Source organism: Bidens hawaiensis, unplaced genomic scaffold (assembly GCF_021521415.1).
Source record: "Bidens hawaiensis isolate Kalapana, Puna unplaced genomic scaffold, B.hawaiensis_p1.1 tig00014198_1, whole genome shotgun sequence".
Taxonomy (NCBI): Eukaryota; Viridiplantae; Streptophyta; class Magnoliopsida; order Asterales; family Asteraceae; genus Bidens; species Bidens hawaiensis.
Window position 1 is genome coordinate 504,663 of NW_027492221.1, and position 60,948 is coordinate 565,610.

Genomic DNA, 60,948 nt, shown 5'->3' on the forward strand with positions numbered 1-60,948 from the left:
CCAAGACGTCCCGAGGACATGATGCAATTTGGGTAGTCGTGGATCGATTAACCAAATCGGCACATTTTATTCCGATTAGAAATAATTATAACACAGAGAGACTTGCGCAGATTTATATAAATGAAATTGTGTCTCGTCATGGTATACCCATCTCGATCATCTCCGATCGGGATAGCCATTTCACCTCCAAACTTTGGCAAGCTGTGCAAGAAGCGCTGGGAACGCGTATTGATCTAAGCACAGCTTACCACCCTCAAACCGATGGTCAGTCTGAAAGGACCATCCAAACCCTGGAGGATTTGCTTCGTGCATGCGTACTGGATTTTAAGGGAAATTGGGATCAACATCTCCCACTCGTTGAATTTTCCTATAATAACAGTTACCATAGCAGTATAAAGGCAGCACCTTACGAAGCATTGTATGGACGGAAGTGCCGATCACCACTCTGCTGGACTGAGGTGGGCGACACACAGGTTATTAGATCAGATCTGGTCCAGGAAATGACCAGCAAAATTCTTGAAATTAAGAACAATCTAAAGGCCGCACTGTGACATCTGCCCCGATCCGACCCGACCCAGGTACCCGTTTCTCCGATCCGATCTCTTCCTTTTATGATTTAATATTTATTTATACTTATACTTTACTTTTTAATAATAATAATATATTTTTCCTTCCTTTTTCTTCTCTCTTCCTTTCCGCCGTCCCGTCCCTCTTCTTCTCTCTTTCCGCCTTCTTTTCCCTCTTGTCGCCGTCCCGCCCTTAAGCCTTGAACCCCTAACTGTCCTTTGTTTCTTCCCGCCTAAGGTTGTCTGCGCAGCTCCACGCGCCAGACTCCTTACAAGGAAGCCTGCGTGAAGACCAGTTGTTCCTGCGATACGCGAGGCGAACTGTTCTCACAGCGCGCTAAGAATTGTAGTTCTTCTCGCAGCGCGCTAAGAACGGTAGTTCTTCCCGCGACGCGCTAAGAATTGTAGTTCTTCTCGCAGCGCGCTAAGAACGGAAGTTCTTCCCGCGACGCGCTAAGAATTGTAGTTCTTCTCGCAGCGCGCTAAGAATGGTAGTTCTTCCCGCGACGCGCTAAGGATTTTAGTTCTTCCCGCGGCGCGCTGTGGACCGTTCTCCGTCTGCCTTCGCCCTCGTGCGTGCGCTCGATGCTTTCTCGCGCTATGTCTTGAGTCTTTTCTTCTGTTTAATCCAGCCGTTTACTTTTGTGATGTCTTATCTCCTGTGTTGTTGACCTGACCTATCTTATGTCTGAAAAGTTACTTTCGGCGCAGCATGCGCACCAACCCCATTGGTTGACAGAAAAAGTGACTGACATTATCTTTTGAGATCTGCTTTTCCATGCTTGACCAGTACCTTTATCTGACCCCCCCATGCCTGTTTACTGTTACCTGTCAGCTTTTCCTTTGCCCCCTGCAGCTGCCATATCTTTTGATATCTTTTGCTTTTGGAATCTTTTGCTTTTTGGAGATCTTTTCCCCTTTTCTAGGGATTGTGTTCCCTAGGGTTTCCCTATAAATAATAATATTATTTTCCTAACACATCACACACAAACACTTATTCTTCCTTTGCTCTTGCCGTTGTTCTTCCTCTGTCGCCTCCTCTCTCTGCCTTCGTCCTCCCTCCTGATCTGCCCTGTTTTCCGGTAATATATAATATATATAATAATTTACTTATTAATTATGCTAACTTATAATCAAGACTTAAAACAAATCATTAAAACAATAATCTTTAATTATAGGTTAACTTGTGCTTGTTTAAAGTTGGTTCTTGCTTTATCTTTCACCGCACCGTTTATCAAGTGAGTAATCTCGTACCTAATCCCTTTTTATTTTTAATGTTTTGGGATGTTCATGTGTTCATACAAACTTAGAGTCTTAAACTTGTTTATGAACTTTAGTCGCGCAGTATCCCATGTGTTGAGGACGTTTACTTGGCTGTTTATTTGTATGTGTGTATCATTAACCGCTTTGTTCGGCCTATTCCGAAGTTTTCATGGATCCATTGGATGAACACGGGAGACCTATTGTTTACGGTTTTCTTTGTTTACACTTGCACAGATGTTTTCTTGTTTTTGTGCTCATTTGGGAGCACGGATTGAACTATGAACTATGATCTATTTAGGCTTGATCACAATCTGATTACACCCTTGTTAAACACCAGACATACACGTGTTGCGCGCAGATTTATTATTATCTATGTATTGTATTAAACTTGATTTCTCACCAACACGCAAGTGTTTGACGTTTTATTTTAACACATGTTCAGGTTTGCTGTAGCTACATTTGGAGCTTGTGGACACGTAGGACGTTTTTACTTTTGGACCTAGATTAAAATGTATCAAGACAAGTTATTGTTGTTCGAATATTTTGCCTTATAATATATTGATTTATGTTGATTTATGTTATCTCCTGTTTACGTTGCGCGTGCGTGAATGAATATATTTATTAAATATTGACACCCAATAGTGTCACGAGTAATGAAACAATATGTGGCGCCCCGATGTATAATCCGCCTTTGGTCGGGGTGTGACAGATTGGTATCAGAGCTCGTTGACTTTAGGATAGGTGGTTAGACGTAACGGCCTAGAATACCTAAGAGTCCCTTCTCGCGCATGAGAGAAATCTCATGTTTGCGCGCTTATTGTTAATTACTCGTTATTTATAAATATGCTTGCGCAGACGCAGCGTATGGTTTTATGTTTTATTTCGCGATATTTCGATTTTTGCTGAATTTCGATTTTTATTGATTTTACTTACATATTCGTTTGTTGGGATTGGAAATCCGAAAAGTCATGGTGATACATGAATAGTTGATTTTCAATTTCCATTTACGATTATGTTCTGAGGTTGGAGACTTGAAAAGTCATGGTGATACATGAATTGTCAACCTCCAATACTCATTTTCTTGTATATTTATATTGAGGATTGAAAAGTCATGGTGATACATGAATCGTCAATCTCCAATACTCGTTACTCGTCATTTTAAATTGAGAATTCGGAAAGTCGTGGTGATACATGAATTGTCGATTCTCGATTCGAATTTGTTATCTGTATTAAGTTTGCATTCAAATTCATGTTTGCTTTAACTGTTGATGGTATCTAACCCCGCGAAACCAAGCTTTATAAGATTAAACTTTGCGCTAAAACCAAGATATTAACTAAAAATTTAAAACTTTTATAGAATGCCTCCGCTATCTCGCTGATTTCAGAGAAGAGAAGCCTCGCGCAGGCGTAGACAGCAACGTTCCCAGGAAATGGCCGCCGCAATAGCCCAAGCTTTGAGCCAAAACAATACCTCCGGTTATAACATTAAGTCCTTTAACGCGGGTAACCCTCCAAAGTTCACAGGTCTTGAAGGAGCCACCGTGATGCTCCAGTGGCTTGAGAAAGTAGAAAACACTTTCCTCCATACCCAATGCCCCTCAGACAGACGAACCCTATATGCTTCCAGTGTCCTGGAATCTAGAGCGCTTACATGGTGGAATGGAGTAGCCCATGCGCGTGGCGCAGAGGCTGCTTCTAGCATGACATGGGAAGAATTCAAAGAAATTCTGACGCGAGAATTCTGCCCTCCCAACGAAATTAAGCGCCTGGAGGAGGAATTTTGGAATCTTAAGCAATACAGCGGTGAAGCGCGCGAGTACGCGACGCGTTTCCATGAACTAAGCCTGCTTGTCCCTCACCTTGTTACCCCTTCCCGCCGAGCCATAGAGAAATTCCTTGGGGGTCTCCCCATGGAAATTCAAGATTCTGTATGGGCCAGAAACCCAGCAACCCTCTCTGACGCCATCGAGTTGGCCGCTGTGCTCAGCGACAACCATGTCAGAGCAGGAACCCTGTTCCTGCGGGGAACTGAGAAGACCAAACCCACCAAGACTGCCCCTGAACCAACAGAAACCAAACCAGAACCCTCAAACCGTAACAACCTCAAGCGCAGGCGCCAAGCCTATGCGCTTACCAACCCGCCCATTGTCCAGCAACCCACCTACCAATCTCCAGTACACGCTCCTAACCCACTGTCAACCTACCCAACACCTCCTGTAGTCCACAACTATGCCTTAACCAATCCCGCACTCCCTGCCCCGCCAACTAAGAAACCTTACACAGGGACCCAACCCTTTTGCCCAACCTGTAGACTTCACCACCCAACCCAAACCCCGTGTCGACAAGGTAACCGATGTGGCCGCGTTGGTCACTCAGCCGAATACTGTAGAGTCCCTTCCGCCAATCCAATTGCGCCAACACCACCAGTCTACCCGCAGAACCCACAACCAACCTACCAAAACCCACGACCCAGATCGTGCTTTAACTGCGGTGATCCCAGTCATTTCCGGAACGCGTGCCCGAGACTACAAGTGCAAATCACACAAGCGAATCCGGTGAACCAGATTTCGAACCAAGTGGCGCGTGGCCGAGCTTTTAACATAACCGCGCATCAAGCGCAAGCGAATAATGACGTAGTTAATGGTACATTTTTGCTTAACGGATTTTATGCGTCTGTACTTTTTGATACTGGCGCCGATCGAAGTTTTATTTCTCGCGCGTTTGAGCAGAAGCTTGCGCGACCGCGCAACGATTTAAAAGAAAATTTTTCAGTTGAATTGGCTAATGGTGAAACTGTTTTAATTAACTCAGTGATTAAAGATTGCAAGCTTAACCTTAACGAAAACGATTTTCTGATCGACCTCATCCCCATGCCTCTTGGAAGTTTCGATGTTATCATTGGTATGGACTGGCTCTCGAAGAATCGCGCCGAAGTTATTTGCGCCAAGAAGCTGATTCGCATTCCTCGAGAAAATGGTGATCTTCATATCTACGGCGAGAAACCCTCCAGTGGTCTTAAGCTTATGTCTTGCGCCGAAGCCCGAAGGCTCATGCGGAAAAGGTGTATTGCATTCTTAGCCCATGTGGTTAAACCCGATGAAGGAAAGAAGCTTCGCGATATCCCTGTTGTGCGTGATTTCCCTGAAGTTTTTCCTGATGATCTTCCTGGTATCCCTCCCGCTCGTGAAGTCGAGTTCCGTATTGATCTTGTCCCTGGTGCTTCCCCCGTAGCTAAATCTCCTTACCGTCTTGCGCCCGCTGAGATGCAAGAATTGGCAAGTCAACTTCAAGAGTTGACCGCTAAAGGATTCATTCGCCCTACCTCTTCGCCCTGGGGTGCTCCGGTGTTGTTCGTTAAAAAGAAAGATGGTTCGTTTCGCATGTGTATTGATTACCGCGAGTTGAACAAACTCACCATTAAGAACCGGTATCCCTTACCGCGTATTGACGACCTCTTTGATCAACTCCATGGTGCCTCTTGTTTCTCCAAGATCGATCTCCGCTCTGGCTATCACCAGTTGCGCATCCGCGATGAAGATGTTCCGAAGACTGCCTTTCGAACTCGTTATGGCCATTTTGAATTCTTGGTCATGTCCTTCGGTTTAACCAACGCACCCGCCGTTTTCATGGATCTAATGAATCGGGTGTGTAGGCCTTTCTTGGATAAATTCGTGATTGTGTTTATCGATGATGTTCTGGTGTATTCTAAGACCAAGGCCGAGCAAGAGCAACATCTTCGGTTGGTGTTGCAAAAGCTTCGAACCGAGCAGCTCTTTGCCAAGCTCTCCAAGTGTGAATTCTGGTCTAATGAAGTACAGTTTCTTGGTCATGTTGTAAACAAGATGGGTATTCATGTCGACCCATCCAAAATAGAAGCAATCAAGAACTGGATTACGCCATCCACTCCTACCGAGATCCGTTCCTTTCTGGGCTTAGCTGGTTACTACCGGCGATTCATTTCGAACTTCTCGAAGATCGCTTTGCCTTTAACAGCTCTAACGCACAAAGGTAAACCGTATATTTGGGGCTCGAAGCAAGAAGAAGCCTTTCTAACGCTCAAGCGTTTGTTGTGTGAAGCTCCTGTTCTTGCGCTACCTGAGGGTAATGAAGATTTTGTCGTGTATTGCGATGCATCCAACCAAGGTCTCGGTTGTGTTCTTATGCAACGAGGCAAGGTTATCGCTTTCGCATCAAGGCAACTCAAGGTTCATGAAAAGAATTATACAACTCACGACCTCGAACTAGGCGCAGTGGTATTTGCCTTGAAGATCTGGAGACACTACCTTTATGGTACTAAGTGTATCCTCTACACTGACCATAAAAGCCTTCAGCATATCTTTGATCAAAAGGAACTTAACATGAGACAACGCCGATGGAACGAACTCATCAGCGATTACGATTGTGAGATCCGGTATCATCCTGGTAAGGCTAATGTGGTAGCCGATGCGCTCAGCCGTAAATCCAGCCAGCTTAACTGTATTTTGCCGCGCACGCAGCTTCACTTTGCGCCGATTCAGAGCAATCTTGAATCACGCATTCGCGACGCGCAGCGCGCATCCATCAGTAATGGTAACCTTCGCGCCGAGTTAGCGTGTGGCGCGGAAGCGCACTTTGTCCCTAATCTGAGTGGAATTCTCTGCTATCTCAATCGCATCTGGATTCCCTTTGATGAGAATCTTCGCGCTGATATCCTGGGTGAAGCGCATAAATCTTGGTATTCTATTCATCCCGGTGCTGATAAGATGTACAAGGATTTGCGCATCACTTATTGGTGGCCCGGTATGAAAAAGGATATTGCTGTGTTCGTAGCTAAATGCCTGACTTGTTCCAAGGTAAAAGCTGAACACCAGCGCCCATCTGGTTTGCTCGAACAACCAGAAATTCCTACGTGGAAATGGGAAGGTATAGCGATGGACTTTATTACCAAGTTACCTTTGACAGCAAGCAAACATGATAGCATTTGGGTAATAGTGGATCGTTTGACTAAGTCTGCTCACTTTCTGCCCATTCGTGAAAACTACCGTGTTGAGCAACTTGCGCAGCTTTATGTCAAGGAGATTGTCTGCCGCCATGGTACTCCTTTGAGCATCATATCCGATCGCGATGGCCGTTTTATATCTCGCTTTTGGAAATCTCTCCAATCTGCGTTGGGAACTCGCTTGGACATGAGTACGGCATATCATCCTCAGACTGACGGACAGTCTGAGCGAACTATTCAAACTCTTGAGGATATGCTCCGATCTTGTGTTCTTGATTTTGGAGGTAATTGGGATTCGCACCTGCCCTTGATCGAGTTCTCTTATAATAACAGCTATCATTCCAGTATTGGTATGGCCCCATTTGAAGCACTTTACGGTCGTAAGTGCCGCTCCCCGATTTGTTGGAGCGAAGTGGGTGAAGCTCAAATCACAGGACCCGAACTTGTTCAAGAGACAACCGATAAAATCGCCAAGATCCGTGATCATCTGCTGACTGCCAGAAGCCGACAGAAGAGTTACGCAGATCGTAGGCGAAAGCCTCTCGAATTTCAAGTTGGTGATCTTGTTCTCCTCAAAGTGTCGCCCTGGAAGGGTGTTGTCCGCTTTGGGAAGAAAGGTAAGCTTGCTCCTCGATATGTTGGACCATTTAAGATTCTCGCGCGTATAGGAAAAGTTGCCTACAAACTTGACTCGCCGCCCGCGCTCAGTAATGTGCATCCAACGTTCCATGTATCCAATCTCAAGAAGTGTTTAGCCGACGAGAACCTTCACGTCCCACTTGATGAAGTTCAAGTTGATGAATCTATGCATTTCATTGAGAAGCCTGTTGAGATTATGGATCGCGAGGTTAAGCAAACCAAGCGCAGTCGTATCCCTATCGTGAAAGTTCGCTGGGAGTCCAAGCGCGGAGCCGAGTTTACATGGGAAAGGGAAGATCAAATGAAGATCAAGTACCCGCACCTGTTCTCTGCGCAACCTACTTCGAGATAAATTTCGGGACGAAATTTCTTAAAGTAGGGGAGACTGTGACATCTGCCCCGATCCGACCCGACCCAGGTACCCGTTTCTCCGATCCGATCTCTTCCTTTTATGATTTAATATTTATTTATACTTATACTTTACTTTTTAATAATAATAATATATTTTTCCTTCCTTTTTCTTCTCTCTTCCTTTCCGCCGTCCCGTCCCTCTTCTTCTCTCTTTCCGCCTTCTTTTCCCTCTTGTCGCCGTCCCGCCCTTAAGCCTTGAACCCCTAACTGTCCTTTGTTTCTTCCCGCCTAAGGTTGTCTGCGCAGCTCCACGCGCCAGACTCCTTACAAGGAAGCCTGCGTGAAGACCAGTTGTTCCTGCGATACGCGAGGCGAACTGTTCTCACAGCGCGCTAAGAATTGTAGTTCTTCTCGCAGCGCGCTAAGAACGGTAGTTCTTCCCGCGACGCGCTAAGAATTGTAGTTCTTCTCGCAGCGCGCTAAGAACGGAAGTTCTTCCCGCGACGCGCTAAGAATTGTAGTTCTTCTCGCAGCGCGCTAAGAATGGTAGTTCTTCCCGCGACGCGCTAAGGATTTTAGTTCTTCCCGCGGCGCGCTGTGGACCGTTCTCCGTCTGCCTTCGCCCTCGTGCGTGCGCTCGATGCTTTCTCGCGCTATGTCTTGAGTCTTTTCTTCTGTTTAATCCAGCCGTTTACTTTTGTGATGTCTTATCTCCTGTGTTGTTGACCTGACCTATCTTATGTCTGAAAAGTTACTTTCGGCGCAGCATGCGCACCAACCCCATTGGTTGACAGAAAAAGTGACTGACATTATCTTTTGAGATCTGCTTTTCCATGCTTGACCAGTACCTTTATCTGACCCCCCCATGCCTGTTTACTGTTACCTGTCAGCTTTTCCTTTGCCCCCTGCAGCTGCCATATCTTTTGATATCTTTTGCTTTTGGAATCTTTTGCTTTTTGGAGATCTTTTCCCCTTTTCTAGGGATTGTGTTCCCTAGGGTTTCCCTATAAATAATAATATTATTTTCCTAACACATCACACACAAACACTTATTCTTCCTTTGCTCTTGCCGTTGTTCTTCCTCTGTCGCCTCCTCTCTCTGCCTTCGTCCTCCCTCCTGATCTGCCCTGTTTTCCGGTATATATAATATATATAATAATTTACTTATTAATTATGCTAACTTATAATCAAGACTTAAAACAAATCATTAAAACAATAATCTTTAATTATAGGTTAACTTGTGCTTGTTTAAAGTTGGTTCTTGCTTTATCTTTCACCGCACCGTTTATCAAGTGAGTAATCTCGTACCTAATCCCTTTTTATTTTTAATGTTTTGGGATGTTCATGTGTTCATACAAACTTAGAGTCTTAAACTTGTTTATGAACTTTAGTCGCGCAGTATCCCATGTGTTGAGGACGTTTACTTGGCTGTTTATTTGTATGTGTGTATCATTAACCGCTTTGTTCGGCCTATTCCGAAGTTTTCATGGATCCATTGGATGAACACGGGAGACCTATCGTTTACGGTTTACTTTGTTTACACTTGCACAGATGTTTTCTTGTTTTTGTGCTCATTTGGGAGCACGGATTGAACTATGAACTATGATCTATTTAGGCTTGATCACAATCTGATTACACCCTTGTTAAACACCAGACATACACGTGTTGCGCGCAGATTTATTATTATCAATGTATTGTATTAAACTTGATTTCTCACCAACACGCAAGTGTTTGACGTTTTATTTTAACACATGTTCAGGTTTGCTGTAGCTACATTTGGAGCTTGTGGACACGTAGGACGTTTTTACTTTTGGACCTAGATTAAAATGTATCAAGACAAGTTATTGTTGTTCGAATATTTTGCCTTATAATATATTGATTTATGTTGATTTATGTTATCTCCTGTTTACGTTGCGCGTGCGTGAATGAATATATTTATTAAATATTGACACCCAATAGTGTCACGAGTAATGAAACAATATGTGGCGCCCCGATGTATAATCCGCCTTTGGTCGGGGTGTGACACGCACGGGATCGGCAGAAGAGTTATGCCGATACCCGTAGAAAACCGTTATCATTTGAGAAAGGTGATAAAGTGTATTTGAAAGTATCACCTTGGAAAGGAGTAGTCAGATTTGGAAAGGCGGGGAAGTTAGCCCCTAGATACATTGGACCGTTCGACATTATTGCAAAAATCGGTCCTGTAGCATACCGATTAGAACTGCCTGATGAACTGAGTGCAGTTCACAACGTGTTTCACGTGTCGAACTTGAAAAGGTGTCTGGCGGATGAGACATCGGTGTTACCTTTAGAGGGTGTCCAAATAAATGATAAGCTCAACATTGTAGGGGAGCCCATAGAAATAGTAGACGGGAAAATCAAGCAACTTAGACACAATAAGATCTCGTTGGTCAAAGTTAGATGGAACTCGCAACGAGGCCCAGAATATACATGGGAACGAAAGGACGAATTTCGGAAGAAATACCCCCACCTATTTCCGCAAAAGGAAGTAGTCGATGCGTAAAATTTCGAGGACGAAATTTTTATAACGGGGGGAGAATGTAACGATTCCGGCAAATTCAGGTATACCCTAGCCGGAATATACTATTTACGTGTTATTCAATACTGAATATATGAATTATAATGTGTTTATACGAGTATATAAGATTCACAGTACGAATTATACTCGAATATACAACTAGTCGTATTGAAATTACGATTAATCGATGAACGATTATTGAAACCCGAACGAATCGGGGATTACGTCATAGATGAAATATATGATGTTTAGTAAGGGTTACGAAGTATTAAGGCTTTGGGATAAGTGAATTATAGCACAGAAAAAGGATTTCGATTTATTAGTACATCGGTACGTTAAACGAAACCTTTAACATCAAACCAAGCAAGAGACGATCGATCAAGCCGAAAAAGATGCACAATAACCGACAATATGATGTGTTGAGTCAATAAACGTCACGGTTTAAGTTTTTAAAGATTTTAAATCAGTTTTATATAAATTTTATTTTTAAGACGAAAAACGACCGTTTTAGCCTCGTTTTAAGCCGAATTAAGTGTTTAACCAAAAAACGAACTGAACCAAATTATCCACAACGTTATCCGGATTACACAATCCAAATGTGTGGCCATGGTTGGAGTTGTGGGCCCCCCCCCCCACACCATACATGGACTGATCGGTCCTTGTGGTGCACACATACATCACATTTTCTTTTTTCTAAACTCCCAACACCAAAATCCTCTCAACACTCTTCAACCTTCATCCAAACCCTTGATTTTTAACAAGAATCATAAGGCAAAAACATGGTTTTAATGGTTGATTCATAGTTTTGATTCCATGATCTTAAGTTGTTTGCAAGAGAATGAAGTTTCAAGTGAAAAATGGGTGAAACCCGAGATGAAACCGATTCTTGCGTGATCAAGTGATGTATACAAGTTATACAAGGGATCTTGGTCCAAGAAAGGATTTAAAAGAGTCAAAAACGAATTTTTACGGTTAAAATCTTTGTTTTGGTGTCTTAACCGAAACCATGAAAGAAATGGCTTGATTGTGGGTATAACTTGCTTGGTGTGGTGTTGTTGTGCTTGTAGGTGTTGTATCTAGTTGCTAGCAAAGGCTAGAAAGCAATATCTTTGCGATCTAAAGCTAGAAACAAAAGGTAGTTCGGTTTTTCGTATGATTTGTAAGATTTGGACAGATTGTGGTAGACTTAGAGTTGAGTCATGAAATTTCACAGAGATGATCTACACATGAAAATATGAGATCTGTGAAATGTTGGTAATTTTTGGATAAAGGATGAATATTTGGTGAATTTAATGCTCGGTTTTGGCTAAAAATGGTGAAAAATAGCTAAATATCATGAAAAATTCTGGAAAAATTTAGATAAGCTTTTTATAACATATAAAAGTCACACACAAAATTTCTGGTCCATTGGAGAAGTCTAAGTAGGCTTTTCGGTAAAACGAGTTCTAGGATTTTCTAGCTCGGTTTTGGTGAAAATGGCATGAAAAATGAGTTTATGGTTCTGTAAAAATTACTGGGAACTATGTGGATGGCAGGAGTCATCCCAGAAAAATTTGGGATTTTTCTAAGGTCGTTTGGTATTTTCGACATATTTGGTGTTTAAATGATGTTTAAAAATAGATAAATAAATGTTAAATATAAAAATTAATTCTGGAAATATTTTTATAAAATTCCTTACTGTCAAAAACTGAGTTGTACAAAATTTCAAGATCCGAGACAAAACGGATAATTAATTGTGCTAAATAGAACATAAAAACAAACTTTTAAAGCTTAAAACGCGTAAACCGGCAAAGTTCGCCTAAGCGAACTGACTGGTGTATAAAAACCTTAAAAATGGACTATTTTCATGAAACTAAATTAGTTAAGTAAAAATAAATCAACCGAAAATAATTCGGATGATTTGGGTAATTTTACCCGATTTAGTCGTTTCCGGTATATTAAAGACGGAAACGGGCCCCGCGGCCAAACGGGGTGTCTAAACCGAGCTCTAATTTCACCACTTTAATTAAAATATCAATAACAACTATTGTCGGGTCGTATGTGGCCAAACTCATTTTTGAAAACATAAAGACGAATAACCGTGCTAGGCACGCAAAACGAGAAAACAAACTAATGGTAGTTTTGACTAAAGAACTCTAAGTAATATCACAATCTAAGTCCTGAGAAGTGTTTCGGGGTTAACATTGTCCCCGGATCGTGTACGGTACTGGGTCAACAGTGTCCCCAGACGTACCGGTTAACACGAATTTAAGTTATATTAATAGAAATTGTGTAGTAACGACTTAGGGATCGTATTACAGATCCAGACCGGTAGCTGTTCACAGTATTACATCTGCTCACCAAAAAGGTGAGTTTTCACGAGCCCCTTTTTATTGAACTGTTTTAAATATTTTCCCGGGGCGGAAAGCATGTTTTTATCAAAGTGTTTAAGTACATGCCGATCGCATGGAAATGAATGTATTTATATAATGTTTATTGTACGGGAATCGTACGGTAATGTATTAAGATGGTAATTGTCTGAGTTGCTAATATTGTAAGGCCCGAAACAGTGTTCTGGGTTAACAGTGTCCCCAGAGGTTATTAAATGTATTTCTGGGTTAACAGTGTCCCCAGAGGCTATTAAATGTATTTCTGGGTTAACAGTGTCCCCAGAGGTTATTAAATGTGTTTCTGGGTTAACAGTGTCCCCAGAGGTTATTAAATGTGTTTCCGGGTTAACAGAGTTTTCACTTATAGGCTCAGCATAATTACATCATTAATTCATGATTATTAAAATGATTTGTCATGGTTTATTTAAATTAGTGAAACTCACCAACTATTCGTAGTTGACCCGTTTTCTTTACATGCTTTCTAGGTACACCCAAATTGGAATGAATGATACGTGCTTGATGATATGTGCTATTTTGTGGAAGATTAAGGATCTATATTTTGCATTAAATATGTTAATGTACTATCGGTAAAACTTATGTGATAACACCTAGATAGTAACGAAACTAGGAACAATGTAATTCGTTTTTATTAATGTAGTGGTGTTTTCTTTATAAGCAATGCTGTTGATATCAGATGTGTCTGTTGCATCCCGTGTACGTTTTCGCTGCGTTTACGGGGTGTTACACTAATAATACTTTGATCTGAGTATCCTGAGGATCCAAAGATACTTCCTTTACATCCTACTCTCTTGCTTGCAGGACCTTTCCTGACTGTTTCTGTAATTGCTATGCTTGAGTAGGCTTTGTAGTCCACTTCATTGATGAAGCATAACATTCCTTGGCATCTTGCTGATCGCTTTCAATCTTGATGACTCCCCAAGGACTTGGGAGTTTCACACATTGATGATAAGTTGAGGGTACTGCCTTCATGCTGTGGATCCAGGGCCTGCCTAATATCACATTAAAACAAGACAATGAGTCAATAACACAAAATTTTTGTAGAGAGTTAGTTCCCTCAATATATATTGGAAGTTTGATTTCTCCCAAAGTGTTCTTGGTCTTGCCACTGAATCCTACGAGAACTGAGGATTTCGGGTTAATCTCCGTTTCTAGGATATCCATCTTCTTCAAGGAATCCATTTGGATAATGTTCACAGAGCTTCCTCCATCGACGAGTATCCTACGGACAAAACAGTTAGCTATACATAAAGTGATTACCAAACCATCATGGTTGGGATCCACAAGATCACATCGATCCTCCTCATGGGACAAAACAGTTGCTGAATATGAGGTTCCATAGATGTCGGATCCTCCTGAGATAAAGGATACAACCTTAGCTCCGGGTGGAGGAGAAGGTGCCCTTTCAGGTATCTTGACAGGATCCTGACTCTTGTTCTTGTTCCTTCCAAACAGTTCCTTCATGTATCCTTTGCTGAGAAGGTACCCTATTTCTTTTCGAAGTGCTATGCAATCTTCAGTGCGATGGCCAAAGTCTTCATGGAATGCACACCATTTGGACTTGTCTTTGATGGATCTGGGCTTTTCATTTTTCTTAGGCCATCTGGCCTTGTCACCTAAATCCTGCATGGCACAAATCACACCACCGATGTCAATATTAAAACAATATTCAAAGATTCTAGGATACTCTTCATCATCTTCGTCTTCTTCCACAGCATTTATCCTGGGATTATCCTGCTTGGAATAAGGTTTGGGCCTAGAGAATTTCTGTAGAGAGTCTGATTTTCTGTTGGTGGACTCACACTTCGGGATAACCAAGTTTCCATGAGCCTTCTTGTCATCCTCTAGCCGAATATATCTTAACGCCCTGTCTCTGACTTCATCAAGATTCATGCATGGAGTCATGACAAGATCATCATAGAAAGGAGAATCCTTCCTTAATCCCATCTTTGAAGGCTTCAACAGCAACTACCATGTCAAGGTTGGGGATTTCCAAAGCTTCCCTGCTAAATCTGGTTATTTAATCCCTTAAGGATTCATTATTATGTTGAACAATTCTATATAAGTCACCTGTCATTTTCTCAAAAGATCTATTACAAGAAAATTGATTATTGAACAAATTAATCAAATGAGAAAATGAGGTAATAGTGTTGGAAGGATTACTCAATAACCATTGAGGGCTGGCCCCGTCAATGTTGAACCGAATCCCTTGCATAGGCAAGCTTCTTTGATGTCAATGGGGATGGGGTTGATCTCCATCTTTTCTCTATACTGAGCTATGTGTTCCTCAGGATCCGTAGTGCCGTCGTACAGCTTCATGCTGGGAGTTTGGAACTTTTTGGGGATTTTTACGTCGCATATAGGCCAAGTAAACCTGGATAACTTGTGGCTATCTGCAGGGACTTCAGCTATGGGACGTATTATCCCTGGGATATTGGAAATCATGTCTTTCATTTTCTGCAATTCCCTTGCTATCTCAGGAGATATCCCCTAATCCAACACAGATCCACGATTAGTGTATGAATTTGCATTAAATGAACTGTTACCAAGATCGTGGCTAGGCCTCTGGTATCCTGAGCCTTGACGATAAATATTTCCATTGAGGGTATCCTCAGGATACGGTGATGCCTGCATTAGGATATCATTCCCCACATGCACTTCAGAGGACACCATGGGAGATCCTGATGAAAATACGCCAGGCTGGCATGGTTGAAGGAGACTGCATGTTGATGGATTATGGCCTCGTTGGTCTAGGTAATTCTGAGGATACCGGAAGATAAGTTCCCCCGTATCTTGGTTGCTGCTGAGACGGAGTCCTTGTTGATTATGTCCCCAAGGATCTGGGATTCTGAAGGATACATAATCCTGGGAGAATTGAAATCAATAACCCTGGGCATGATTGGAGTGTTCTCCTGTGTAACATCCGGTCCCTCGCACCACCAATATTGTCCGCTCTGCCCACGAAGAGCTCACGGATTTGTTTTTGGTTGCCCAAAACACGTTGGTGATTGAAGAGGCAGGACATTACTTATGAACCAGTTATCTCTCTTGTCCACGGCCGATATGGGATAGCCTAAGAGTGGGACGATGTTGTGTTTGCCAAGGGTGTTACAGACAACCCCCCTTTGGACTCATCGTCCTCGATGAGGCGTGTCCCAACATCCCGAACGGCACAAGAGTGGCTCTGATACCAACTGTAACATCCGGTCCCTCGCACCACCAATATTGTCCGCTCTGCCCACGAAGAGCTCACGGATTTGTTTTTGGTTGCCCAAAACACGTTGGTGATTGAAGAGGCAGGACATTACTTATGAACCAGTTATCTCTCTTGTCCACGGCCGATATGGGATAGCCTAAGAGTGGGACGATGTTGTGTTTGCCAAGGGTGTTACATCCTGCCCCGGCTTCTTTTTGATCCCTTCAATTTCCTTGAATAGCCTTGAGTTGGTCTTCTTTTGCTGCTCCATGTGAGTTTTGACATGTTTCATCAAAGCAAAAATATCATTGTTAGAAATAATCATATCTACCCGTGTAGAGGTTCCTGGGTACAGTGTAAGTTCTCCTTTGGGCTAAGTGCTCTTCTTTGGAACTGGTGGAGGTCCTGGGTTGATGCTTGAAGCAGCGGTGACCACCAGAGCGAAGACTGAACTGGTTTTTGGTTGTGAGGCCATTGTAAAGAGAACGAAAGTGATTGAAAATGAAATAAATGGATTTCAAGGATTGAAGCACGGTAGCCTCATGGTGGGCGCCAAATTGTTTTGGTCAAAAATTAACAAAGGTGATTCCATAACAAAATTAGTAAATGGGACTTGGTGCTTGCTTGAAATGAATGCAAAACTTGCTAGAACACAGAGATTTGTTGCGAGGAAAAAACCAGTTATCCTTAGGATAACAAGAAAAACACCCCGGGTGGTGAAAACTATCACCACAGATTTATAAATAATAAAGTGGTTACAAGTGGTGGAGCTTAATCAGATCGTGATTACAATAAGAGCGAGTACTAGTAAGTCTCGATTGCTAAAAAGTGTGTGTGGTTTGATCCGAATAGAGCTCTATTTATACAAATAAAAAGCTAACAATATGGCCTATAATTTAGGAAACAAGTGACCGAATCCAATTAGCCGTTAATCATTCAATCTAACACATTTTCCTTATTGGCCACGTTCTAATAACGACAAGTGCGAGTCTTCGGGAGATCACAGCAACGGTCTTTGACCTGGTAAACAAGGAAAGTCTGCGAACAAATTGTCAGTTATATAACATATTTAGGATACCTGTTACCTTGGAGGATACCGCATCCTGGAGTTGTTCTGAATACAATATTTGCTAAGGATACCGAAAATCCGAGCCCTAACAAATACCTTCTGCATACATAGCTTCAAACACTACAGGCTCCCAGCGAGTAGTCCGCGGGAACAGGAAATAATCCTGAGTTTTATCAAGAATGGGGAGCTGCTTCCTATCCCGCGGACATTGCTTCATAGCTCCCGGGACAGAATCAGCAAGCACCGCCAGGAGAATTCCCTCAGCTGCAAAAGAAATAAATAAGTAAAGATTCACAAGATAAAAGGAAGAAAAAATAGGGAAATACTTATACCCGACGAGCTTCCGGAAGAAAGGAATAAAATCTTTGAAAGGCCATAAACGGCTAATCCCGGCACGCACTAACGCGTCCTCAGGAATGGGAGTGTCGGCGTAGGCGTGCGGGTCAACAGATTATACCAATTTAGCCCTTCAGGATGTTCTACGAAAGGCAAGCTGGGTAACTTCTGATCCGGAGAACGGCGGGTCATGGATAGCGGGATCACGTCCTCCTAAATCCAGAAAAATTTGGAGCGCCACTCGGGATCACTAGGCGTTGGCTCGATCCCAATTGCTTTTTTTCCAGTAGGCATGCAGTTGAACCAGCCACCGCGGTTGTGCATCTTATAGAACACAGTGAATTTCTCCACTGTGGGGACGATCGCATGTGTCTTACAGCAAAATTCAAAGTGGCGTATACGCATCAATCCCAACGAATGTAGTTGGGATAGATGGATCGTATTCCTGGTAAGAAGGTTTCAGATAAACTTGGTTATCGAAAACCAGAGATTGACATACGAAAAATACTCGGAGTACACCGCCATCTTCCCTGCCGAAGGCTTGTCAGCCGTCAAACCAAGAGCTGGAAACTCCGGCTCCCGTTCGGAGGCGAGGCCGTAGGCGTTTACAAAGTCTTGAAAGTCCATTTCCCTCCAGTTGATCGGAATACGATCAACGGACATATATGCTTGTTTGTTAGTCAAGTATTCAGCCAAGAATCGACTGCAACGAGCAATGATGATGATTAGGATTCAAAGAAAACTCAGGTTTTGGCTAGGAAACTGAAAAGCAAGATACAATGTGAAGAAACAAAAGGATCAACTCCTATTTATACCAATCGTAATAAATGCGATGTACAATAAAAAAAAGGAGGTCCAATAGTTCGTTGACACGTCAAGCGGGGAAAGCGAAAAGTTTAAAAACGCTTCCCAACGACAGCCGCCAACATCGTATAGTTGTCAAATCTCTGACCCAACTGGCACATTTCTGTCACATCAGTTGCTAAAAAATAGGCAAAATCCTAATTGTGCACCAACATAGCAAACTAAATAATTACAGTTGGCGACACAATAAACGCTAGTCAAAGCAAGCGTGTCCACAAGGAAGTGTTTTCACCCTAAGGCAAAGAAACCGCCTAATACAAGATCGCTGCAAACAAAGGATTCAGGTCATCCTCATAACAAATAAGGCAGGTAGAAAGGCTATCACAAAATATCATGGTTTAGGCATCAAGAGACACATAGTTAGACACAATATAGGGGATAGTAAAAGAAAAGGAACAGTTTCATTATAATCAAAAGATCAATTACAAGTTTATACAAAGTCTTACAATAGACCTATTGCTAATCGTCATCTTCCTCCTCCGACTCGCCTCAGAGAGTTTGAAGATGTGTTCGCAAAGTCACCACTTCATACTCCTCATGCCGGATTTCTCTATGAAGTCCTTAAGGGGGAAGGTTAAATCATCAAATTCATGGAGGCTGGCATGATATCTCCATCCACTTCTTGTCCATTGAGCTCAAATTCTGATGATGAACGACCTTCGCGGGCCATGGCCAAACACTCTTCGAATTACGGTCGGCCCAAGACGAGTGAAGAAGGAGCTTAGCCAGGCAATCCCCAAGCTCAAGGCCATCCTTGATGAGATCGATAACCTTCAAAGAAAGCAACAAAGGGTTAATAAGACACCATTAACAAAAAAAATGGGAAAAAGATGGTAAACAATTATCTGGAGAAAGCCATACTTCAGAAGCCACTTCTTTTCAGCGGAGACCCTCACCTCAGTTTCCGTCAACTTCTTATTTTCCTCGAAGAGGCGGGAGTTATTGGCGTTGAGGTCAGAAATCTGCATGTCCCTCTATGAGACTTAAGCCCGCAGCCGTTGGAGTTCCTCCTCCTGGCAGGCAAGGAGGCCACTTGAGGCGAAACCTGCCCTTCCAAACAGTATTATCTTCTAATGATTTGTTGGTACATGTATGTCAGTAGTTCATAGTCTAGCATTTGTAATCGAGTCTGTAATGTAATTATGTTTTGTTTATGTTTGTTTTGTAATGCGCGAAGTTGTCGACAAGTTCGCTATGGCGAACTTGTTGAATCAGCGAAGTTATTGACAACTTCGCCTGTGGCGAAGTTGTCGTGTTTAAATACTGTTCAGCAGAACAGATTACGGGTTGTTCGTTTAGGGTTTTCGTTTCAGTTTTCAGTAACCGAGTTACGTGTCATAGTCTGTAACGGTGACCTCGGGTCACGTGTTTGTTATCAATATAACGTGGTTGGTTTATTGCTTGTGTGTTCGATCTCTATATACTCTACACTCGTATCTACCTACGCAGGGATTCCGCACCTGCGTTGTTAGAGACATCCCGTGTACGATCCGTCTAGGAACCTACAATTGGTATCAGAGCCAATCGGCTCGATTGTGAGGTTCGGGATTTCACGCGGGTGTAGAAAACGTCTCGTTTGACCTATTCGCGGGACGTGTTTTTGTTGGGATTGAGTTTTGCTAGTGCTTGACAGTCATTTTCAAGCCTTTGCATTGATCGGGAGCTGCTGGATTGACGAAAACAGATCTGAACAAACTTCCCTGTTCATCGGGCGAAGTTACCGTTCATCGGGCGAAGTTACCATTCTTCAGGCGAAGTTGCCGTCGCTGGAATTAGGGTTTTTGGCGAAGATATAAGGATTAGCGAAGTTAACTACAACTTCGCTCACTTCATAAGTTCGCCTTAGCGAAGTTATCCGCAACTTCGCTTCAAACCCAAGTTCGCTCAACTCATAAGTTCGCCAGAGATAAGCGAAGTTATTCTTAACTTCGCCCAAATCAAGCGAATTTAAGATCTCAGCGAAGTTCTCTTTCAGCGAAGTTAACCTTCAAGCGAAGTTATTCTTAACTTCGCCAACTGAGCTGTTTTAATATTTTTTTTGTTTTTCCAGGTTTTTCAGGTTTTTGCAAGGATGTCTTCGATCAATATCTCCGACTTGGTCAAGATGGAAGTAGAAGCGGGGTCTGCCACTAAGGCCCCGAGGCTGATGAAGGGAACTGACTTCGTGGCATGGAAGGACAGATTCATCCAATACATCAAATATCAGGATGCCAAAATGTGGGTGTGCATCCAGGATGGATATATCCCTCCAACTGCGCAATACGAAGGTCGCGATGTGGTTAAGAAGTACAGCAAAATGGAGGACGAAGAGAAGAAAATGTACGAGGCCGAAAGCAAGGCCCATGCTGCGATAACAATGGCACTTCCTCAAGAGGTTCTCCATACGTTCCGAAAGTACACTTCTGCGAGAGAGCTTTGGGATGCTCTTGAAAATAGATTCGAGGGGAATGTGGGTATACGTGCATCAAAGATCAAACTCTTAAAAACCCAGTTCTCCGTCTTCAAATTTTTGAAGAACGAATCACTGGATGATATTATCACCAGATACTATCATCTAATGACAGAGCTCAGCAATTATTCAATTGCTTACCGAGAAGAAGAGATCGTTGAAAAGCTTCTCGATGCTCTCCCACCGAAGTGGGAAATGTACACCGTCCTTATGAGGGAAGACAGAGACTTTCCAAATTGTGATCTTGAAACGGCAGTAAACAAACTCAGAACTTATGAGCTTAATATGGTTCGAAAGGAAACACCAACAGATCAGATACAAGACCCTGGTATGTATGGTGCTAAGGTTAACTCAGGCTCAAGTTCAAGGCCTGAATCTGCTGCTTTTTACTCGAAAGGGGAGTCAGGTCCTGACTCACCTCATGAAGGAAATGTTTCTGTTAACATGAATGGTGATGTATGTTTCGTTGCTGGAGGATCTAGTACTTCAAAGCCTCAAGCGTCCTCAAGTGGTTTTTCTGCTCATGCCTCAAGCAATAATTATTCCAAGATGCCTATGAGTGTAAAATCTGCTGAAGAGCAGTTTGCAGTCTATGCATCATTTATTGCTTCCTATGAAAACTACATCCAGGGGAAGATTGTGGACCCTGCTGTTCTGGATGAGGATTACGACCAGATCGATGCTGATGATCTGGAGGAGATGGATTTGCAATGGCAAATGGCCATGATAGTGAGGCGAGTCAAGCGTTTCATGAATAAGACGGGGAGAAAGTTTGTTGGTGGTCGGCCCGGGTTCGACAAGTCCAAAGTAAGGTGCTACAATTGTCAACAGTACGGGCACTTTGCCAAGGAATGCAGAAATGAGAGGGTTGAACGAGGACAAGGTCGACCTACACAACACTCAGGAGTTAACAGAGAGATAAATGCCATGTTAACCAGAGAGGCAGGAGAGTACAACTGGAATCAACGCTCAAGTGGTTCTGGTGAGCAAGCAAACATGGCTGAGTCTGAAGCTGAAAAATGTGAGAAGGTTGAAGAAATTGAGAAAGCAAATGAAGAAGAAACCGCTTTCATGGCAAATGACAAAGATAATCGCTCCGAGGTAAGTCCTAAAACTATTTGTACTAGTTGTGAGAATTTGTCTGAGCAACTTAAAACAATAACTGATCAGTATGTCCATTTAGATGCTGACTTTAAAACTATTAAAGAAGATCACCATTTTACGAAAGCAAGAGAAACGAGTTATAAAATTAAAATAAAAGCATGTGAAAAAGACGTTCAAAGCTTAAAAATTAAACTTGCTGAGAAAATTGAAATAATTGATCTTAGTTATGAAGTTTTGGAGGAAAAAACTAAAGTGATTGCTGATCGGGATAAACAGATTGCTGACCACCAGGTAAAGGTGGTGGAACTGAACCGCAAACTTGAGCAGTTCAGGAATTCCTCGGCCATCCTTGATCACCTCGTGAGTGATCCAGGTACCTCTGCAAAGAGGGGAGGAATCGGATATAATGAAGTTCCACCACCCTTTAACCACAACTATACTTATAATCCGAGTGTTCAGAAATCTGTCGATTTCGAAGTTCCTCAGACAACTCCAATCAAGATTACAAGTGTAAAACCAAGTGTTAGCTGTGAAGAAACAAGTTCGAAAGTTTCTAATGTGAATATTTCTGTTTTGAGTCCAGTCTCATCGGATTCGGATAAGTTGTCCGAATCTGATCAGACAAAAGAGAAGGTAGGGTTACCTACCGATGGAGATAAAAATAAAGTTTCTAAAAAGAGTTCTCCACTCAATCCGTACGTCCCACCTTATGTGAGACGAACGGCTGGTAACACTACCTCTACATCCAAACCAACATTTGACAAGAAATTGGAGAGTCGGTGTTGCTTTAGATGTAACAAATTAGGGCATTTAGTTGCTGATTGCCCTCTGGAGCCGAGATTCAGAGGTGTGAAGCCAAATAAAAATGAGAATAAGCGTCATTTTGTTCCTGCTAAAAATGAAAACTTTAAAAAATGCCAAAATGTAACGAATTCAAGTTTTCATAAAAACCAACCTCATTTTTACAACCAAACCTCAAGGTATAACACTTTCAATTCTCAAAGGTTTGGAAGGCATTACACCCAATCTGCAGGGAGATTCCCTAACAGGACTTACAGAAATTATCCTGATGCTAACTTAAGAAAGCCAGGGTACGGGACGTATCGATCCAAGACCAATTGGTCTTGGGTCCCAAGATTCTAACTCTTTGTTTTATTGTGCAGGAACAGTTGAACAGGGCTGCAAACAATCTTTGGATTGTAGATAGCGGCTGTTCCAGGCACATGACAGGCAACAAACACTTGTTGCAAGACTTAAAACCTGTTCAGGGAGCTAGAGTTAGTTTTGCTGGTGAAAGCGGAGGAAGGATTACCGGTAGAGGAACTGTGTCGAATGGGAGAATGACACTTGAAAACGTAAATTTTGTGGAGGAATTAAAGCACAATCTGCTGAGTGTGTCGCAGATCTGTGATAAAGAATACACTGTCCATTTCACTAAGAATGAAGCGATTGTATTGAAGCCTGGTTTTCATATACCAGAAGAATGGATAGTAATGAAAGCTCCACGTGAATCGAATACATACGTGATGGATATGAGGTCTACTGAAATGGCCACCGGAGAATCCTGTTTAATGACAAAGGCAAGCGAATCAGAATCAGAATTATGGCACAGGAGAATGGGACATATTCATCTTCGTAAGATGAACTTCATTGTTAAAAATGGGCTTGTGATGGGCGTTCCCTTAAAGAGTTTTAACTTTGAAGATAAATGCATAGCGTGCAAGAAGGGAAAACAACACAAGAAAAGCCATCTCACCAAGACGATCAACTCAATTGCTGGTACTCTAGAACTACTTCATATGGATCTCTTTGGTCCGGTGAATGTTCAAAGTCTAGGTGGTACTTCTTACTGCTTGGTGATAACTGATGACTACTCACGATACTCGTGGGTATATTTTCTGAAAACGAAAGACGAGACGACTCAGATGGTGAAGAATCTAATTACAAAAGTCGAGAACGTCATGAGTAAATCAGTTAAATTCATCAGAAGCGACAATGGGACAGAGTTCAAGAACTTTGAGATGGAAATCTTTTGTCTTCAGAAGGGTATCGAGCATCAATACAGCGCTCCGTATACTCCACAACAGAACGGAGTAGCTGAAAGGAAGAACCGAACGTTGATTGAAGGAGCCAGAACTATGCTGGCAGACTCAAAGCTTCCTGTGATGTTCTGGGCTGAAGCAGTTGCTACAGCCTGCTATGTTCTGAATCGGGTGTTAACCGTTAAGAGACTTGGAAAAACTTGTTACGAGCTTATGCACGGAAGGAAGCCCAACTTGTGCGGTCTTGAACCTTTTGGGTCTCCTTGTTCGATTTTGAAGACTAACTCGAAATTTGGTGAAGTAGCCGATGAGGGAATCCTAGTCGGTTATGTTGTTGGAACTCCCAACAGACGGGTCTTCAATACGTCGACTTGCAAGGTGGAGGTGGTTTGTAACACCGACATTACTAGTTACCAACCGCCAAAACCAAGCAATGGACCTGCTGAGCTGTTTGACTATGTTAAACTTTTTAAGTCGTTTAACGTACCTAATTTGGAAATTTCTGAAGAAGACGAAAGAGCTGTGACGAAGATGATACTTGATGAGGAAGAGAATATATTGCAACATCAGATTTTTGAGAAATCTCAACCTTCCACATCAAACACGATCGATACCCCTGCGGCCTCAACTGAAGATGAATTTATTAATCCTTTTCACTCTCAGCCAGAAACAACCATAGATGAGATCTCTTCGAACTTGGAAGACAATTTACATGTCAGTGCTGTTCCGACCACGAGAATTCACAAAGATCACCCATTGGAGAACGTTATAGGTGATGTGTCCTCGAGTGTACAAACCAGAAGTAGCTTGAATGAGCACACCTGTGTTTATTCAAGCATAAAAGAAACGGGTATAATAAATGAATGTTTGTACTCCTACTTTATAAGCCAAATTGAACCAAAGAATTATCAAATGGCTTTAAAGGACAGCTCGTGGGTCGAAGCCATGCAAGAAGAGTTGGCTCAGTTCGAGAAAATGGAAGTTTGGACCTTGGTTGAAAAACCAAAGAATGTGCATGCAATAGGCACGAAATGGGTGTTCAAGTGCAAGAGGGATGAAAAGGGGATTATCGTGAGAAATAAGGCGAGGCTGGTTGTTAAAGGTTTTAATCAGCAAGAAGGTATTGATTACAATGAGGTGTTCGCTCCTGTTGCCCGGTTAGAAGCGATTCGATTGTTTTTGGCGTTTGCTGCATCTAAAAAGATGAAGGTGTTTCAGTTAGATGTGAAGAGCGCGTTTCTTAACGGGAAAGTTGATGAGGTTGTGTTTGTTGAGCAACCTCCGGGTTTTCCTGACTCAGACTTTCCGGATCACGTATACAGGTTGAGCAAGGCGTTATATGGGTTACATCAGGCACCTCGTGCCTGGTATTCAACGTTATCGGACTACTTGCTGGAAAATGGTTTTGAAAGGGGATTGATTGACAGTACGCTGTTTGTGAAGAGAGAAGGATGTGACTTCTTACTAGTTCAAGTCTACGTGGATGATATCATTTTTGCTGCATCAAGAGTATCCATGTGTCAGGATTTTGAGGCTGTCATGAAGAAACGATTCGAGATGAGTGCTATGGGTGAACTAACCTTCTTTCTAGGATTGCAGGTTGATCAGAAGAAGGATGGGATGTTCATTCATCAAACAAAGTATGTTCATGATGTGCTGAAGAGATTCAAGATGGAGGACAGTTCTCCATATGACACCCCAATCTGTGTCAATCACAAGTTGGGCGCTGAATCAGATGGTGACGCAGATGTGGACCCTACTCTGTATCGGGCGATAATAGGTTCATTAATGTATTTAACTGCTTCTAGGCCCGATATAATGTTTTCTGTTTGTCTATGTGCTCGTTTTCAGGCAAACCCAAAGGAATCTCACATGAAAGGTGTGAAGAGGATTTTGCGGTATCTTAAGGGCAAGCCGAAACTAGGGTTGTGGTACCCAAAGGGAGGAGACGTTGAGCTGGTGGCGTATACAGATTCTGATTATGGTGGCTGTAATCAGAGTCGGAAGTCAACAACAGGAGGCTGTCAGTTTCTTGGAGGAAGATTAGTTTCCTGGCAGTGCAAGAAACAGACATCAGTTGCAATTTCAACATGCGAAGCTGAATACATGGCAGCATCCAACTGCTGCTCTCAGGTTTTGTGGATTCAGCAACAATTGCGCGACTATGGTCTGAATTTCTTACTTACTCCTATTTTAATTGATAACACTGCCGCCATCTCAGTAATTAACAATCCCGTGAAGCACAGTAAAACTAAGCATATTGACATTCGTCATCACTTCATACGGGATTGTGCTGAGAAGAAACTAATAAAGATCGAAAAAGTTGATACACTTGAAAATTTTGCTGACTTGTTTACAAAAGCGTTTGATAAATCCAGATTTCAAAACCTAATTGAGCTAAACGGAATGATCAATCCCGAGTAACCATGTCTTTGATTAAAAAAAAAAAAAAAAAAAAAAAAAACATGGGTCATTTTTGCTTAAAATTAGTCGGTTACCTCAGTTTGATGGACATATCCTAGGATATGTTTTGGTCCTCGTTTCAACTTAGAGAACGAGGATAGCCATTAACCGGAAGACTGAAAGTGACCGGTGCAGCTATGACGTGTGTTCTTTCAGTTGCTGAAAATTAGTCGGTCATACTGAGTAAGAAGGACACATACTTGTATGTGGTCGGTCCAGTTGATCCATTGGATCTTCAGGATAGCCGTTTACCTGACGACTCTGACGTGATTGGGGCGATTGAATTTAAAGTTTTTTTTTAGGGAAATGAAATTAATTTTCAAGTCTGGTACTTCGTATGAAGTTCTATGCTGTGTGTAACAGAAAATTGATCCAACCTTGGAAAATGATATATATACTGATCGTGTGTGCTTAACTAGTGAAGTTATTAGGCTTAAAAGGCTTTAGAACAGTCATTGTATGTCGTGGTAATTTTTATGGTGCGTAAAAGTGTATGTGATACTAACTTAAACTACTCGAATTTACGTGGAAACTCCTTAAGAGTTTTGAATGTCTTCACACATATCTTTCCGAATGATAGGCAGAAAAGCGACTACCCAGTCATACACGAGCCCCTGAGTGATCTGATTCCCGTGAAGAAAGCATTTCAAGACACTGCAGTGATCCAGATTCGGGACTTGCAGTAGTTTAATACTCCGAAGTCAATAAGAACGTTTGGTTTAAAAAAAAAAAAAAAAAAAAAAACATGTATATTTTTAGTACTTATGAGACATAGTAACAATCAAGACTTCTCATGTCTGGAGTAAGAAGAGAACGGGAAGCAGTCAACGAGTATATACAAGTTAATCAGACACTATGGGTCGAAGTCAATTCGGGGTGACTTGGGTATAGCCAAATACGCTTTGAGAATAGATAGAAGACATCATTATCTCTGAGATGTTGCCAACTTAAATTTTTGAGCTTAACTGAACCTTAATCCGTATCACAGAAACGATGAAAACCATTTACGTTATTTACATGCTTACAACCTGTGTCTCTATGTCATAATACAGCCAAACACGGATCTAAGTGACAGTCACATCGTTAGTATGATTCCTGTTAGGATCTTTTCTAAAACGTAGTGGTCCCTGACTAGACTGAAATTTGATCCCTTATTTCGTTAAAATTTTTCTAAGATTTTTTTAGTTTTTGTAGTTATATTATTTTATTGTTGGTTACTGGGTCTTGATCATATTTGTTTAACTCTTTTTGGTAATTTCTAAGGTTAAATTCAGGATTATTCAAACTTAAAGGGCTGATTTTGAAAATTACGGGCGAAGTTGTTGAATTCAGCGAAGTTGTGCTTAACTTCGCCTTGGCGAAGTTAAGCGTAACTTCGCCTGAACCAACTCTGCCCTATATAAGGGATAGTAAACTGTTACTGTATCACTTTTTTTTTCGAATTACCGGCGAACTTGTTCTCAAAACCAATACATCCGGATCTTGTTATTCACTTTCGATTTCGATCTTGTGTTCCTTGTTTCTACTATACTAGTGGTATGTGTAGTCAATAACATCCTATCTTTCTCGTTATCGTTTTACCCGGTTCGAGACCTCGGGTCGTCGAACCTTAGAAACCAAGTTTTCCGACCTCACGTTACGTGTTCATGGACGACCTTTTCGTCCTAACACCATTGAAATATGTTGGACTTCATTGTTAGATCGTTAAATCGATCCGAAAAATCGGATAAACTTTGTTTGAATCTGAACAGTCGCCGTTTCAGATTCAGGCGAAGTTAAGGTTTACGCGAAGTTATTCTCAACTTCGCCAGTGGCTTAAGTTCGCCTTCAGCGAAGTTATCCACAACTTCGCTTGAAGCTTAATTTCGCCTATGGCGAAGTTATCCATAACTTCGCCTTGAACACAACTTCGCCTATTTCAAATTTTTAATAAGTTTATAGACGAACTTACAGATGAAGCGAAGTTGTTCCCAACTTCGCCTCACCTTTAAATTTGCCTGTACATCACAACTTCGCATATGGTACACAGCGAACTTGTGAGATGTTTTTTTTTGGTCTCTAACTTGATTTGTTTTGTGCAGATATGGCTGCTGTTGGAGGTGCTGGAGGTGATGATGGTGATGAGCAACGACAATTCTTCCCAGCTCATAACCAATACATCACTTTGGATCCAGACGCACGAGGCGTTGAAGACTATAGGGAGATTATCACATTTCTCCAACGATCACGAGTTTTTCACGCGATCACTAATACACTACCCATATCTCTGCCCAACATTCAAGATTTCTGGCAGACGGTGTATTATGATTGCAGACCTGAGCCTCCAGTGATGCGAGCAACTGTCAATGGTCAAGACATACAGTTTTCCTCGGAAGACATACGGTTGGCTCTGCAGTTCGGTGATGAAACAAGAGACGACCCAACGGAATTCGTAGCTCCTTTCCGTGACGGAGCTTACTTAAGGATGGGTTATTCGGGTCCGCTGGGGGACTCGCAGAGGAGGAAAGGCTTTCTGCTGGATCAATGGCGCTTTTTGATGCATGTGTTGATAGTATGCATGTCCGGCAGAAAGGCAGGAACAGATGGGATGGGTGCGACGATGCAATCGGCTATGATTGCGCTGACTTACAACCGCAGATATTCGTTTAGTCAGCTAATCTTTTACGAGATTGATCGTCAGAGACGGGCGACGGCGCGCGAGCGTTTTATTATGTATCCTCGGTTCCTACAAATGATTATCAATCATGTCGCTCCGTCTGTACCGCAAAGACGCCCTATCAGATACGTTGAGTGCGTAACAAAACGTATCTTTGCTCAGTGCAGAACGTCGAGCACTCGAAGCAACCCTGAGCGGCGTCCCAGGCATACTCCACTTTTCGGGTATCTCATTAACCCGGAGTATGTTCCTTCAGGAGGGGACGAGTTCAGGGATCCGCAACCACATCAGGCGGCAGCACCTCATGCTGTATCAGCTGCGCCTGTTGTATCTTCTGCTGCTGTGCCAGCTACTATATCTCAGGCTGTGTCCACTGCTGAAAACGTTGATCTAGATGCTGCTTTTAGTGGACATGGTTTGTTTGATATGGATGTCTCGGGTCCTCAGTTTATGGATGTTACCAGAGCAGCTACTTCGGTAGCTGACTCTGATCTAGACGAGACGTTTGCTGAGGCAAGAAGACTTATGGTGTCTCGTGAACGGACTACGGGAAAGAGGCCGAGAACTGTGGGGGAGGATGAGGATGAAGTAGATGAAGAGGAGGCAGTACAGATTGTGCTAAGACGCTCAAGATGAGAACAGAGAGGGATAGGTTCGGGAGCTGGAGAATCTTCAAGACTAGTACGTTTTGCTCCACCTGCCTTATCTGGTATGTCTCTTATTCCTACTACTGCACAGGTTTCAGCGATCGAGACGTCGGCACCAACAATTGTGTCCCTACCACCTCAACCGCTTAATCCACCGGTGGTAGTTGCACGGTTTGTGGAGTCGACAATCACCTCTACTGCAGGGTTACCAAGTGTACCACCTGCGGTCACTTCTGCTGATGTTCCACCAACTCCATTGCCTACTTCAGATACCGAGAGGATTCTTTCGCTAGAGCGGATTGTTGCTGAACAGTCAAAGACTATTGACCGCCTAGTGGAATCCAATCGACTACAAGCTGCCCTCCTGGTAGAACATGGACGAATAATTGATGCCTTCAAGGATTACTTGGCATCTCAGGGGGAGAAGACGTGTAGGGGCGATGAGTTGAGAACGAAAAGACGAGAAGATCATGACGATGATCCCAATGCACCTTCGGGTGCAGGTGGTGAGTTGCCAAGAACCTCTCAGGCTCTTGGAGCTTCCACAACTGAGGGGGAGTCTACAAATGCAGATGGTGATGATGTTGTAGTTGTGGAGGACGACGCTGATGTTGAAGACGTTATTGATGCGTTGAAGGAGTTGGATGAGGAGGAGGACGATGAGTTGATGGATGATGATGACGTGTTGCCTATGGATGAGATTGAGAGGATTGGAGAACAGATTAATGTGGAAGATGTGTTAGAAGAAGGTGAGATTGTAGATGAGTCAGTGGAACATGAGATTCCAGCTGTTGAGAGATCAGAATTGGGGGATGAGAGTGTGATAGAAGATACAGTATGGGAGGAGCAGCCGAACTGGAAAGAAGGCTGTGCTCAGTGGTTTGTTAAAACCAAGAAGCCTGCAGTGCCAACGATGTTCAGAAAGACTTATAATATAAAGGGCTATGCAGAGTCAAAGAAAGGAATCATATGCTGGTTGTACGACAAAGAGCTGAAACTATTTGTGATCAAACGGTACGACGGCATTCGGTACTTTAAGAGATTGTTGAGATCTCTGAATTCCTTACCAGAATGTGAGGTGAGAGATTTAGCGAGATTGGGGCTGATCAATAGAAGTAATGATGATATGGCAAGAATCATTGGGAAGATCGTCTGGAAAGAAGCCATTAAAGACAAAAAGTTTGAACTCCTAAAGCCTCAAAAAGGAAAGTTGATAGAAGACAAAGATCGTGGAATGAGGGCTGACGGCAAACCTTGGATGGTAATGAAGTATAAACCAGTCCGTCATTTGAAAGAAGTACCGATGAAAGTTATGCCCAAGAACGTCCTAAAAGATTTAAAATGGTGGTACGTGGATTGTGAGACAGCTGAGGCGGTAATGGAAGATGAGGATGAACAAGAAGTACTTCGGGTGTACGACCCGATGCATCTTGTTAATCTATCAAAGGATGATTTGAAAGTGCTCAACGAGAAGAAGATCTTCTACATTCCTGCTTGGAAGGATCAAGCTAGGAAATATCAAAGGGTAGTGTCGGTATGTGTGAGAGAAGGGGCGCACGCGTAGAGGTAAAGATTACAAGACTCAAGATTTGAAGATCAAGATATGAAGCTACTGCCAAGGGGGAGTCTGTTGGTACATGTATGTCAGTAGTTCATAGTCTAGCATTTGTAATCGAGTCTGTAATGTAATTATGTTTTGTTTATGTTTGTTTTGTAATGCGCGAAGTTGTCGACAAGTTCGCTATGGCGAACTTGTTGAATCAGCGAAGTTATTGACAACTTCGCCTGTGGCGAAGTTGTCGTGTTTAAATACTGTTCAGCAGAACAGATTACGGGTTGTTCGTTTAGGGTTTTCGTTTCAGTTTTCAGTAACCGAGTTACGTGTCATAGTCTGTAACGGTGACCTCGGGTCACGTGTTTGTTATCAATATAACGTGGTTGGTTTATTGCTTGTGTGTTCGATCTCTATATACTCTACACTCGTATCTACCTACGCAGGGATTCCGCACCTGCGTTGTTAGAGACATCCCGTGTACGATCCGTCTAGGAACCTACATGATTTATGAAGGGTAGCATCCCTCTCTTGAGCATCCATTTGCTTGGCATCCCTATCTGCCTCCACCTTCTTCAATGCTTGACTGGATCTTTCCAAGTCACATTCACCCACCACTCACTCCTAAAAGATCTTGCGCCCAGTAGACATGATGTTGGAAAGATGGTAATTAAAATAGTTAGTCAAGTCCTCCCTGGAGCGTGCGTGTTGGCGTTCACGTTCAACGGGTGGGAGGCAATGGTCAAAAAACTTTAGGCACGAATCCATATTAGTAAAGTGCGTGTTCGGGCCTAGAGTCCAGGGAGGAAGAAAAATGGAGGGTCCCTCTTGATGGAGAGTGAAGGTTGATGCCTGTGAAGTCCCTCCTTCCCCTCCCCCGACAGGAGCGGTAGGATCTTGGATGATGGGTTCGGTGCGTGGTGCGCCCTTCCCCCTGTCATGACTACCTCAGATGTCTTCCCCTTATCCTGAATAGCTTAGTCTTGTTGGGGCAGTGGAGACGGAGGCACTTATTCAAGCGGCGGGGACGGAGGAGATGCCTCAACAATCACCACCTTAGCCCCTATAAAACACAAAATATGTTAACACCAATAACATAGAGAGAATTTTCAACAAGGAAATCATTACTTGGGGCAGTCTTGGCGGATATATGAAGAGTTCGGTCACTAAGGTAAACCTTCTTGGCCTTCAGGCGTGAAGTCTTCTTAGGCGCCTCAGGTTGGTCCTTAGTGACCTCCGCGCATCCTCATCAGTAGGGTCTCGTGGTTAGAAACCCCCCCCCCCCTTGCTAGACTCACCGGCGACGTCTTCCTTCCGCTTCCATTTGCTGGTAAGATCTGCAATAGTACGCAGAACCCCCGCGTAATCAGACGACAAACATTATGTATCACAGGACGATGACCCTTCACTAGTGGAAGAATCTTCACTAGAAGAAGGAAGGATAATCGTCCCATGTGGATCCATAAATGTAAGGGGATGAGGGCTTAGAATGTAGACACCTTGAGAAAACATATCTTCATTAACAACTGGCTAGAGGCGTCCGCGTGTTGGAAAATGGAAGTTCTCCTTAGTCTGCTCGAGAATAAGCAAGGCCCCATGCTCACGCGAGCGGCGGTACATACCACCAGCGATGCTATGTACAAGAACGCCAAAAGCCGATCCATCCGCTGAAACAAAAAGCAAGTGTCAAAGAGAGAGAGAGAGAGAGTGAGAGAGAGAGACGATACTTACTTTTGTTATCCCTGGAGAAATAAGGATACTCGTTCGGGAATGGCCATGGGCAGCTCATTCCCACTAGCACAAGTGCGGACTCCGGAATTAAGTCCATCAGCATTGGAGTCCGCTTAAGAGTTTCATACCATGACTGATTTTTGGAATCAGCCACGGTAAGATCTGTAAATTTTTCAATCAACGAGCGATATACCATAGTGTTTGGTATAACATCCTCGTTGATCCAGAATAAATTTGTCTTCCACTCATGAGCACTACGAGGGGGCTCGGTCCCTATCGGCTTCTTGCTGACGATGGAGCAGCTAAACCATCTCCCGCGAGCTTGAAGCATGTAGAACACGCAGAATCTCTCAACTGAAGCGGCCACACCTAAAGCTTGACAACATAACTCAAAGTGTCTTAATCTCATGAGTCCAAAAAGGTGCATCTAGGATATGTGTATCCCAGTTAGCGTCAAAAATCGGCTCACAAACATCGTAATGGGCAATCGAAAATTACCTGTCGTGAAGAATTCTCCGTAAAGGGCAATTTTGCCCTTCGGAGGATTGTTAGCGGTGGATTCGGGAACTGGAAGCTCCGGTCCCCATTCCGGGGCTAATCCTTATAAGTTCACTATATCCTGGTAATCTGGCTCTTCCAGTTAATAGTGATATTCTTGATGGTACACTGGGGACCCTCTCTCTTCCCACCTGCCATTAGAGCGTCACGTAATTTCTCACAACGAGCTATGATGATAAGTATCACAAAGAAAGTGATCTCAAGAGAAGGAAATCGCTTGAATAAATGAACAGCTGAATGAAGAATGGTAACGCTTCCCTTTATATACTAATAGCAATTAATGCTATAGGAAGGGAAACAACTCGCCATCAATCATCGTCCAACTAAAGGTCGACACGTTAGGCGGGAGCTGACAAAAATCGAAATGATTTTGAATTAACCTCCTAAAAATATGTGCAGGCATCTCGAAAATGACGCCTGACACGATTCAGACTGAAACTGCCGCGTCATAACCACCACAAAGTCTAATAAAGATAAGTGTCAAATTCGCGTACAAGGACAAACCTCACGGCCGGAAAAGAGAAGAGAATCCATAATTCCACCCGCGGCACCATCCTGCGGAAGAAACAATGGACTGGGGGGGACTTATAGATGCAAGGTAGTAAAACTACCCACAAACTAAAGAAATTGCCCCACGGATCACAATAATCCGTGGATCGCCAGTGAGTATCCGCATGAAGAATCCGCGGGTCGCATAAGGAACCTCACACGAAGGAAGACAGGTAGACACCTGGTAACCGCCCTAAACGTGGCTACGCTGTTATACCATATAAGTGCGCGACACGTGTCCGATCAGAGTAATAAGGAATATCTTGAAAGTGACAACTTCACCAATCACCTTCCCTCATCCCCTGCTATAAATACTTCAATTATCTTCATGAGGTATTCATTCGCTCCCCACTAATCACAGCAATTAATTACTGGTACTTCGTACTTATTCCATTCACGGTATAATACTTATTCTCACGCCGGAGGGTGGTTACAGGAAGACCCCCCCCCCCATCTTGTCCTTCCCATAGCGAGTCTCATGGTGTTTGTTTTGCAGGAACCTGACTGAGATCTGATTTCATCTGACGTTTAGTGTGTCCAGCAATCCATACTTGTGGGAGCATAGATCTGAACCCCTCGGTTTGGATCCGTGCTTCTTCAAAGTTGTACAAGTTTTAAAATGTTTCTGAAAATAGGGAATTGGTGGTACATGTTGTTATTCTTACTACTTTATGGTGTTTAATTAATGACACATCGACATCTCTCGTCAAGACGGTGGAAGACAATTACTCCCTTGATCTCCATTGGACATGGAATCCGTCGAGAAGTCTTTATGTCGGTTGGGAGAAGTACTAAAGGCTTAATAGTTAATATAGAGTATCGTGGTTAATCGTTATTAAATAGAGTGCTATTATTATTATTATTATTATTATTATTATTATTATTATTATTATTATTATTTTGTTCCGATGCTCACTGTATATCTGGTGTCTTTTTAGGGGTTACCTATGTGGCCACGTGAAAGCCTCTTCGGGTTTTTTTTATAAATTTCTTGCTCATTAGGCTAGGCGAATTGTTGGGGCGATAAGTGGCAATTTTGGGAGGTCCCCCCCCCCCCCCCCGGCGGTGATAAGAGGGGGGAGGCGGGGTGGCAACATGTCCATGTCGCTGGTTTTGTGAAGGAAAATAATAATAAAATAATAACATGACCGTTGGTAGCCCTCAACATATGAAAATCGCCCCTACAACACCATTACACCCCTAAAATGAACATCGTCCCTTTGCGGTACTTTTATAAATCCATACTTATTAACCTCCGTACTCCTAAATCCGTCACGATACTTTTATACAAGTTAAAAGCTGAGACATAAATCTTATTTATTTCACAAGTGTTTACTCATCAAAACTTCTGAATGTTCAGAGTTTGATGACAAATTTTATCGGATAGAACTTAGTTGTCGAAAATCTTAATCTTGTATAATTAGAAAGAACTTATATATTTTATAAACAAAAGCGTATTCAACTAGTGTTCTTGAATATGCCAATTGCCTAACATGTGCAAATGGAATATATTTGACGTCTACTAGTAATCAAATTTGATACAATTTATAATTTTAATAGTTAATGCGATTGATTGAAATGGTATTGAAAACTCATTGTTGAAGGTGGTAGCTAGTCTAATAAGTTCGTGATACCTGGAAATTAATATATAAAATTTATAACTTTGTATAATAGTGTTGTTCGAATATGTGGGAACATATTGAGTATCATCTATTTTAACTGGTAGTAGTACTGTAGAAGCATGTATACCTTGTCTAATTGTATCACATGATATAATAGCATTATATAAGTTGAAAATGTTGGTAACATCGACACATCGTCCAATTAATGGTGTTGGAGCGAAGTATATGGTTGTCTCCTAATGTCGATGGAATAAGTGAACCATTTTATAGCATCTTTTTTAAGACTATACAAATACTTAAGAATCGCATTCCACAGTTTCACTTAGCAAAGAGATAAAAAAAAAATAAACGTTTACTTCTAACGATGTGGTTGGCAGTGGTTTCAGGAGTGGTGCCGCTACTAATATGGCTTTTGAGCTGGTGGAACGATGTATGGTATGGACTAGTAACCGCAACTTTGCGTTCATCTGAAGGCGGCACTGATTTGCCTCCTGGCTACATGGGTCTTCCGATCATTGGTGAAACGTTCACATTTCTTTGGTACTTCAAATTCCTTCGCCGACCCGACGATTACATTAATTCCAAGCGTAGCAAGTAATATATTATAGTTTTATTTTTTTGGTTTTGAAATTTTTTTTCTACCGCCTTTTATATTAACTTCCATCTTTTGCTTATATGATCATTGATTATGCAAATGAATAGGTTTGGTGATGGGATTGGAATCTACAAGACACACCTATTTGGTAGACCATCGGTGATCGTGTTTTCACCAACAGCGACCAGATTTGTATTTCGAGCTGAGGAAAGCTTCATATTGGAATGGCCAAATGTTGAGCTTGTAGGCAAAACTTCAGTAGCGTCGGTTCATGGGAAAACACATGCCAGGCTCAGAAGTTTTGTTATCAGAAGCGTTAACCAGCCAGATGCTCTTCGTAGGATCGCTAGCATCGTTCAACCTAGAATTATATCGGCCCTTGATTATTGGGCTAAACGTCATACAATTACCTCATACAAAGAGATCAAGAAGGTTACATTTGAAAACATCGGCATGTATTTTGCTAGTTTTCACCCGGGACCTACACTCGATATGCTAGGGGAATGCTTTACTGGATTGGTTAGGGGGATCAGATCCTACCCATTGAATATACCAGGATTTGCTTATTATCATGGCCTTAGGGTGCGTTCTGTTCTCATTCATGATTCCTCAACTTTTGATAATAATAAATTTGACGTGCATGTTTTAACTTTGTGACAAGTAAATATTTTGGTAGTGTCGGAGAAAAGCCATTGAGATTTTCAAGGAAGAGTTAAAGAAAAGGAGGAACAACTTTGAGAATGAAAGTAATGAATCTGTGAAGGATTTAATGGATGGTTTGATGAGGTTGAAAGACGAAGAAGGGGCCGGATTAAGTGACATTGAGATTCTTGACAATATTGTTAGCATTCTTATTGGTGGCTATGAATCAACTACTCTAACCATGATGTGGGCTGTCTATTATCTTGCTAAATACCCAGAGGTTCTACAAAAGCTTCGGGTACGTTACGCCTTATTCGTGTTCTAAATGTTCATCTTCTCTAACATTTCTAAAGTTTTTACTGTTTAGGATGAAAATATGTCTCTTAAAAGTAGCAAGGACGGTCAATTTATTACAAGTGATGAGATTTTAAAGATGAAATACACCATGAAAGTTGTGGATGAAACGATCAGAATGGCGAATATTGCTCCATTTCTCTTTCGCACCACAACAAAAGATGTTACATATAAAGGTTTGTGATTGATGAATATTACACTCACTTGTTTATCCTGTTCTTGTTTAACATTGTTTGTCGTGTAGGACATACCATACCGAAAGGATGGAATGTAATGCTCTGGATTAGGTATCTCCACACGGCTCCTGAGAACTTTAATGATCCGTTGTGTTTCAACCCTGATAGATGGGATGTAAGTCTCTTGGTGATCAAGATCATAATCTTTATTTTGTACTTCTATATTTACTTTTTCCATATTGTATCATAATGTATGATCCTAAGGTATCAATGGCACCTGGAACATACCATGTGTTTGGTGGTGGATCAAGAATCTGTGCAGGAAATATGCTCGCTCGTTTACAAGTTGCTATCTTTCTCTATCATTTGTCCACAGGATACAAGTAAGTAGTCATTTGAATATTGTACCATTTCATATATTGGATAATACTGTCTATTGTTGAGTTCTAATTAAAATGATATTGTGCAGGTGGAAATTGGTAAATCCGAATTCGAAAGTGAAGTATCTCTCAAATCCTAAACCAGAAGATGGTGCAGAAATTACCATTGAGAAACTTGAATTGTGACTTAAGATATACCACACTTTTAGTGACTAGCAAACCCGCCAGCAAAGTGTTGTTATTTAATGCCCAAGAAATATATGCTAGTGTGTTAAAGTGTGATTTCAAGTTTTTGAATCAAAATCATCTGTTTTGACTAACTTTGGATAATAAACAAAGTAATAGACGCATATGTCTTGGAATTACGAAATCTCAGCGTTTAGTAATTTTTTGAAATCTTGAGATTATTACAAGTTCGTAATAAACATATATTTTCGCTTAAAATTCCACGTGAAAATATGATAAACTACAATTTTTATTTTACATGCCACAAAGTCGCACAATTTGAACCAAAAGTTCAAAAGATCAAAAAGCTTTGGGGGGTGGGGGGGGGGTGGCGGGTTTATGGAAGTGAAGAATAAAACAACGCAATACCTAAAACTTACTTTATACTCCAAGAACTCTAGGCGAGTTCTTTACATGTTAGGGAGAATTATGATGGGCACATAACCTAATTAATGGATTCAACGAGGGTCGGGAATATTAAGAATAATAAAGAAAACGACAATTAATTAATATCAACTTGATTCTGAAGATTTTTCTTGGTTTTCATTTAATAAGCAAAGCGCAAGCTATCACCTTCATAAGGCTGATTAATTACCACATTTAGTATCTTATATGTTGTATTTAATTTCTTTTTCACTCAATTTTAATGTTAGAACTTATAACACTAGTAATTACCATGTGCAAGCAGATGACATTATTTGATATTTGCAGTTTGTGCTACATGTTCTTGTCAAATTTACAATTTAATTTAATATAATGTATAATGTACAAATGTTGATTTCAAGAGCTCCTTCCATCAATTTTCATTTGACTGAACCTTTTGAGTTACCAGCACACCTAATGAAAATGCAAAGATTGCAATCACAACAATCCCTTTATTATTTTTTAATTTCTCCATTGCAAGTTTTAAATATAAAACAGCCTCTTGCCCCCATTTCTCATCAAAATGCATTCCATGTTTCTCTTTTTTATTTTTTTCACCTGTCTTTGTTATCACTTTCATCTTTTTCATCTGTATATGACTTACTTTCACCATCTTTGTTATCACTTTCATCTGAATCTGACTTACTTTCATCTGATACCGGTGCTGGTGATGGAATGTTGCCTTGTTTCATCTCTTGGCGTTCGTGTTCAACTTTCTTTGGGACTGAAATATATAGTATTTCACCATCAAGCTTCCCTGTTATGTTTTCTGTGTCTGCGTTTTTTGGCAATCTAAAACGTTGTTCGAATCGCTTGTATTTATTCTCTCTAACCTGCCTTTCTCCGCTAACTATTAAGTGAGTTTTGTTATCGACTTGAAGCTTAAGCTCCTGCCTCTTGAAATCTGCAGTACAAGAATAGCCATAATATTCTAGAGTTGGTTTTATTTTATTTCGAGTTTGTTTAATTATTAGTCTTGTCTTTAATGGTGTTTGGTTCATATTAATAAAAAGAGTCGATCATAGTCTTGATCAAGCTCTGTGTTTTAGTTTCTTTTCTTCTTGGTTCTGATCTAACGCGTGCCATTATATTCTATCATTCTACAATCTTTTATAAATGGCTGGATTTGGACCATGTGTGATGTCTCAAATGAAAAAGAAAAAAAAAACGTTAAAAGGTGACTCGTTTAAATAGTTGAAAATCACCCAAAAGTCTATAGGTGTTGTATATAACTTTTTAAATCATTTTATTTAAGAACTTAATTAATAGTGTGCTAATATTATTTATTTTCTTATGATTAAAGTGTTAATTGTTTATAGAACTCTTAAATTAGAGATGAATAATAAAGTGTTTGCAGGTCATTAATCTAGTCCAACCAAGTATATTTCAACCAGATAAAGTGACAATTTTTTTACTTGTTACTCAATACGGCTTAACCGTCATTTTATATAAGTCTCTAAAATATAAATTTAACAATAAGATGATGAGTTTACCAGGAAGATCAACAAGGAGGTAATGACACGTTGAGTCTTCAGTCCATGCCGCAGGAGGCACAAACTCTTCAAATACCAAACTACTTGAACTTGGTTTGTTATCAAAAGGTGAACTTCCAGGGACATGTGCCATCGATAATAAAGGACAAGTAATTTCTATGGTATGTGTTGGAAGTATATAAGTGAAGATATTAATTATGGATGTTTAGTTTATTACATAATGGGGAAAAGGGACAGGTTTTATATAGGGCATGATCGTAATTGGTAGTTGTTACTTTGATTTCAAGAGATGGTAAGGATATATTGAGATAACCTTTCTTGCAAACGTACTAGTTTTTATTCCAAACTTTAGTGTTTTGATATTGGTTTAGCCTGCCTCATCTTATCCATTGTCTTTGTTTTGTTTTGTATGTCCCTTTGGACCCAAGTTTCGTGGGTTCAAGGCCATCTACGCAAATAACCATTTTGGCAGAAGGTTTTGTACTTTTGTTCAAGAATATAATAAGATTCCAATTTACGGAATGGTAAAGGTTAATACTAGCCGGTAAGGATCATAAAAAAAATAAAAATAAAAAAAACAAATAATAAAAGAATGAGAAAATTATGATTTTTATCCCTGGGTTATATGCGCGGGGACACAATGCAAGTCTGATTCTTAAATAGACGGTCAGGACAGAAGGGCACACTTGTGCATGCCCGAAAACTGCGAGGGCGCTGATCTCTTAATTTAAGAATCAAATTTGTATTGTGCCCCGCCCGTATAGCCTATGGACATAAATCATAATTTTTTTTAAAAGAATACAATATACTTTTATTTATAATTCCTATTTTCTGAATGTGGAAAATCATGAAAATTTCAAAATGGGTCATGATTGCTATTTGTTATTGAAATATTGGCAAGTTCGTGTTTGGCGTATTCGCATGTGTAGCAAACTCAAATTAAATAACTTGTAGCATGGCATAACATCAGATACAGGGCTTTAAGCGAACCGAATCGAACAAAACCTTGTTCGTATTTGTTCGTTAAGGTTTTAGCTGACAAAATGGACGGGTTACGAACACATAACCAAACAAAGTTTCATGTCTACGTTCATTCTTAGGGAAATGAAGTTGTTGTGTTTCTTTTGTGTTTGTTCACGTTCGTACATTAACTTTTTAGACAAACACAAATGAACATGCTACTAAAAACAACCATATTACCCGTCAATTTTGAATAAAAATTGACACATAATCACCCAAATTCCTAAGGTACTTGCCATAATATAAAAAAAATAAATAAATAAAATAAAAAACAACTTAACATAACAATCATATAATCTTAAATATATATAAATGAAACCTATAAAATCTCTCTGATTGTTTCCTACATTCTTTCAAGCTACCGGATTGTTTTATTTGAAAATGGTGGCTTCTCATGCATTTGACTCGAATTCACGGGTATGGGTCTCACCAAACCCATATAACCCTTCAACGCGTTATAACATGTCATTATATTAAAACTAATCTCATCAAAATTTGATATGAAAATCCTATAAAATAGTGATATACTAAAAATTATTATCCACTTTTTTAAAAAGATATTATTTATAATTCATAAATAATTTTATAGTAAAAAAAATATGCGGGACATGGGTCTCACCAAGCCTAGATATCTTTTAAACGGGCTATAACATTTCATTTATTTGTAAAACCATTTCATCATCAAACCCTAAATATATTATTATCTCTTTTACAATAAATAAAATTAAAATTAAAATAGATATAAATATTAGAAATGCCAAATGAAAACAATCCTCATAATATGAGAGATAAAACCTAATCTACTATTATAATAAACAAAAATGTTGTTGTGCCAAGTGGCATCTATTTGATCCATCTTTGTGACACTTGGCAAAACATTATTTAACCACCTTATTTAATATTTATTTAAACACCTTAAGTATTTTCCATTTTTTTTTAAATTTGTCTTCTTTTGTTTACAATTTCTCAAATTGAAATTAAAAATTATTATTGTCTTCTTAAACTATCTTTGTTAATAAGTATTATTAAATAAAAAATTAATATTATTTCATGATTTTAACACATTCGCTTATGAGTTTACTAACATGATTTTCTCCCTAATATTAAACTTTAACTAAAAGAATTGTTTCTTAATGAGGTCCTTTTACAATATTTGTTTTAAAATTTTAATATAACATTCTTTTGTTTTTTACGATTTAATGACTTATACAAGATAATAGTTTTTTTTACTATAATTATAACTTCTATTGTATTCCATAAAAAAAAATTAATAATAACATGCTCAAAAGCTTAGAAACTAATTTTTATGTAATCTTACTATCCTATGTGTTTTTTTATTAAACTTGGTTTATTTCACATAAAAAAACAAATGTTATAAGTTTTGGACAACCATCCAACAAATGGTAATTTTCATTATCGGTCATGCGATGCTACATACTAATGTGCATCAAATCTAGATAAATACCTTTCAGGAAAAATACACGTGAATGTGACCAAAATATCTGACGATTGCTACTATCCAAAACCTATAATGGTTTAATGTTTGTTTGGGATGTTGTGTTGCTTTGAAAAAGTGAAGCCAAAATATCTTATGGTCGCTACTATACCAAACCTATAATGGTTTCATGTTGTTTGGGATGTTTTGTTACTTTGAAAAAGTGAAGCTGTTATTTATATTTAAGATAATGTTTTTTATGTTTTAAAGTATCTTTTCAATTTTTGTGGATTAACATTGTTTTAAACTCTTAGAATCCGGTGTGTTGCTTAGCTTTTTTTTAAACCTTTTCAATTTATATTGCTTTATGATATAATGTTTTTATTTTAAATTTGTGTATTGTTTATTTAAGTATTTGTATGACTTGTATCAATTTTTTTTTAAACACTATCTTCTTAAAAAAATATAAATCTCTATATCAAACTAATATTAGGACTAAATAATTATGTTTTTAGTAATATTCGTGTGTTATTAGTAAGAAAAGTTTGATTAAATAAATTATACAAGGACATATTTTAGAGATTTATGTCACACTTTCTAAATTAAAACTGGAGATTGAGTCAATCTTCTAATATTCTATGAATAGGGTAACTAAAAATGTTGTATATGAAGAAATTTTTAGAGATTAATGAAAATTTACCATTTAATTTTCTTTTTTTTTATTTTATGAAAATTTTATTTTATTCAACGTTGTAATACATATTTTTTATTTTATGAAAATTTTATTTTATTTTTATGAATTTATTTTATTTTATTTAACGTTGTAATACATTTTCATATTCATTCATCTAATACCAAATTAGTATAAGTATTTCACATTGTTTTGTTCTTTTGTTAATGTAGTTTGCTCAACCCGTGTATACACAGGTACTTAACCTAGTAAACATAATATATCAAAATAATGTCTCAAACTAAATTATAAGTTTCACAAACAGTCAAGTGTTTAATGAGATATGAGCTTCCAATTACACAACCAGATTTTTTTTCTTTGGATTTGGAATATTTCTATGGTTGAATTTATTTTATCTAGCGTCAAAGTTTTTGGGTCGGCACGGGATAGGTCGGGTCAAAGATGAATGATTATTGATAATTTAGGTATTAAGAGGGTTGAAATGTGAAAATTGAGGGAAAAAAAACAAAAACCAAATTGTAAGTAAACAGGGATGGAAGCAAACCGAACGAACACGAACAATACCTTGTTTATGTTCGTTTGTTAATGAAATAATGTGTTCACGAATGGTTTACGAACACTTACCGAACGTGATTTATATTCGTGTTCGTTCATTAAGGAAATGAATGTGTTCAAGAACGATTCATGGACACAAACGAACACAAATAAAATTGACGAAACCTAGAGATTGGGATCGATGTACTTATCCATGTGAATAATGAAAAAGGAAATGAGAAGAATGCATAAACTTGGAATTTTGGTTTACTATTTTATGTTATGGGTAATAAATTAAATAATATAAAATGTTTAGATTAAATAAAGGGAAAATTCTTAAAATAGCCCTTTTTAGAGTGAAAAGGCCCAAAATATCCCTTTTTTCCTCAAAATATTTTAGAATTTAGACTGTCTAGACGTATTTGGAAAAGATTAAAATAAAGAGGGAGCATGCCAAATTTCGAAAGAAAGTTAGGGAGGAGACGAGATTTGAGGAAATAATGAAGGTAAAGTCCAAATTTTTTTGAAATCTTGGAGCAAAAGTTCAAATTTTTCTAAAACTTTTTTTCTCAAAATACCGTCTTGAAAGACTATTTTTTTATGTTTCCTACTTTTTCGTCTATTTTTCAAATTCTAGGAAAAAGAGAAAAGACGAGAATCTACCACCACCGTTCGCCTTCTACCGCCACCATCCACCACCACCCACCGTTCGCCACCAGCACCATCCACCCCCACCACCCACCCACCGTCCGCCACCACCACCCAAAATAGCCCTTTTAGGAAATTTCCCAATAAAGGGTTATTTTATGACTTTTCCCTTAAATAAATGTATAAAGAGCTATTTTGCTACTTTGGGAGGAGCTATTTTTGGAAATTTCCCTAAAGGGCTATTTTGGACTTTCATGAACAACATTAGCAAAGATTGTTTAACTAATACTGAAATTTCTTGTAAAACCAACCCCGTGTACTGCCCGTAATCGATTTCATCTTCGTCTTTCCGGTGATTCCTTGATTATCGGTACCTTTCTCTCTATACACTCATACTGGCATGTTTATTGATGTGATATAACAGAGGCGCATACTTAATCAGCTGTTGGGTTATTATGTATGTTCCGAATTTGATTTGTTTTGTAGTTGGGTTCTGTAAGATCAATATAGATAGTATACTGTTTAATAGTTTTAGCAATTTCTAAAGTTGTTTGGTGCCTTAGTGACTGCCCACCAGATGTTCGATGAAATGCCAATGTGAGATGGGGGCATTTATTGTCAGCTGTTTTATGCCTTACTGATTGCCCACAAGGTGTTTGATGAAATGCCAGTGTGAGATGTGGGTGTTTATTGTCAGCTGTTTTATGCCTTACTGATTGCCCACATGGTGTTTGATGAAATGCCAATGTGAGATGTGGATATGGGTGCTCAGACTGTAGGGCTGTTCAAAAAGCTCGAAGCTTGCTCAATGTGGCTCGGTTTGAAAGTGAGCCGTGCCGACTTGGCCCAGTTAGAGCTACTTAGTGTTTAGAAAGTGAGGTTGGCTCGGCTCGGTTTGGCTCGCTTGTTAGGTCTGCTCGGTTTGGCTTGGATTATTTTACTTTTAATATATTCTAACTTTATATACATATAATATGTTATTGAAAAATTTTTTTTAAAAAAGAGAGAATTGGGGGAGGGAGGGGGGGGGGGGGGATATATCCCTCCTGAATGCTGCTCAAATCCCAATTCCTAATATATACAAGTTTGTTGAAATTCATTTAATTTTTCTTTTATAAAACTGACCCAAACTGCCAAACCAAGCCGAGCTCGAGCTCAAATTTTCGGTTCAGTTCAACTTTCAATACTGAGCCGAGCCCGAGCTTACCTTGGATCGGCTCGGCTTGACTCATGAGCAGCCCTAGCTCATAGGCATGTTCAGATACCATGTAGACTGTGAAATTCCTAACTAGAAATTGCATGAAAGTTGACAAATAGCCCAAGATGTTAAATTTCAGTTAACTATGATTGTATGTACTTACATTTTCTAAATAATATTAGTGATCAAATATTTGTTTGGCATACTTGCAGGTGCAACCTTATTTAATTTATAGAATCTACATCTGGTTAACAATGGAGACAAAGAAGAAAAAGGGTTTGGTTGTTGAAGATTACCCAATCGAAGGGCTGTCAATAGCAGGACATGAAACTTGTGTAATTCTTCCAAGTCTCAACTTAGCTTTTGACATTGGAAAATGCCCTCAACGAGCCATTTCTCAACAATTTCTCTTCATTTATCACGGTCACATGGATCACATTGTAAGTCTCTCATTCTCCCTCATTGGTCTTTTTCTTTTATTATTAGTATTAAGTTCTACTTCATTTCGATAGCATTAAATCATAAACATTATTCTAGGGAGGATTACCTATGTATGTTGCGACTCGTGGTTTATACAGAATGTCCCCACCAACAATCATTGTACCAAAAGTTATCAAAGAAAATGTTGAAAAAATCTTTGAAGCACACCGTGCAATGGACCAGTCAGAACTCAAGCATACTTTGATTGGATTGGATTTTGGTACAAAAAAATTGAATTGCAATATTATTGTTGTTATCATTGTTATTTCTATTTGCTAATTTATACCAGTAAATCTGCAGGTGAAGAATTTTACTTGAGAAAAGATTTGAAAGTAAAAGCTTTTAAGACGTATCACGTCATACCAAGTCAGGCTAGTTATCTTTACTCATCATTGTTGTATGTTTTAGTTAATACTCAACATGAAAAAATACATTAATACTTAATTATTGTTGTTTGGAACTTTGGATTGTAACAGGGTTATGTAATTTACTCAGTGAAACAAAAGCTTAAGCCCGAGTATGTGGGTCTTCCAGGGGACGAAATCAAGAAGTTGAAGTTCTCAGGTGTGGAGGTTTGTCTTGCCAATTTTAGCTAACTAAATAATATCATATTCAACAAAATATAGTTAAGTTGGTGAATATATATTGTTGGCAGATAACATACACGACAACATCACCCGAAGTAGCTTTTACAGGTGATACTACATCTGACTTTATAGTTGATGACAATAATGCTGATATGTTGAAAGCAAAGGTTCTCATTATGGAGGTAACACGTGTTGGATGTTTGTCTTTTCTTTTAGTATTAGAATTACATGTTTCTTTTTTCGGGTCATGCAGAGCACGTATGTGGAGAATACAATGACAGTGGAGAATGCAAGAGACTATGGACACACGCATTTATCCGAGGTCAAATGGTCAAATCTTGTTTTTTATGTTAGTGCAGAGTCTGCAGACGACATATTTCTGATCTTTTGTTTTGGTAATTCAGATAGTTAATTATGCAAGCAGATTTGAGAATAAAGCCGTTGTATTAATCCACTTCTCAGCGCGGTATCAGTTGAATGTAAGTTTTAACATCTTTTGTAGTATCATACCATTTCATTGGATTTGAGCTAGTAGTTATAATATTGATTTTGCGTGAATCAGGTTATTGAAGAAGCTGTTTCTGCACTGGGTCCGCCATTGGCAGGCCGAGTTTTTGCACTTACAGAGGGCTTTTAGGATGGTTGATGCTGCATTCTTCTGTTAAAAAGGATGAAAATGAGGTGGAATTGGAAGACTTGCTCCTCCTTTCATGCATGAAGTGTTACTTTACATGAAGAACTTGGACTGTAAAAGTGTACAAGATGTTTTGAGTAAACATATTTATTTTCCTTGTATGTATTTGATTATTCACATGTTTAATCAACCCCATAATCACGATTGCTTTTTCATTTTTAATCACTTAATATTGAATATTTTCAAAACAGCTAAATCACACTTCCAATAATTATACTCCAAAATCTACATTATTGTCTACTATCTCACCTCAACCATAGAGTATGAAGTCAATAAATGAGTTTTTCTATGTTTTCCTTGTAAGCCCTATAAAATGGCACTGAATCCTTTGGTTGATGATGATATGAATTTATAATATTATATCACCCAAATATCTTGTGCCTTCTACTACCCCCCAAAGTTTCATATTTCAATCTAATACAACAAAGCATGATTAGTGATTCCAATTATTTCATGGATTTTTGAATTTATAAATATTATCTAAAAAGAGTACCGTTAATAATCCCGTGGGTACTTATACCATTAACAGAACACTCATAATTTATTGGGTACTATACGAAGTCATAGGGAATGCGAGGTGGGTTATATTTATGCAGATTGGTTTAAAGATCATAGTAACAATTACATCGAAACAGAAGGTAAGCGGGCAACAAGCTGCGTCGCTACCTCTTTTTGAATTGCAAAACACAATCTTTTAAAAACCACTTTCGCAATTGTTACGATGATCTTTAAACCAGTCTGCATATATATAAGGAATCAAATCGATTTATGGATGAAATCACATATGGGTTATTTTAGGAAAAATCAATGTAACTGTTACTATGATTACATTTTATATCTTTTAGAGCATATGTGATTTCAATGGTATTTTAGAGCATTCACATTCAATTCCCTACCATATATTCATATATTATCATATAACTAAACTAAAAATTACTATATTTTTTCTCTCATGTTCAATTAAATAATACTTTTTATATCTTTATCATTATCTTTTCTTTCTATTTCACTTACAACCACTTTTCAAAAATATTAAAATATTATACGATATGAATAGTGAAACCCGAAATTTAACTTTTTCATATAACATTTTATCTCTACTTTACACACAATCACCCATAATCATACTATATAATTTACAAAACTCTCTCACACAAATATAAAAGATAAGCTGAGAATACTCTAAATAGAACTTAAGTACATATGGACAGCTTACGAAAAACAATATATATTTTCTCTTATCGTTCTTTTTTTTTATAATAAAAACTTTCAAAACTAATCAAAAAATCTCCTAATATTAATTAAAAAGAAAAAAAAACAATTTTGACGAGGAAAAAACGTTAGTACTTCCCGACACACACTCCGTACCAGTCACCTGTTCAAATCTCTAAACAAAACTATTAGGGGGTGTTTGGTAGAGGGATTTGATTGGGGAGAAATGGAATTAGAAATATTTCTTTTGTTTGTTTTCCACTTTTCATTTCTATTTCTCTTTCTATTTCTCTAAAACTAGAGAATTCCATTTCTCTTTAAAACAAAGAGAAATCCATTTCTCAGCAGCCTCCTCATAGCATGTCACCACCTCGTCTCCGGCCACCACCTCGTCTCCGGCCGCCACCTCGTCTCCAAGTCTGCAACCGCCACCTCGTCTCCAAGTCTGCAACCACCACCCCGTCTCCGCCGTTCGCAGTGGTGAACACAGAGATGGTAACCGGTTGTAGGTTGCAGGTGGTACGGGTGAACGGAGATTAGGGTTTCAAGTGGTGGTTCGTGGTAGGTTAGTGTTTTCAGATGGTCGGATGATTGTGGTCGCAGGTGGGTGACAGTGGTGGTGGAAATCGGCGGTGGTCGCAGGTGGCTTCTGATTATCATCATCATCATCGCCACCACAACCACCACCACAAAATCTCCAAAGAGGCAGTGACAGATCTGAGCCTCCTTTTTCTATATCTTATGTTCCAAAAATTTAAATCTTTTTAATTTCTTGTGTACTGTGGTTGAAGAAGGGGATTTGGTGGCGGCAGCCGGTGGTGGTGGGTTGTGGTTGAAGAAAGGGCTGTGGTGGTGGTGCTGGTGGTGTGGGGCTGTGGTGGTGGGGCTGCGGTGGTGAGTGGTGTCAGGTTGGGTGGAGGTGGGGTTGGGTATGGTAGAGTTCTCTGTTTATTTTCTCGTGTACCAAACAAGAGAAATGATTCTCATTCTCCATACCAATTCTCTTTCTCTGCAATTCCATTTCCATTTCTATTTTCTCTCCTTTTTCATTCACTGTACCAAACACCCCCTTAAAAACAAAACACAACACAACACAACACAACACAACCAAGGGTTTCGAATCTCACCACGAACTTCACAATGTCCATGCTTCGACTCTGTAATAGAATCAAGAACAACGCCTCATCTTCTCCTTCTTCCTTAGCATTCTCAAGGTATGTTTGGTACTTTCATTATCCTACGTAATTATGGTTCCCATGTCTCCATCGGACCTTGCTGGTTTAATTAAAGACATGCATGCCCAATTCTTAATTCGCAAATTAAAGCATTTGATTACAAATGTCTTAAAATTAAAACAACCGGGTTGGGCTTAAAATGGTACAGCCCGGTTGTACCGGGAGGCCGCTAAAAGTCTAAACCCAAAATACCTTGGGCTTAAACCAGTATTACTGGTAATTTTGGCTGTTCAAATTATAAACCGTTCGTCCAATTTACGGCCAAAACTAGGCCACTAGGGGTGCAAACGAGCCGAGCTACTCAAGATTGGCTTGTGAAAAAGCTCAATCGAGCCAAGCTTAAACGAGCTCAAGCTTAAAAGTAAGCTTGTTTAATAATTATTAAACAAGCCCAAGCTACACTTATCGAGTTCGAGCCGGCTCGCGAGCCAAAACGAGCCTGTCATTTGTGTAATTTTTTAAATATATATACATATATATTTACATGTATATGTGTATATAATAATTAATAAATCAACAAAATTACTAAATAATATATATATTAAATTTATATATTAAATTTTAAGTGAAAAAAAAATAAAAATATATAAAAATTAATTAATAAATAGTAAACGAGCCGAGCTCGAGCTTGAAAAACTACTCACGAACCGAGCTCAAGCTTTAGAATGAAGATCGAAACAAGCCAAGCTCGAGCTCTGTGTAAGCTAAACAGTCAAGCTCGTTTGCACCCCTAGCTAAAGCATACCGGGCTAGTGAGCGGCAACCAGTATAAACTGGTTTTTAAAACATCAAATTTTGATTATCTGTTTATATATGTATCTTGAAAATATTTAATTATGGATGGATGTTGATATGCAGGCTCATTTGTTCTCTACAATTTGCCACTGTTAAAGCCAAAGAGATATCAGCCTCTAAGCCGGCCGAAGTACTCAACTTGGGTAAACATTATTCTTACATTCAAACACTGATCACGATTTATGAAGTCTATAACATGACTGTCTAATTAATTGGTTTGTCAACTTATCCAGTCCAGGGTAAATGGATGGAATCCGGGCATTGGAACACGATTCCTGATCCTCTAAACGGGGAATCATTCATTAACGTTTCAGAAGTAGATGAAAATGGAATCAAGGTACATATGATATGGCATCTTAAGTTACTACCTTGGTATCTTTCTGAGTGGAAGTTTATTAACTTTTATCATATGTTTTGACATTAAATCTTGATCAGCCTTTTGTTGAAAGTTTATCAAAGTGCCCGAAACATGGCCTGCACAATCCGTTTAAATCACCCGAGAGGTTTTTTTCTTCATCCTGTTAATTATTAATTGTGATTATGTACGGACACTTGTAGTGATACTGGTACTAATTAATGTAAACGATTATTATTTATATAGGTACCTTTTATATGGAGATGTATCTTCAAAAGCTGGCCATATGCTTTCCCAGCCTGAGGTATTAATTTGCTTGTGTATTTTTTTTTTCGCATTTTAATTGTTTTAATCTTTTTTATTATTTCAGGTTTCTGATTTTTTTGCAAAGCTAATACAACGGGTCTCGCCGAAGAGTTACCAGCAGGCTCTTGGTGAAGTTTATGTTACCGGAAATTTTTTAGAAAACTTTTCTGGTGATCAGGTATTCTTAAAATATGTTTATTTTTTTATTAGTTAATTGCTATTTTTTTTTTAATTTCTTTTAAATGGCTGACAGGTGCGGTTTTTGGCAAGGTCTTTTGGGGTACCTGGGAATCATCTTGGGCAACAAAGTCATGGTTTTCGATGGCCTTATGGTCCTGTAAGATGCCCTTCACATATTATTATTTCATTCATTTCATTGTCTATTAATTATATTAATTTATTGTCTTTGTGCTTATTATACCTGTAATTACAGGTGGCGTTAATTACACCGTTTAATTTTCCTCTAGAGATTCCTTTACTCCAGCTGATGGGAGCTCTTTACATGGGCAACAAACCTGTCCTTAAAGTTGACAGCAAAGTGAGTCTTTTAGCCAGATAAATAACTTATATTTATAGACATTGATTATTAAAAAAAATGTTATAGGTTTGTATTGTTATGGAACAAATGCTTCGGTTACTTCACGCTTGTGGGATGCCGGTTGAGGATGTTGACTTTATTAATTCTGATGGAATGACAATGAACAAGCTGCTTCTAGAGGTCGGTTTCTTCACCTTTAACACTTTATGGTAAAAATAATATTTGTTTTCATTCTTTTAAATATATTGAATTATTATCAGGCACATCCACGAATGACCCTTTTTACGGGTAGCTCAAGAATAGCAGATAAGTTGGCTTATGATCTAAACGGTCGAGTCAAATTAGAAGATGCAGGATTTGACTGGAAAATTCTCGGGCCTGATGTTCACGAGGTTTTACTATAAAATCTTGAGAATTTATAAATTTGCAAGATGAGTTAAATTGCTGAGCTGTCATTATTGACAGGTGGATTATGTGTCATGGGTCTGTGATCAAGATGCATATGCATGCAGTGGCCAGAAATGCTCAGCGCAGTCATTATTATTCGTTCATGAGGTTTGCTTCTTCACTTATTTTATTAAGACCATATTTTTATTATTTTATTATTTAACCTTTTCATATATGCAGAATTGGAACAACACCTCACTCATGAGTCACTTGAGTTACCTTGCTGGGAGAAGGAATCTTGACAATTTAACAATCGGCCCGGTTCTTACAGTAAGTTATTATTAAATAACGAGACTTAAAAAGGTTATTATTATTTCCAACAGATTATTTCAATATTTTTTACATTTCATCTTGTTTTATCAGCTTACAACAGAAACAATGCTAGACCACAAGAACAGTTTGCTTAAAATACCGGGATCAAAACTACTGTGGGGCAGTGAAGAGCTGGAAAATCATTCAATTCCTAAAATATATGGTGCTATTAAACCGACAGCGGTTTTTGTTCCACTTGATCAAATTCTAAAACCTGAACATTATGAGCTTGTTACAAAAGAAATATTCGGGCCTTTTCAGGTGATCAACATTTAACTTTACTACTATTATAATATTACATTATATTATATTATTTCTTTAATTCTTTCTGGTGGTTGGTTAGATTGTTACCGAGTACAAAGACAGTCAAATCCCGATGGTATTGAAGGCGCTTGAAAAGATGCATGCACATTTAACCGCTGCTGTTGTCTCTAATGATCCTTTGTTTATTCAGGTATATTGACTAAACCTTGTTATGATATAATACTATATATTATTTATTATGCGGATGCAATTTATTTTCAGGATATTTTAGGGAAAACTGTTAACGGAACTACTTACGCCCTGCTTGCGGTGCGCGCATATAAAGTATATATGTGTGAACCCTCGGGTGGGCAAAAGTAAAATTGCACTAATTTTGACGTTATTTTACCAATCTCGTGAAAATAACGTTAAAGGTGGCGGAAGGTTAATCAGGCATCATGTGGTGGCGTTGATAGCCGAAAGACAAGGGCACATGCACCAATCAGCCGGTGTCCCTGATGATTGAGTGCTATGTGCCTTATGTCCAAGGCTTGATGCAAAACTACTATCGAGCCGGGGGTCTCACCGGAAGCAGCCTCTCTATCCCTATGGGATAGAGGTAAGGCTGTCTACATCTTACCCTCCTCAGACCATAGCATTGCTATTGGTGGGATATACTGAGTACGATAATGATGATGATGATGTTAACGGAACTACTTATGCTGGACTTAGAGCAAGAACTACAGGAGCACCACAGGATCATTGGTTAGTATAAACATGTTTAATTTTTCTTTTAATTTGTTTTTTGTTCAAGTTTGACCTCGTATTTTCAGGTTTGGACCTGCTGGAGATCCAAGAGGGGCAGGAATAGGGACTCCTGAAGCAATAAAGTTGGTGTGGTCATGTCATAGGGAAGTTATTTACGACATGGGTCCCGTCCCACACAACTGGCAAATCCCGCCTTCAACTTAAGCTGCGCAATATATGGTCTCTAAAACGGCTTGTTCAAAATTTTGATGTCCAAGTTAAGCTAACATGAAAGTATGATGACAGTTGTTTTATTTTATCTATTATGAAGTTGAGCCAATTTAAGGACCAAGTAGTGGTTCTAGTGCGGATGTTTAAATTTTATGAGCTCTTAAATTTTGAAGGAGCATTTCCAATCTAGTTGTGAGTCAATTTAGATTCGTCATATTTCATTTATAAATTTTTATAAAACCAAACACTAATTTAATTCTTTATAAATTTCTTTATTTGGTGTTTAAAGCACTAGTTAAATTTTATAAATTTTTATAAAATTTGGGAATGAGCACATGCACAAATGTATTTCCAAATTACAAATTTCATAAGCTGAAAAAATCTTGACAAGTAGCATATTTGATTTGCATACCACTGATTAATCAACCAACAAGCAATAAAACCAAACAAATAAAACAAGAAATCCATAGTTATGAGTTTGCACACCACACTACCAATCTATCCAAAGGAAAAGCCTCCAGTAAAACATTGAAGACATGACCAAACAAAATAAAAACTTAAAATATCTTCAAACAAGCTTCATGTTCATACTTTATACCATTCTTCAAGCTTCCACCAAACTAATCTCTTCCACTTGAGGAGCAGCATCCTACAATATCACACAACAAAATGTTCTTAGAATATTAAAAGGTAATTTCTTATTTCAAAACACAATCAAATTATTCTCTTACCATGTTCTCTTTGTTTTCTTCTATCACTTCCTCAGTAGGAGAGACATCCAATTGAGCTGAAAATGAAAAACACATAAGTTTCAAAACATATGAAAATCATAATCAATTAATCATATAACTCTACTTGCATCAATGGTTCAGTTACCTTTTTCATCAGCAACAGGGGTCTTAACCTTTGGTTTCTCTTTGTTGGATTCTTGTTTGATTATCTTCTTGGTAACCTTTTCCACCTTGTTCACTGGAGCTTTAGTTTTAGACACAAGATTACTCTTTTTTGTAACTTCTTTGACTGATTCTTTTGCTGCTGAGCTGGCACTGTTTAATGATTTGGGCTTTAGCTTTGAAGCTCCAGTAGCAGAAGACAAGCTTTGTGCATCTTCATCTTCTGGCACATGAGAACAAGTAACAGAAACTTGCAGCTGTTCAACGCTTTCTTTTATGTCATACTTCTCAAACACATCTTTTACAGATTCTCCAAGATCAACAAGATTATGGCGGCAAGCATAAGACTTTAGCTCATCTTTCAATAACTGAACATTCTACAATGCAAGATTTTAATACAATTAAAAAACCATTAATCAATATGAACAAAAACAGTGTGTTGTTAGTTTCATTACCTCACACCCAGCTTCAAGGGCAAGCTTAAAGAACCCATGTGACAACTGATGTTTTCCAGCAGCTTCAGACAGTTTAATGTGAGAGAGCCAGTATGATGCTGATGCCAAAACAGTAAACTTTCTCTGACTTAATGATCTTGAAACATCTGAACCTGGTGTGACACTTTTACCCTTGATGTTGCTAGTCCCTCTTGCTCTGGCTTCCGATATTGGAGTGATGTAGCCAACTGACTTAGCGGCAGGACTGACAATTGGTTTGCTGGGAATGGACAGTCTTCTAGGAGGTTTAGCAGAGTTCTCTTTGGTGGACAATTCAAGAACATCAACACTTTGACTCACACTTGATTTAGGCTTTCCTCTGAACACATGAACCATTATTAGTTACACTCATTTTACTACACTTTTATTAATCAAAATACATATTAATTTCAGTGTCGTCATAATAGGTTCTAGGCTGATTACAACTAACCGTCCCCTAAAAATAGGTAATCAGTCAAAATCTTATTAACCGGATCCAATCATTTAAAAAAAAACTCATTTTTACATGTAAAAACTCATTTTTGTATAACCTTTTTGAAAGATTTTGCATATAAATACACGTATAAGTCATTTTAATAAATAAAAAACTCAAAAAATAGTAGTTGGTAACCCCATCGCCTGACTAGCCCATAGCTAGTTTTACAACATCAATTAATTTAGATTTTTTTTATATAAATTACATAATTATGAAACATTTTCAGTCAAATCAAACAAAACTCTGTTTTTCACAGTAATATGCAAACAATTAACCTAAATAAACACACCGAAAAACCATTTCATATAAACCCAATTAAGATTTTTAGAAACAATTTAACAAAATTTATACACAATTAACTAATAAAGGCAAAACCTTCTAGAAGCAGAAGCAATCGACGGAGAAGAAGCAGCAAGCTTATCTTCCTTAGGCTTAGACGCCGATCTGAGTGGATACCTAAGAAGCTTGGACGATTTTGCCCCTTTGTTTCCTGCAATAACAAAACCCAATTAGGGCAGTGGGGTTAATTGAAAGCCCATAATAGTAAAATTGAATACGGGAAGCGGATGATTGGTCCTTGAGAGTGTCTTCCATGACAGAAATTGTGTTAATTGCAGAGAAAATGGATGAACTGAATTGGGGATGAAGTTAGGGTTTGTAATTATTATTATATAAGGGAGTGGGTGAAATGGGCGGGAAATGTTGGGTTTTGAAACTTAAATTGTTTGACGTTAGAATTAGTAGACGCTCGTCGATTTGAATCTTTTGAAGGCAGGGGATGGAAGTTACATGTTTAGTCCTCCGATTCGGTTGACTCTGACTTCTCAGTATTCAAGTACCTTATATGAGTCGAAAATTAGGCCCCAATTTTATAGTAATAAACATAGATTCAAATGATGTACTTTAATAGCTAACTGATGGTTTGTGAAGCTCACCTACCTCCTCCACGTCTTTTAGTTCTACCTCCACATGATGTTGCTTTTCAACATGTTCTTACTCTTCCATTTCTTCTAGTTCTACTTCTACGTGCTCTTACTCTTCAAATGTGGTTTATGCATATATTTATGTCAAGCTCTAGCTTGAGGCTTTTAATTTCTTCATCTTGTTTTCTCATTTAACGTTTTTTGAGCATCGGATGAATGTTTGGAGACGTAATTTCTTAAATTCAAAAGACGTGAAAACCGTTGACAACTTTTTTTCTTTTTTGAACTGTGATTTTCCATTCAACAAAAACCAAAAACCTTAACTAACAAAAAGCTAGCAAGGTAGACAAAAAACAACAAAATAGTACACCTGCAACGTTTTCCACCTATCCCACCAGACATTTAAAAAACAAGCATTAAACAATTAATCATTTCTAGCAAATAAGTATCAATCAATTAGGGTTCACTATTAAACAAAAACATTAAATTTATGACTCAATAAAACATCCAACTCTAACAATTATCAGTTAGGGCTAATTGTATAAATCATGGAAGTGAAAGAATAAAACAAATAAAGGGAGTATACCGTAGTGGTGGTGAGTGATTGTGTGGTGGTGCCTGGTGGTTAATGTTGTGATAAGTGATTGTTGGTCCACGTATTGTCACACCCCAACCTAAGGCGGAAATGTCGAGGCGTGATCCGATTGCTCACAGCTCGAAGATACTATCATAATATAAATGTGACGATATCTATTTAATTATTTTATTTCAAATGTGCACACAATATTCAAATACAACAATACAAGTCAAATAAATGTATACAATCACTTAAATTCAAGTTTATCTTCAATATAACCCTAAGGTCTTTCTAAGTGTCAATCATTCAACTCAGACAACCTGTATATACGTAGAAAATGGAGTTTTGTCAATAACACATGTTTAGTGAGTTTACCACCAAGTTTTGACACCAAAAATAATGTTAATATAATAAATAAGCAAAACGTAATAAATGCGGCAAAGAAATCAAACCATAAGCAAATAAGTTGTCGACTAAACCATTGCCAAGCGAATCGTGCGCCGGTAAATCAACCATGAGCAAATAAGAATAAGACCGTTGCCAAGAGAATCGGGCGGTGGTCAATAGTATGAGAACCCTCTCCAAGGGGATATGTCAAACTATTGCATACAAAAACAAATAAGCACATAACAAACAGATTTGATTAATCACACACAATTACACGTTTGCTATTTTTGATATATATATATATATATATATAAATATATATATATGTATATGTATGTATGTATGTATGTATAGTATGATATACGCATATGTCCCCAAAACATTTGTAAAAATTGAGTAAAATATGGGAATGATAAAACTCACCTGATCGATTAAGCTAAACGGGAATGAATATGTCAAGAAAGTGAAAATCACACTCTTCGAGAATTACCGACAATAATCATAATTAAATAATATAATATTATGAGCGAATTATAAATGATGTAACGCGTATGATGAATTTAGGATTTCAATATGATTTGAGTTACAATTATGATTGGTATGTTGTGAATTGAACGATTGCTTTCTAAAGATTATTATCATTATTCAATTATAAAAATCATTGTTTGTACTAAAATTGAGTTTACGATTAATTAGTTTAAATAAATATGAATTGAGACCTATTATAATAATAAACGTTTAAATATATAATTATCGTAAGATTTATATCTTGGAATTTTATAACGAAATCTGATGGCAAAAATATATTAATATGTTTAATACCTTTATTATATTTTGTTTAAAACAAATAACACACACACACACATATATATAATAAATATAAGCAAATTTATAAAGATATTTTAACAACGAGAAACACCAATATTAGTGTCGGTTTTTAATAAAATAATAATGATTTATTATTATTAATAAGATATATATATATATATATATATATATGTATATATATGATTAGGTTCATTTCAGAAGTATTTCTTAGTGTGAGAAAAAATTCTAACCAACCAAAAAATTTCTTCTTTGTTTTCTGATTATTTAAATACAAGGGTATATTAGTAAAATATAAAGTATTTTATTTTGTAACTTATACTCATTAATAGTTTATTAATGATAAGTTATTAACTAATGGTAAGTTACAAACTATTTTTTTATTTCATCTAAAATTTGAACCATTAAAATCCATTTGATCAAAAATCATTTTATTTAAAACATGACTAATTATTATTATATTTTATTTGATCTCAAATGTGAAGTTTTTTTCTTTGATTTTCAATCAATTAATATATTGTAGGGTTATCTTATGTAATGTAGATATAGATACGTAATATTATGTAGGGACACTTTAAGATGTTGTGTAGTCGAAATTAATGTAGTGTAGGCACACTTTCAAATATTCTGTAGTCATAACTAATGTAGTGTAGGCAAAACTAGTGTAGTGTAGGCACACTTTCAGATGTTAAGCAGTTGTAACTAGTTTAGTGTAGACAAAAGTAATATAGTGTAGGCACACTTTCAAATGTTGCATAGTTATAACTACTATAGTGTAGGCAAAACTAGTTTAGTGTATGCACACTTTCAGATGCTGTGTAGTCGTAACTAATGTAGTGTAGGCAAAACTAATATAGTGTAGGCATACTTTCAAATGTTGTGTAGTCATAACTAATGTAGTGTAGGCAAAACTAGCGTAGTGTAGGCACACTTTCAAATGTTGTGTAGACATAACTAACGTAGTGTAGATAAAACCAATGTAGTGTAGACACACTTTCAAATGTTGTATAGTCATAATTAATAATGTAGTGCATGTAAAATTGATGTTGTGTATATTACGATGGCATAGAATCCATAAAAGTATTAATTTGTTTTTCCCTATATCGTTAGTTAAAGAACGTTAACAAAGAACAAATATTATACCCATTTCAAAAAGAATGAATATTAAATGTAGGTAATATTAAATCGTTTATGTATTGATAATTATAAATGCTTTTAGCTTAATTTTAGGAGTCACAAGTGGGAGTTTCATTATTGAGTGTATACATTTAAAATACAAAGATACCCTTTTAACATTAAAAAAACATGTATATGAGATTATTAATAATTACCAGTTTGCCATTATCAATGTATACCATTGATTACGATTAATGTAATCAATGGCTCAGATTAATTTCTCGCTATAACTTAACTTCTCGCATGATCCATCCCATATATATATATATATATATATATATATATATATATATATATATATATATATATATATATATATATATATATAGGATTAGGCTCATTTCAGAAGTGCTTTTTAGTGCGAGAAGTGCAAGAAGAGGTTCTAAGCAATCACATTATTTCATTTTAATTTTTGATTATTTAAATACAAAGGTAGATTAGTAAATTATGAATTTCCTTTTTTTTTGGTAACTAATACTAATTAAATTTTATGTAAGTTACAATTTATTATGTTTTATATTCATTAATATTGATCTATTCTTTAATTCCATTTTTTCTTAAGATATTTCTACAAATTTGCACATTATCTAGTGAATTCGAAGTTATTAATTTGATCAAATAATCTCAATATTGCTACTGCATTAACCTAGCGATTATGTATTTCCATTTTGTTATTGTATTTTATCCAAATTAATCCTAAGAAGACAAATTGATTTCCTTAACCAAAATCAAGATCCAGATATTTCGCCTCCTTAATCATTCACGGTTTAGTTAGATGTAATCGATAATACGAACATGAGTTCAACTTCACCGTATTCGATGTGTATTGTGATGTTATAAGAACGAACCAGCTTTTATAGTAATAATAATAATAATAATAGCTTCCATTTGATATTCAGAAACCGTTAATACCATAAATGCATTGTTGTGCATTCACATAAACAATCTACAATAATTAAAATTCATACTAAAATCAAGAATTCATCGCATTAAACAAAAAAAAAACATTTTCAATACTAACTTTATCTAACTTCTAAAAACGGGTCATAAACACTTGACCAACTAGTGTAGCTTAAATAAAAACAGAATGTTAATCAAAATTGGATTAAACCCACCAAAGCACCTGACAAAACAATATCCGTTTATCTTACTACTCCTGGATCAACCAAACATTTATAAATATTCTAAAACCTTCAAAATATGTTTTTGTCTTTATGTCCGAAAGCAAAGTCTTTGTCAAGGATAAATTGTTAATTAAGTATGACCTGCAAAAAAACCACATTTTACAAGTATAATCGTGGCAAAAAAAAAAGAAAAAAAAAGAAACCGTGTAACAAATTCAGTAATGAAAAATCTCAGAATCTTTAAACTAACAATCAATATTAAAACGTAAGGAAACATGAATTAAATGTAGACATGATCTAAGAACTACAGAAACTAAGTTTCCCCCACATGTACAATACCAATGGACCAGCATTTACATAACTAATGCATATCCTCTACAAATATGGAGAATGCATACAAAGTTTCATAACCTTTTCCAACACAAGTAATTAAACACCCCACACAAATAACTTATAAACATTTACATTATTAATTACTACATGAGTAGTATACATCCAACCCAAACAAAAAATCATG

The 60,948-nt window shown here is 38.5% G+C and overlaps 4 protein-coding genes across 4 annotated transcripts; 3 read left to right on the top strand and 1 right to left on the bottom strand.

The window, feature by feature from the left end:
- The first annotated feature begins 35,908 nt into the window (after positions 1 to 35,908).
- Positions 35,909 to 38,010, top strand: LOC143546053 (ent-kaurenoic acid oxidase 1-like). Its single transcript, XM_077037802.1, has 8 exons — positions 35,909 to 36,155; positions 36,264 to 36,738; positions 36,833 to 37,096; positions 37,166 to 37,328; positions 37,397 to 37,503; positions 37,593 to 37,711; positions 37,798 to 37,942; positions 37,976 to 38,010. Exons 1-7 carry the CDS (start codon positions 35,926 to 35,928, stop codon positions 37,892 to 37,894), a joined length of 1,455 nt encoding a protein of 484 aa, XP_076893917.1. The 5' UTR covers positions 35,909 to 35,925; the 3' UTR covers positions 37,895 to 37,942; positions 37,976 to 38,010.
- Positions 38,011 to 45,592: 7,582 nt separating this feature from the next.
- On the top strand, positions 45,593 to 47,197 carry LOC143546054 (tRNase Z TRZ1-like). Its single transcript, XM_077037803.1, has 8 exons — positions 45,593 to 45,815; positions 45,913 to 46,075; positions 46,156 to 46,226; positions 46,332 to 46,427; positions 46,511 to 46,624; positions 46,696 to 46,764; positions 46,847 to 46,921; positions 47,005 to 47,197. The coding sequence occupies exons 1-8, from the start codon at positions 45,630 to 45,632 to the stop codon at positions 47,077 to 47,079; spliced, it is 849 nt and encodes a 282-aa protein (XP_076893918.1). The 5' UTR covers positions 45,593 to 45,629; the 3' UTR covers positions 47,080 to 47,197.
- Positions 47,198 to 49,488: 2,291 nt separating this feature from the next.
- LOC143546055 (putative aldehyde dehydrogenase) lies at positions 49,489 to 53,551 on the top strand. Its single transcript, XM_077037804.1, has 17 exons — positions 49,489 to 49,562; positions 50,442 to 50,521; positions 50,612 to 50,715; positions 50,814 to 50,881; positions 50,980 to 51,037; positions 51,104 to 51,217; positions 51,293 to 51,376; positions 51,473 to 51,577; positions 51,644 to 51,757; positions 51,838 to 51,969; positions 52,043 to 52,132; positions 52,205 to 52,294; positions 52,388 to 52,597; positions 52,680 to 52,790; positions 52,862 to 52,879; positions 53,262 to 53,344; positions 53,413 to 53,551. The coding sequence occupies exons 1-17, from the start codon at positions 49,489 to 49,491 to the stop codon at positions 53,549 to 53,551; spliced, it is 1,674 nt and encodes a 557-aa protein (XP_076893919.1).
- A 434-nt stretch (positions 53,552 to 53,985) lies between these two features.
- LOC143546056 (uncharacterized) lies at positions 53,986 to 56,034 on the bottom strand. The gene is made up of 6 exons (XM_077037807.1): positions 55,977 to 56,034; positions 55,795 to 55,909; positions 54,906 to 55,263; positions 54,434 to 54,827; positions 54,289 to 54,344; positions 53,986 to 54,206 (listed from the first exon to the last, which is right to left on the bottom strand). The coding sequence occupies exons 1-6, from the start codon at positions 56,011 to 56,013 to the stop codon at positions 54,162 to 54,164; spliced, it is 1,005 nt and encodes a 334-aa protein (XP_076893922.1). The 5' UTR covers positions 56,014 to 56,034; the 3' UTR covers positions 53,986 to 54,161.
- Positions 56,035 to 60,948: the final 4,914 nt, after the last annotated feature.

Coding starts and splice junctions, on each gene's coding strand:
- LOC143546055 (XM_077037804.1), top strand. CDS start 49,489: ATGTCCATGCTTCGACTCTGTAATAGAATCAAGAACAACGCCTCATCT. Junction 50,716..50,813: donor TAGATGAAAATGGAATCAAG/GTACATATGATA, acceptor AATCTTGATCAG/CCTTTTGTTGAAAGTTTATC. Junction 51,758..51,837: donor TGAACAAGCTGCTTCTAGAG/GTCGGTTTCTTC, acceptor AATTATTATCAG/GCACATCCACGAATGACCCT.
- LOC143546056 (XM_077037807.1), bottom strand. CDS start 56,013: ATGGAAGACACTCTCAAGGACCAATCATCCGCTTCCC. Junction 55,910..55,976: donor GGACCAATCATCCGCTTCCC/GTATTCAATTTT, acceptor TTGTTATTGCAG/GAAACAAAGGGGCAAAATCG. Junction 55,264..55,794: donor ATTGCTTCTGCTTCTAGAAG/GTTTTGCCTTTA, acceptor TCATGTGTTCAG/AGGAAAGCCTAAATCAAGTG.
- LOC143546053 (XM_077037802.1), top strand. CDS start 35,926: ATGTGGTTGGCAGTGGTTTCAGGAGTGGTGCCGCTACTAATATGGCTT. Junction 36,156..36,263: donor ATTAATTCCAAGCGTAGCAA/GTAATATATTAT, acceptor GCAAATGAATAG/GTTTGGTGATGGGATTGGAA. Junction 36,739..36,832: donor CTTATTATCATGGCCTTAGG/GTGCGTTCTGTT, acceptor ATATTTTGGTAG/TGTCGGAGAAAAGCCATTGA.
- LOC143546054 (XM_077037803.1), top strand. CDS start 45,630: ATGGAGACAAAGAAGAAAAAGGGTTTGGTTGTTGAAGATTACCCAATC. Junction 46,428..46,510: donor TGAAGTTCTCAGGTGTGGAG/GTTTGTCTTGCC, acceptor TATTGTTGGCAG/ATAACATACACGACAACATC. Junction 46,922..47,004: donor CAGCGCGGTATCAGTTGAAT/GTAAGTTTTAAC, acceptor TGCGTGAATCAG/GTTATTGAAGAAGCTGTTTC.